Source organism: Rattus norvegicus, chromosome 1 (genome assembly GCF_036323735.1).
Source record: "Rattus norvegicus strain BN/NHsdMcwi chromosome 1, GRCr8, whole genome shotgun sequence".
Taxonomy (NCBI): Eukaryota; Metazoa; Chordata; class Mammalia; order Rodentia; family Muridae; genus Rattus; species Rattus norvegicus.
Window position 1 is genome coordinate 101704057 of NC_086019.1, and position 71729 is coordinate 101775785.

The window sequence follows — 71729 nt, forward strand, 5'->3', positions numbered from 1 at the left end:
TGCTCACCCTGTGCCTCAGCCACCAACCAAACTGTGAACAAAGTGTGCGTCTTGAGGCGCTCCCTCAGTCCAGCAACTGGGACTGTAGCCTGAGGCCTGGAGAAAGGAAGGAGTCAGCAGCCAGGCCTGGTGATTCGATCACCTACTTACTATCCAGTCTTGCTCCCTGGAGGTCTTAGGTTTGCCTCTTTCTGGGAAACTTTAGAAAAGATGATTGATGGGGGAGCAGACATGTGTGGTCTCTCACGCACTCTCACATAAGACTGGCCAGAGGAGGTCCCACTCTGTACTCTGGCTGTGTCCAGTGCTTGTCCTTGCAAATCGTTGTGAGCATCCTCCCGCCTAATCCTCACTACACGGGCTAGCTAAGATGAGACACCAACCCCTCTCACCTTGCACACTTACCTCTGGGAGGCTTTGCAGAAAGTCAGTTCTCAGGAATGTGACCAGTCTTCCTTGGCAGCCTGGAGATGCGCTACTGAGAACCCATTCAGGAATATCCTGGCTCTTAAAACACACAGAGAATTTCAGGATGAATCACTGTGAAAGCAAAGTTGGAATTTATTAAGAAAAGGTTGGGCTGGTCCTGGTAACCCAGGCCTGTAATGCCATATAACATTGAGGGTAGTGAGGCAGAAGGACCCCAAGTGCAAATCCAGCTGAGGCAACGGAGTGAGAAATCTTTGGGCTCTGAAAAATAAAATAAAATAAAAGCAGCTGAAGAAGTAGAGCACGGCTTGTGAAAGCTATGACGGTAAATCACATTAATTTAGACCCCATTAATCTGAATCTTGTGCTAATCCCATAGGCCTATGTCAACATTTTAAAAAATTGTGCATGCTTGCACACGTATGTGTGTGTACATGTGTGCACATGCGTGTCTTGATACACAGCTCAGTAGCAGAGCACTTGCTAGCATGCATGAGAGCCTATATTCAGTGCCAAATCCTTCAGAAAAGAAAGTGGACATGAAACCTAGGAAGGCTAACAAAAGGATGGTGTACATATTGAAGGAATAAGCTTCATGGGGCTGGAGAGGTGGCTTAGTGGTAAAGAGCACTGACTGCTCTTCCAGAGGTCCTGAGTTCAATTCCCAGCAACCACATGGTGACTCAACCATCTGTAATTGGATCTGATACCCTCTTCTGCTACATCTGAAGAAACCTACAGTGGACTCATATACATAAAATAAATCTTAAAAAAAGAAAACTTAAAAAAAAAGATAGAGAATCTCAGTTAAGTGTGAGTATCCTTATAGAACTGTAAGACTTTGGGTTGCTTTTGAAGTTATTGTTTCAAAGGACATAAAAGATTACATAAACTATTTTGATGTACTTTTATCTAAGAAACTTTTCTTTAGTAAATGAGAGGTACATTGTACAGGTTTATGAACTGACAAGATAAGTAAGAAACAGGTCAGGGCTGGAGACATGGCTCAGTGGTTAAGAGTACTTATAGCTCTTCCAGAGGAATGAAGTTTGGTTCCCAGCACCCACATCAGCTGGCTTACAACTCCTGTGACTCCAGTCTGGGTTGTGGGATGGGTGATGTGCTTATAAAAAGAAAAAGAGAGTGGGGGATATGTTCTATAGAGGTAGAGTCAGGTATGGGGGAAGGGGGTACCTCCATGGGCCCATGCTGAGGCATCCCTTTCCCCTGAGGAACCAGCCACACATTGCTATAGTATAGAATAGAGTTTATTCAGAGTATGGGGAGGGGAGTCAAGAGGGTAGTAGAGGCAGAGAAACGGGGGGTGGGGGAAGAAAGAAAAGAAGTAGAGAAGTAGAGGTTGGCCATGAGCAGATGGAGAAAAAGGGAAGAAGGGACTAGAGGACAGAGCAGGAGCAGGAAGACAAGAGCAAGAGAGCAAAAGAGAGAAGAGGAGGCAAGCAGACTCTTTTATAGAGTCAGGCATACCTGGCTGTTGCTAGGTAACTGTGGGAGTGGAGCTTAGACAGAATGCTAACATTGGGGATACCCTCTTCTAACCTCTGTGGGTACCTGTCATATAATATTGCAGTCGCATGCATGTAAATAAAAATTTTAAAGTAAATATTAAAAATACTCAAGGGTCAAGGGAATTCTTGCTATCCATAGGTCAGTAGGAGGTCAAGGCATGCTTTGACTGTAATCTTGGTTCCTCATTTTGTTTACTATCCTCTCGGAAAAGACAAGTTTATAGACAAAAATTGTGCAAGGTCAAACTCAAAAGGTCATCATGTACTGTGACTTTACATGGTTTGTTGACAGTTTAACATTTCTTTTCTTGAAGTGGCTCTCAAAGAGAATTTTTAAAAAATCTCCACAGTGGTTTTTGTTGTTTTTGTAAGTTGTGCTGAAGTTCTTAGGTGTTTGTATTTTCTGTCCTGGGGCTTGAACTTAGGACCCAGCGCAAGCTACACAAAGGTACTACCACTAAGCAGTGTCCCCCCTCTTTTTGTCTTTTCCCCCCAGTTTTGAGACAAGGTCTGGCTAGGCGGGGCTTGACCTTGTGATCCTCTTGCTTTGGCTTCCACATGTGATTACAGGCCTGTGCCACAAGGGTAGGCTGGAAGTTCCAGACTGTCAGGCAGCCAGAATAGTAGCTCCTTTCCTGTGCTTCCTAAACGTTCCTTGACTTTCGATCCCTTCCTGAGCGGGTCTTGGGCTGTGGGAAATAGGAGATGTAATTAGCTTCAGGCAATGCCCCAGGGGAGAGGTTGCAGCAAACATTCTGCGTAACACCGGGCAAATAGTCTGCAGCAGAGGGTATGGCCAAGACATCCCATAGGGAAGGAATGTTCCAAAGTTTCCATGGAAAAATTCAACCTCATCCTCAGCATCCTGCACCCTTCTTCCCAGAATGTCCTTGGCTAGCACCTCACAGTGCCCTTCCTTGGCCCCATCTTGACTTCTTGTCTCTTCTCTTTTTATATTCTCTGCCCCTTACCTCAGTCTTCCCTCTGACTCTGGGAGAGCCACAACAACAGGAACTCATTGCTTCTGAAGAATCTCTCCCTCCTTCCATTCTTTGCCCTGGGTACCAATCCCTCTGCCCTATACATGTGTCCTCTGACCTGCAGGAAAATCACTCCACACACTCCTAGAGGAAGGCAGGGAGGACTCATGACTTACCCGGATGCAGACTCCTCCTCAGCCTGCTTCAGTTCAGGGGATCGCTGAGCCATTAAGGGCACTGAAAATGGAAAGCTGAAATTTGGAACCCCCCACTTCCACATTTGAGCAAAGAACTGGCAGACAATGTTAGACTGTAGACGAACTCAGAGAACACGAGAAGCACCCAAGTCCTGTGTGTTTTTAAGACAGTCTGATAGCTAGTGTCCCTCAGAAGTATAGACAAGAGAAAAAGAAAATGGGAGAAGATCGGGGTGGGGTGCAGAGGAAAAGACACTGGTGGGTGGGGCACGTGGTGAAAGAAAGATGGACGATGGAGGTAAGGAAGAGGAGAGAGGAGGAAGGGGAAGTGATGAAATATGGAAGGGGAAAGGGAAATATAAAGTTCAGAGTAGAGTAAAGGGGAAAGCTGAGAGGGAGAGGGAAGAGAGTGGGAAAGATGGGGAAGATATGGGGATAGAATAAAGGGAGGGGAAAGTAAGGAGAAAGAGAGAAATCAGGAGAAGGGTCAAGAAGAAGGGACAAAGAATGTTTCGTGTTAAAGCCTGTGGAAATCAGCTCAAAGGGAAAACTACATATGGTTCAATATTCCTTAAATTAGAAAAATTAAGAAACTAGTACTCTTCATCACAAAATTTTCAGGCAATGTAGTATCCCTGATTCTTAAAAAGAAAACTACTGCATAATAAAGTCAAACATCAAAGTAGGAAAGTTTGAAAAGAAAAGGGGAGGTAAACATTGACTATAACAAAATACAAAATTAAAGGAGGCCCTGTAGAAGAGAACCCAAGCATCCTGTAAGAACAACTGCTTACCTAGCAAATAAAACCTGGTGAGGATCCTTCAGCAAGAACCCAATCACTGCCCAGTATGCTGAAACTACACCCCAGAAATGGGCTGAAGTCAAATGGTTATTAGCACATGATGAATTTCGGCTTCTCTTCACCTCTTTCTCTTAATCTAAAGCATCTTTTAAGAACAATGAGTGCTTGGGGCTGGGGAGTGTCCCAGTATATAAAGCACTTGCTGTTCATGTGTTGGGAGGACTAGAGTTTGTATTCTCAGCACCCACATAAATGACTAAAGGTTCTGTCTCCTCTCCAAACAGCACTGCCAACTGGAGACTAAGTGCTCAAGTACATGATCCTGTGGGGGACAGTCCTTATTCAAATCACCACATTGCCTAAGTGAGGTTTGGGCATAGAAACATGACTTCATTTGACTGATGGCTTTCACAGCTAAGGTATTTTTTGTCAAACACTGGTGAAGGGAACGCTCCAACTTTACAACTGAGCTGATTGAGTAATCGTCTGTGGACAAAGATGGCGTCCATATAGTAAAGACTACAGGGGAATTAAGCCCAGAGGAATGACACATAGAAAGCTTTCCAGGAGCAGAATCCTTGACCTTTTGGTCACTGAGTCAGACCCTATGGCTTGATCTTACTTCTCTACCCATGGCACCATCCCAGCCAAGCAGCCTCCATGGCCTTCCAGCTGGGGCTTTGGGACACTTTCATCCTAGGGGATTTTCTCTTTTGGCTAACTCCATATCCCTATTCTGACAGGTGAGAGTTGGGTACGGCAGGTAGCATGTTGAGGAAGTCAATAAGATGGACTATAGGGAGGTTTTGTGACAGTGGGGGCCAGGTCCCAGGTACCAATCTCTAGCTTCATCTTTTGGAGAAGCTACCCCTGCCCTGGAGACCAAGGCAATTTCTGGAACTTTCAAAGAGAGGGTGTTGGTCTGCCCCTAATCTCCTGGTAGGATGCTTTTTAGTGGAAAACAGGAGGGGTTAATTTGATTCAGGCATCAATTAACAGAACTGGCTCAGTGTGGAGCTGTGAGCTCAGTCTGAAGGCTACTCTTGGTGAAGATGCATGGCAGACTAGATGGCACTAGAGGTTCTCAAGGGCCCTGGGAAGTGAGATGACAAAGAGGATAAGAGTTGCTTCCAGCCTGGCAAATTATTAGTCCATTATCAGCATCCTCTGCAAGTTCAGGGAGGTGGGCTCTATGTGTTCCTGCAGGCCCAGTGGTATGTACCAAAAAGCAGTTGCCTGAGTGGATGAATGAAGCCCCTGTTGTATGCTTTGCATGGGTCTTGGCTCTGGGGTCCTGGGAGTGAGCCCAGGACAGGTGGAATTCTCACTTTGGTGGTGCTCATTATTCCAAACCAGTCTTTAGTTGAGGAAAAAAAGATGTCATCATAGTAGGGGCTGTGCCCTCAGCAGCATCCTGCATCTAAGGCAAGCCTGCCAGCTAGAACTGCATGACCTTCTAAGCAGGACTAAGTATCTGCTGTCTGCACTCATTTCCTCCAGTGTCTGCTTGGCATGGCATTTGCAGATTTCCCTGAGCAGAACTGACAGAGGAACAGCATGAGGCCACCCAGATGATGAGGCCAGGAGAAGGAGCACCCCTCTCCTGAGTTCATGCAGTGACTGGATTCAGCTTGGCCCCCAGTTGTTCTTCTCTTCAGTGGGCATTCCCAGTTGTGCTTGTGCAGTGTAGTGGCATGCGTCACTCTATAGGAACCCTGGCCCTATTATTATGGATAGGTTTGTTATGACAACTCAGGGAAGAGAGTAAGGGTATGATATGAAAATAAGTTCCTTCCTACCCTACCATCAATGCTGAAACTGCATGTACCTGATCAGGAAGGACCTTCTACTAGCCTTGGATCACCTTGATTTCTGTAACTTTGACTATTCAGCTCCTCGAGGTCACATGACTCCAAGCAACTTCCTATTCTGGCTGACTTCAGCGAAGTTACAGGAGCTGGGCATGGTAAGATACTAGGGAAACTACAAAAAGCGGAGAGCAGCTTCTAGGCCAGTCTTGACGATAGTGAATTCAAGGCCAGCCTGGGAACTATAGTGAGACTCTGAGCCAGAGGCATAGCTCAGCAACAGAACATTTGCTTTGCATACACAAGGCCCAGGGACCCATTTCCAGCATTGGAGAAAAAAAGAGTCAAGTAGGGTTCCTAAGGCTGGGAGTGTGGCTCAGTGGTAGAGTACATGTGTGCATACAGGAGATTTAATGCCTACCTCTTCCTACAGAAAAGCCTGCTTCGTGTCCACCTGAGTACCAGATACTCTTCTAACCTCTCGTGGAACATGAGAAAGAGCGAGGATGGCTCTCCTGTTTTACCAATGGAAAAACTGAGGCTCAAAGAGGAGCAATGACTTACTCCAGGTTACACTGACCGTAGCAATTACCCTGTGACCTCCCAGACAGCAATTTTTTCCCATCACACCAAGATACACAGTCACTCACTATCTCCCCCACTGCCCTGAAGCTACTTAACACAACTGTCAGAAACACTAGGGACAATAGAGAGATCATGTGCAGAAAGGAGCAGAGATGGACCCTCTGAAGTCCATGAAGGTCCATTTCCCCTAACTCCTCATGCAGAGGATGCATCTAGAATAAAATTCAGGGTTGTATGTTTTAGGCAAGACACCCACCACTCTCTTTTGCCTGTTTTGACACAGGGTCTCACTGTATTACCCAGGCTGATCTTAAACTTACTCTATAGTCCAACCAGGCCTTAAACTTATAATTGTCCTGCTTGAGCCTGCGAAGTAGCTGGGATTATATGCCTGGACCACTAGGTCCAGCACAATTTTTTTAAGTGACAGATCAAATTGTTTCTGATGTCTTCTAGAGTTGCATGTCAGGAGCTGATGCTAATACATTGTGAGAGGCAGCCACAGTGGAACAAATGCGAAATCAATGCCATCTGTCTTCAGAAAACTACTCTGGATTCCAAACATCACTGAGCACTGATGCCAGCAGATTTGGGAGTGACAACCCTCACAGAGGTAGAGAGAAAGGGGAAATGCAAAAATCCATTACTGGTCTGAAGAAATCCATTTTTGATTGTCAAAAACCCAAATCAGTGATTGGGTCATTTCTGAATGATCATTCCATCTTTGAAACACTCAGCTAAACTTACGTTTAGCTTACAATTCTGTCATCTATACTTGGCAGAACATAGTCTGAGATGGGATAGTATTAGGAACTTCTTCCATAAGAGATTTAGAGCTCAAAAGGAGACTGACCCTGGTTTACATGAATGTCCATTTAGATCATCCAATTGTCCCAACGTAAGGGTGGATAATAATACAGCCCTGAAAGTCTCTCACAGGCCGGGGGCTAGGGAGTCTTAACAGATGGGCTTAGCCTCATTAGAAGCCAGGTTGGGACCCACATAAAGAAAACTGTATTTGTTCGTTTTGAGAAGCCATGGACAAAATAGCTGACAGAGGCGGCTGAAGGGAAGAAAGGCTGGTTTTGGCAACCTTCATGGGCTGTCTCTCTGTCTCTGTCTCTGTCTCTCTCTCATCTCTCTCTGTCTCTCTGTGTCTCTGAGTGCCTGTCTCTATCTTTTTGTCTCTGCCTTCCCCCTCCCTCTTCTGGTTGTTGTAGGTTCTTTGGTTTTTTGAGACAGGATCTTGTTCTGTAGCCCAGGCTAACCTAGAACTAGCAATCGTGCCACAGCCTTCCAAGCACTGGAATTACAGGTGTGTGCCACCACACCTGTTCTTTAGTTTTTCTAGGTAATAGGAAACAACGTAGGGAAAGAACAATATAGAATGTGGTCCTGAGCCATTGCTGGGATAAATAGGGTCCCAGTCCACGGGCAGCTCTGAGACACTATACAAAACAGGCCTGGGAACTGCCTACCCAAGAGAGAAGGAAACTAAGTATTCAGTCTCAGTTTAACTAGTCCAGCTCTGGGTTGTTCTTGGGCAGAAGGATTCCCACAAATCTCCAGGTCAATGTTCCCTAACTAGAGAGCACACAGGAGAGCATGGTGTAGACACTGGAGCTAAGAGGTAATCCTGGATGAAGTAACTTATGAATGATGAGATTCAGGCTTCAGGATCCGATAAGATCTATGGGTGGGAACATGAGCTCTCAGTTGACAGGGGAAGTTTTTGTCCCCATGGAGAATCCTAAGACCCAACTCCAAAATGACCAAAAGTCACCAGGAAACTCCTGCCAGGCTCTTGCCAACCTGCTGTAAGTGTGAGAAGCTACGGGTCCAAGTTGGCTGTTTCAAGTAACTAGCCCAGAATAGAATTCTCCTTCCCCCATGTTCCCACAGGCACTGGTGTGGGGAATACCAGCAAAATCTGCCATGGTAAAACAAGTCAGATAATTGTTTTTTGCCGCACTGTAAATTACTTTCTTCTAAGAAACACATTAAGGCAAAATGTGTGTGTGTGTGTGTGTGTGTGTGTGTGTGTGTGTGTGTGTGTGTCTGTCAAGGGGAGGGTTAAAACAAAAAGCCATTTTCCTCACAAGTATTATTTTTGATGAGCTAAATAGTGTTAGTTCTTAAATTGCAATGAAGGGAGAAAGTATGCACAACCTATGGGCAATGTTAAGTTTCAACACTTGTGGAGTGAATAATACTGCCGATGTTGTGGAGAGCTTCTGTGGGTGGTTTATATTCATTTACCTAAAAGCTCAGCTACAGACTTCAGTACTGAAGAATTAAAAGGTGACTTGAACCTGTTAGTATGTTCCGCAGGCTTCTCAGAAACAGGACCCTGGCTGCAGCTATTGTCAGAGTCACAGGGTATCCTGGGGCCCTCATAGGAAACAGTCATTGAAGAAGGTTCATTTGTCAAGATCACAGTCTGCCAAAACCATAAGAGAGCCATGTCACTCCTGCACATAAGTCTATGGCCAGCGCCCCTCACTATGGGACAGCCAAAGAGACACTGTAGCCAGGTGAATATGAAGACCTTAAACTCAAAATCCATTATTCCCCAATGTCTATTGGTAGCTTGTGAAGGACACATGGTCTTCAAATCAAGAAAGTTTCTCTTTCCTTCCCTCAGAGCCAGGATAAAATTAATCAAGGCACAAGATGTATCCCGGCTCAGCACATTTCTACCCCAAGGTCAGAGCCAGTTCTGGAGTCCATCCCAAGTTCAGTAAGAGCCAGGCCAAAGGAAATGTATACTGTTTCTCAGGACAGACCTCCTTCTACATTTTAGAGATCAGACACCCTGGAGAGATCCAAACACCAGCCTGGTTCAGCTGCCTGTGGTCTATCCCCAGCTCTGGCTCCAAGCACAGCTCACTCAGACCCTGCTATGGTTTCAATATTAACTATTCCCAAAGGCTCTGTACTGAGTTCTTGGTCCCTAACTGGTAGTACTTTGCCCTATTTCCTTTTCTGCTGCTTTGATGAACACTGACCAAGACCTACAGGGGGAAGGAAAGAGTTTATTTCATCATATAACTCCCAGGTCCCAGGCAATAACTGCAGAATGTCAATGCAGTAATTCAGGACAGGATCGTGGAGACAGGAACGGACACAGGGATCATAGGCTTGCTTAGCTTTATTTTTCATATGACCCAGGACCATCTGCCCAGGAGTGGTATCATCCATGATGAGCTGAGCCCTCCCATATCAATCATTAATCAATACTATGTCCCACAGGCTTGCCTATAGGCAGTATGATGAAGGAAATCCCTCAACTCAGATGTCCCCTTCCCAGATGACTAACTTTATCAAGTTGACAAAACAAAGCAAAACAAAACCAACCAACCAAACAAAAAGCACTCACAGGATTGTTTGCATAGGTAGAAGTTCTAGGGAAGGAAACCCACAGGAGGAATTAAACCATTGGGTATTCCTTAGCGGGTTTTCCCCAGCCTCCTTTTCCCTTCCTCCACTCTCTGGACTCCCTCCCACCCTTTCTTCCTCACTCTCTAAACTTCCCAGTTCTCTTCCAGCTCTCTACCACAACCTCCCATCTCCAAAGTGTTTTGCCCAACAGCATGGGGCCAAGCTGGCTAGCATGGACTGAAACTAACATCTTTATTCTTTCTGTAGTATTTATTCATAGAGCCTTCTACTGCTCTAAGCAACTCTGGATCCTGAATATCTGTGACTGCTCAGTCCTTCCAACATTCCTTGCACACCACAACCTCTGGGCCACATGCTGGTCAACGTTTACCTGGAAAGTCCTTCACATACTTGCCTCCCCCACAGCTCTTCTTCCAACCTTGGTTCCTGAAGAGTAGGGGGCTATGGAACAACCCGATGTGGTGACATTCAGCTACATTGGAGGCTCATTTGTGGCAGCAGCTCTGATGACCACACACCTCCCAACTCATCCCACTCCTGCAGTTCCCAGACACATTGCTTACCATTCTCTGAATGCTGTACTCATCAGATCCCTAAGACCTTCTGATGACCCTCCTCTCTGCCTGGGATGCTCTTCTCTTGTTTTCTATACTCTGTACCTCTCTTTGCCATCCAGATGCAAGGTTCTCAGGGTAGTCTTCCCTGGTATTGCTGCTAAAGTACCCCAAACTCCACAGCACACTCAACGTTCTGTGTAGACATTAGCACCGGTTTCCATTTAATCTGCTTGTTCACGAACTATTTTCCCTTCAGCAATGTAAAGCCAAGATTAGATGCATGCTAGGGACCCAATAAAATTTTGCTATCTTAATAAAGAAAATATTTTTTCTGGCAGAGGAAACAGCAGCAGAAGTCAAGGTGCCCTGAAAAAAATGGAGCCTGCTTGCTTTGAGGACAGGCCTTGAAGTTACAGATTCAGATGGCCCAGCTGTGCAGCCCTGGGCCAGTTACTTGACCACCCTGAGGCTCAGAGGCAAAGCTCAGTGCTGCCAGCTGGTGCTGATATCAATGGGCTTTGCAGGGTACTTGGAATGAGGTCAGGCTAAGGACAAACCTTAACCTTCCTGGAGGGAAACAGGGCTGACTAAGGAGCAGATACAGGCTTTCACTAAGTAGCTCAGTGATGCTTCTGCCTTAGCCTCTGGAGTTCTGGGACTACAGGCCTATGCAAACCTGCCCCATTGTAATTGCTTGTATGTGTCCTTTGGCCTCTCACAGCCTGGAAGCCAGTGAGAACAAAGCCAGGCCTGGAACTCTGGAGCCACTAACAGACAGCCTGCACCCTCACACCCTCTGGTAGGCTGTGAGAGAAACTCAGAAGCCCTGCAGGATAGGCATCTTGCAAGCCCAAGCTTCGAAGCTTACCACCCCCTGCAGTTCCTGGGTCCCAGCCAAGGCACTTCCGTCAGCCTCTGGGCATTTAGGACATAGCCGGGATTGTCTGGGCCACAGAGTCACAGCTGAGCAGACAAGGCCTAGCTGTTCCTGGAGACAAGTGCTCAGCTTTCCTCCCACATGAAAAGGAAACCTGTGTGGCCTAGAAGAGTGGGAGGAGGCTGGAAAGGCCAGGGAAGCTGCATGCAGGGCTGTAAGCATCCCTCCCTGTCATCTACCTCAAAAGACAATGCCCTGGGTAGCCAGGTGGGGCTGAGGGCCAGCAGGGTGATCTGGTTACCAGTAAAGCACTCAGCCTCAGCTGGGCACCAACACCCTAAGAATTCAGTCTGTTGAGTCTGAAACCAGGTTTCTGCCCTGACCCCTGTGTGACCCTGGTAGTGTGGCACAAGGCTTTTCCAATACATAAATGACAGGTGGGGAATTTTCCTCTTATTCTCACAGAAGATCAGCTTCAAGAAAAGAGATAGGCCATTTCCTAGGAAGGCCAGACTGTTACTAACACACGGAAGCAAGACACAGTAGGCCCAGCCACTGACCCTTGTAGGTATCACTGCCTGACTAACCCAGGGAGAACACCACCTCTACTCTATGAAGGGTAAGTAGATTACCACAGGAACCTCTCCTCCTATGGCTACCAGGACCACGAACTAATTAAAAGGACCTCCTTGTTCATGTTTCCTCTTCATCTATAGTTATATACCTGTCTTTATAAAGAAGGCATCTGCTTACTCAGCTGTTTGTGTAGAGCTCTTTAACATAGTGTGTGTGTGTGTGTGTGTGTGTGTGTGTGTGTGTGTAAGAGAGAGAGAGAGACAGACAGACAGACTAGACAGACAAAGAGAAAGAGATAGAAAGAGAGAATATCTCATAGCACAGTCTTCTTTCAGCTGACTTCACCTTCACCTTAGCCTCTTCAAGACCCTCTTGAACATCAGGCCCCTAGAAACCCAGCCTCAGAGCACATAGGACCTGCTTCCTAAGATGACTGATTTCATGGCTGCAGAGGGATAGACCACAAGCCATGTAAAAGCTATCTGTAGGGGAGCCAGGGCTTCTGGAATCGGTCAGGACCCATTTAAGCTACAACATATTCAGAGTACCAATTCTGGTTTGGGCTAGGGTAAAGATCAGTGAGCAAGTGCTTGTCTAGCACACACACGGCCCTGGGTTTCCTTTAGCATCCAGTGTGCAGAACTCATCTGAGCATGGTAGCATGGATGGGCAGAAGGATCCTAAGGTCAACACTTGCCTGAACTCCCCAACAAATTCGAGTCCAGCCTGCGTTACTATACTGAGTCCTTATCTCGAACTAAAACAAAACAAGACAGAGAGACAGACAAACAGACAGACAGGCAGACTGACTGACAGACAGACAAATAGACATGAGCAAGGTGAGGCCCCAGGTTTAATCCCTACCACCAGATGACAATAACAATGGTAATAACAATGGCTACTATTTAATGGGCATTTAAAAATCAAGGCTTAAAACTTGGACAGATTGTAACTGATGAGAAACCACAGCTAAACTAGGGTGAAGACCCAGAAAAGATGACCAGGGATCATAAAACAAAGATGACTCCAGTCATCTGCACATTTGCCTTGTCTGCACTCTCCTGGTCTCAAGGTCTGCTGTCCTGGAAATGCATATCAGACTCTTCCACACCATGCTTGTACAGGCAGGCATGATTGGTCCTGGATGTTGAAGACCAGGTCACCTTCCTGTGTCAGAAGCTGCGGCATGGACATCAGACACACTTGCCCCATAAGAACAAGGTGGAAGCAAGGATTTTCAAATCCATATAGTACCTTGTCATCTCTGGAACTCAGATGAGTCCCTTACTCCCCAGGACAATGAAAGCCAAGGATTTTATCGCTAGCCTTCTTTTCTCAAGGACAGTTATTTGTTGCATTTTGATTGAGGTGTTTCTGAGAGGCCCATTCGTGTGACTACAGAGCCACCTTTTGGACAGGTGATGACTGTGCCTGATCAGAGTGCCTCTCTCTCTCTCTCTCTCTCTCTCTCTCTCTCTCTCTCTCTCTCTCTCTCTCTCTGTGTGTCTCCTCTTTTCCAGTTGTAGATTCACAGAATGCCCCAAAGACATGAGTCAGGACCTCTGCAAAGCCAGGCAAGCAGAACCCAGGCCATGTTTTACCAGGGAAATGGAAGTCGTTAGCTCCCATTTTAATTTAACAAGCCCAATTTTATAAATAAGAGTGAATTTTCCCAGGCTATTATTTCTAATTATGCATTTACATCAATTCACATTATGTGGTTGATGAAATGTTAATACCAGAGGCAATTTTCTGCTGACGGGTGGCCCGGAGAAGAGCTTTCTTCACATTACAAGTCAATATTTTTGGAAATAATTACCCAGTTGCTCACCAGAGATGGCACTGACTAACCCAATGACTGTGTCTACATAGTCGTCAACTGGAGATGCTGAGAAAGAAAATGCTTCCTTTGGAAGAAAGGAAAGAAGAGACAGCAAGTACACCGCACACCGAGGCAGGTCTGGGGCAACCTCTGCTACTCAGCGGAACAGGCTTAGTCTTTGCTCTACACCATTCCTGTGTCCTCGAAAGACCTTACTACATGGATTTGGAGCTCATGCGTTCTATCTGTGAGCTGGGAGTTGTTGTGACTCTCTTACAAGCAAGAAATATGGTTTAAAAAGAAAATGTGCCCTAAAGGGTTCAAGTGTTGGAACACATGGTCCCCAGTCATGGACTCTCTGGGGAAGAATGTAAAACCTTTGGGACTACAGCCCAACTAGATGAAGTGAGTCACTGAGGGCTGACCTAGAAGGCATTGTCTATTCTGTGTTTTCCTACCAAGATGTGAACAAACCATAACAAAAGCTACTGCCACTGTGGTCTGTTCAGCTTCAGCCAACATGCCAAACTGTGAGCCCCCAATAAACCCCTCCTCCCTCAAGCCGCTTCTGTTAGCTACTCTGTCCCAGTAACAAGAAAAGTCACTGGCACACAAGAACACCTGTTTATCTGCATTTTTTGATCTAACTCTGTCAGGACAACACTGTAGATGTTCCATGACTGATTATTCTGAGGGACAAGGAGGAGAAAATGCAAGAGAATTTCTAATGCATCTGGTCAGCGAGTCACCCTGGCTCCAAGTGACAAAATATCTAGGAACTGAATGACACTGTGACACAGAGGCAGAGAAATCAGAGTCCATCCCAATCCCAGAGGGAAAATGCTACAAAGCTCTACCCTTTACTACAGATCTCTATTCCAACAGACCACTGGAGCTCCTTTCAAATGTGGTACAGCACCCAGTGCCAGGTCAGTGGGATCCCTGGGCATCATTCAGCAGATGATGGAGGCTGGCAATTGGGCGGTGGTGGCTGAGCAGTAAAGAAGAAAGGGCAGAGGAGTGGACATCCCAAAGGTTAAGCATAACTTACAGCAATGGGTTAAAGGGAGGGACAGCATTCCTCCTGCTGGCCTCGTGTCTCTCAAGCAACCTAGTGAGACAGAAAACAGTCAGGTTGGCAGTGGATCAGGTTTGGAAGAGAGCCAGGCTTGCCAGGTGTGGTGGCACGTGCCTGCAATCCCAGCATTTAGGATTCATGAGATAGAGTTCAGCCTGGACTACAGAGCAAGACTCTGTCTCAAAGAAAATAAGTAAGTAATAAAATGCCTCCTCCCACTTCCAAAGAAAACAGTGGTTGTGACACAACTCCGTGTTCTGATGGGTAGATTCTTCTGGTGTTTTTTTCTCAGAGGCCAGGGGTTATCTACAGACAAACACTTCTGATTTCTCTGCACTCCCAGTATTTTCTCAATGAGCCTCACCCCTTTACATATCTATCTGGTCTTTGCTGGTCTTGGAATCCACAGTGTGCCATAGGCTTCTGGGATATCTCCAATGGCTTTCCAGCATCTGAAGAGGACGTAGCCTCCAAACAGTCTGGGGCGGTTGAGCCCTCTTCTGTGGCTTAGGGAAAGGACCCAGTACAGATCATTAGGTCACTTGAGCCTAGGGTTTACCCAGCATGGATCTGAGGAAAGGGGGCAAAGAGGGAAGCAAGCCCCGATCTGTGACCTCAAGAGGGAACTTACACCAGTGGGAAAAAGAGGAAGCAGAGGGGAGCAAAGACAGAAGGAGGGAGACAGAGCCAGGAGTAAGGAGAAAGGGATGATGACGAAGATAGGGTAAGAGCCATTTCTTAGAACAGTTTTCAACTTCTTCTTCTCTTTGGGCCTCTGCTGAGGCTAATCCATGCCAGCTCCCTAGCTAGGAACTGCTATCCACCCCCATATGCACACACCCCATCTACACACATGCTGTCTGTGTATTCATACACCTTTTATATATACCATGGTTTCGGTTCACAGAGCTACCACTCTTTGTCAGCAAATGTGGCCTGTGCACACACATGCACATAAAGAGTACCTGTCTGAACACAAGAACGTGCCCACATTCACTAGACACACCATCTATCTACATAGGTGCACACACAGCTCCTTACTGCTCTGCCCATGTACCCACCACATACAGCCCCAAGACTGAACCTCTGGGAGCTTGGTCCTCTGAGGATAAGTTAATGGTATAAAGCAGGCAATCCATTTTCAGAGCCTCCTTGTCTCTGATTGCCTTTGAGAGGGGAGGCCACAAGTAAGAGGATGCAGAGTGAAGAGCTGCCGATGCTGGTGACTGGAACCCTAGCACAACCACTGCTCAGGCTTCCCCAGGCAGAATCTGGGATCCCTGTTAAACCTCTGCGTTGAGTCCATAGGCATCCTTCTCACTCCTCTTCCAGCTCTGACTTCCTTCAGCCTGTCAGAGATGCAGCTCCATGATGTTAACTTTAGCAGCCTGAGAAGTTCCTCTAATCTTTCCCTCTACTCAGACCAAACCAGGATTTGTGGCTTTAGCAAAGAAAATAATGTCAGGACAAGCCAGTATGAAGTGGACGTGAATATTTTATTAAAGAAATTTTAGTATAGACATTAAGCATGAGCGTTAACATACAGAGGTACTTAGAAAGAAAGAGATACCCAAGTGTAGAGGGGGTGTGGCAATTAACTCTCTACACAATTGCCATATAGACCAGTTTGGTGGCTCCCACATTACACTGCCTTAAAGGTTAAAAAACCTCACCCAGCCCTTTCTCTCTCTTTTGATAAGTAAAATTATAGTGTAACTCCGAAGGTGCCTTGGGCAGAATTATAATCTGAGGAGACCAGGGTCCACTAAGGGTTTAGTACATGTTCCTTTTCGGGAAGTAGGGGTTTTTGGTGAAATTCCTACTGAACTGTAGATTTATATTTGGAAAAAGAAAAAGCCCTTAAGCAGAATTGTTAATCAAGCTGGAATTCTTCCTACAGTGCTAGTGAGAACAGCCAGATTCTTTGGCTAAGGGCCCTCCACCATCCCTGTGTCCCATAATATCCCTCACTTTTCTGTCGTGCTTTAGTTACCCTTCTTTCCTCTCTCTGGTCATAGCCAGCCCAGATATACACTGAAAGTCATGCCATATCTATTACCCTCTGCCGCTAGGCCAGCCAGGAGAAGCCGCTGCAGTTAACGTGAGCCAGCCTCTCCCTGGCAAGGAACAGTAAATTCTGAGCCCACTGACCCATTTGATCGGATCTGTATGTTGTTCCTGCTGCCCCAGCGCTGAGCCAGAGAGAGAGAGAGAGAGAGAGAGAGAGAGAGAGAGAGAGAGAGAGAGAGAGAGAGAGAGAGAGAACGAACAGAGGCACAAGCCAGCATTGCTAGGGGGTGGGCTTTTCTCACAAAGAGAATCTCATGGCACCTTGGTTTTTTTCCCAGAAAGAGGAAAATTGTATTTTAAAACACCGTTGTGAAAAATTAAGTCAGATTGGAAGTCTCAAAACATTCTGCAGCTGAAGCCAGGGTCTTCTGTTGCTCAAACTACACATCTTATTTTCTTCAGGTACCTTGGACCTGAAAACGACTGCACATGATCAAGTACTGTGTCCACCTGACCGTGCTGCAGGGAAGAGCCTAGACGAAAAGCAAAGTCAGGAGCACTGGGTCAAAGCAGCTTCTCTCTCCAGGCAGGGTGACCTTTTGTCATCTTCAGATGGGAACACAAATCTACCATCATCTGGATCAGCCTTGATTGGATCAAATCCCATTGGAAAATGGGGGGGGGAGGCAATAAAACCTCCAGAATTGATATTAAACCACTGACATTTCACAAACCGCACAGCATTGGCAGCTGCCAGTCTACCAGCAGGACGAAGTCTGAGGGAGCGACTCAGGCATGAAGGTCACAGCAGTGCCACGGAGCTCCTCCAAGACCTGGGTATAAGCACTGACAGAGCAGTCAAGATGGCCAATCTAGCCACTCAGACCAGGGCACATGCTCTCATGCAATTCTCCTGTCCCTCTTGGACTCTGTGCCTTTTCCTGCAACTAGTCCAGTATGGACGTAAGCTGACACAGCCAGATCTGGCATGGCCCTGAATGAAGCGGGAGATGATATCAAATCAGAGCCTGAGACTATCTCCCATTCCCCATGCTATAGTCTCACACTATAGAGAGGCCAGCTTCCAAGATGAGACTGTGAAAGCCCATGTTCCTTTGAGCATCCTGGGAACTCAGCAGGGGCCACACAAAGGATTTGGCTTCCTGCCACCCATCACCCATTGAACACCTGCCACATGGCGAACAATGTGTCTGGGTAGGTTTAAGGATGGACTGGGCACAGCTCCCACTCTGAAAAGGTTCAGGCCAGACACAGGTCTTTTAATAACAGCTGTTTGCTACTAGATAGGTGGGCGGTAAGTTTCCTCAAGTCTGCCAGCTCTAGGCAGAGACCCATACAGGCAGGTGGAACTGAGCTGCCCCTATCTGATCTGAGGAACCTGTGAGAAGACAGCTCTGTGCATCGGTCAGAACAGTCAAGGAATCCACCCCAGATGTGGGAAATTCCTCTCTTGTTATCCGTCTTTCATGCCAATAGCAGATCACTAACCACCATATCCAGATGAGGCCTCAGAGCACTCAAGGCAGAGTCCTAGAAATCACCAGCCCCCTTGAGAGAGATGAGCTGAACCATACAGGAAGACCTTTCTGGGCATGGGAACAAATAAGAATAGACAAACATAAAGGGAGAAGAAATAATCTGGAAGGCTTTCTGGCAAAAGATTCCAGCCAGCTGAACAGACTCTGAACAGAAGGGCTATCCAGGACTGCAGTAGGCAGTCCATATGAAGGCCTACAGTTGGCTTCCAGGCCCAGCCTTGGAATTCCTATATAAGGGCCAGATCTAAGCCTTCTACTGGAACTGCAGAGGCCACACAGCCAAGGACAGTATTGTTGGGATAGCGGGATCTTCTCCTTTATTACCTCTGGGACATGGAGGTAAGTTACTAAGTATCCTAGACTGAGGGTCAAATGAACAAGATGTACTCAGGGAGACAGTAAGATATACCCAAGTGTAGACATGGGCTCTTCAAGGGAAAGTTGGAGTTGACTGCCTAGGATAGACAGAATTAACTATCTCTTACTGGCCCAGGACCCTATGGAGATGCTCCAGTTACAGACTTCTAGGTGGACATTCAGACAATTCTAGAAGGATGCTACAAGTTTGGGTCCTAGGGCCGTCCTTTAATGGGACTGGCACATTCAGCGATGTTTCTGAGGTCCACATGCTGGGGATACCAGACCAGAGTCTTGCAGTATGCATCTATCCTGGCCATTCACACAGTTACTGCCCAGATGTCAGTTCATCCACCCACAGCAGCTGAGGCAAGATTTGTGTATCTTCTAACAAGAGGAGAGATTCAGCCATCGCCCCTGAGGAAAGAGTTTTTGGCTGTTCTGCTCTCAGGCTTGGACTTGCCCATTCTTGGATCCCCAGTTCTATGACTTGAGCCCTGTACTCACTCTGGTTCACTGATAAGAAGTCAACTCTTCAGAAGGCTGGTCACTCACCTGGAGACCACAGCTGCTAGGAGTGGGCCCTGGGAGGTGCTACAAGTCACTCTAGCCTCCTAAAACATCTCCAGTGCCATGTTTCAACAATGTCTTCCCATGGAGGAAAATGCATGGGAGTGAGAGCTCTGACCCTCTAGCCTGGTCTTGATCAGACAGTACTGTGTTTTCCAATCACTGTCTTCAGCATTAAGGTGAAGAAAGCTTGTGGGAAAATAATAGAGTTTATCTCAAGCAGATCGATCAGCTCCATCTATCTGGCTAGAGCCTCTTAATTCTCCATAATGTCAAAGCAATTTTTGGTTAAGTACACATTCTGTCCCCTACTAAATTAAACTAATAGATCTAGCGGGAAATAAAATCCCAAGTGCATTGAGAATATTAAAAATAAAAAAATAACTCTCTGCAGGTCTAAGGATTTATTTATTTTGGCAAATGCTTAAATAACACACACACACACACACACACACACACACACACTTACACACACACAGGTGGGGTGGCTACAATCCATCCATGGATGCTCAGATCTCCTGGTCACTTCTTGTTCTGATTCTGCCTCTCCCCAGCACCCAGGTTCAAGATCCACTCGGCAATGACTGCAATGCCCCACCCTACATCCCCACAGTACCAAAAGCCATCAAGTGCAGCTTTACAATGTAGACTGTGCTGTCACTTCTATTCCAGCAGCTGAGTCATGAGCCCTCATAGTTGCTCCCTCCCCCTTCCAACTTGGGCACTGTGGGCTTTTACATCTAAGTCTGCTTGTAGGTACTGCTGCTTGCTAGGACCTGTTCTAAAAAGTAAGAGGAGTTTGAAGCTGAGAAAGATGGCAAGCTGGGGACTCTCCTGAGAGATCAGTTCAAGAAGAGCTATCTCCAGCATTGACCTTGTCATTCCCCCCAACTGTGAATAGATCTGCTAATGTTCCCGCTCCTATCTCCAGCGTCCCTGCTACCTCCTTGTCACAAGTCCAAAGCCTGCCCTGTTTCTTAACTCTACTCATGACTTTCTTACTCTGGACTTCTTTCTGTCTCACTTACATCACCAAGTCTCTTGGCCCAGCATGCTTTCTTGGGCAGCCATTCACTTAAGATGGTGATATACCTTAACCAGGCCCACAGAGCATATTTCACTCACACTCTGCATGCAGGCTCAGCTCTGTCAGGAAGCCCACCTAAGGACCTTCAACTTTCCTCTCATGACTACTGCCAGACAGGGGTGTGACTCCATCACATGCTGACCTGTTCCTTGCCAGACTCTCACCCCTGCCACCAGGATCTAGACTATACAGCTCTTGACCTCTCTTTTCTAGGCATAAAAATCCTCACCAGATATTGGTGTGCAAAGCCTGTGATCTCCAAACTCAGGAAGCTGAGGCAGAAGATGGCAAGGTTGAGGCCAGCCTTAGCTATGAGACTCTTGACTTTTTAAAAATTGGGCCAACTGCCTCTGCCCACTCCTACGTCACCACCACCGATAGGCCTCAAGTGTAGAGGCCTTGTGCAAGGCATCTCTATATCTTGTTTTTTGAAATGTTCCCAATACTGGAAAGTAGTGAAGTAGATTCTGCCCAGGACTTCTTTACATAACCCTTCTCTAGAAAGTTGCTAAGCCCAGTAAACTGTGGCTCTGACAGACTCACAGAGATCCCCAGTTCTGTAGACCTGTGGAGGGCCACTGTTACTGAAGAGGGCGATAGCAGGCCAGACCCTGGGGCCTGACAGGTGTGGGTCCCTTTTGTAAACCAGCTGAGCTCAGACTGAAAGCTATTCCTGATTTGCAGAAGATACTAGGACAGTGCCAGGCAGCCTCTGTGACAGCCCATGGTCTGATGAGCATACAAGAACCTCTCTTGTCCCCATGCAAGGCTGGGGGTGTCCTCCTCCTGGAATCTGACACTCCAAGTTGGTCATGAGGCTGGACCGAAGAGAGCAAAAGGAACACAAAATGAAAGCATTTTCACTTGCCTTCCTCCTGGCTCAGAAGCAATGTTCACACACGCACCCACCCTTTCACTTTCCAGCAATCCTTGTGGATACTAACCTGATGTGTATCCTTGCAGTGGGGGAGCCCTCGAGGCCAGACTCCAAGCCTTTCTCCCCTGACACTGATGGCAAATAAATGACTACATTGCCCAAAAATAAAATTCCCCATAAATCTGATATCATGCTTTAGTCTGTCTGGTACCCAGAGTATGCTGGGGTTATTGATAGGAAAGTTTATGGATGGGCTGCATCTTAAAATCAAAACACATTACCCAAAATCAATGTTGCTGCACGTGGCAGTAAAAGGACAGGAAAGGTCAGCCAGGACAAGAATATCGAAGCCTCAACTCCAAGATGGAGCATTAAAATAAATAAACAGTGCGAGTGACTCTAGGAGGCACCGTTGCTAAAGCTGTATTAAAGATATTTTCACAAGCAGCTGGAACAGATCACTGTCCCGAGAACGGAACTAGCAAAGGCTTCGTGCCCAGCTCACAGCTTAGCTGTAGCAGAAATAATGGAGGCAGGTATAAAGGGCACCCAGGGCAGAGCAGGCGGATCTGGCAGGAACAAGCCCAAGGACACAGTCAGGTCAAAGGTCACCAAGAACATTACAGGAGGCCCCAATACTGTGGCCCCCACAGACACTTCAGATCTGGGGAAGGGTGGGGAAGGAATCTGCAATTCTCTTCTCGACTGGTGAAAAATCATGGTGGGGAACTGAGCTTTCGTGAAATGTTCTCACAGATCCATCATCTGTAGCGGGAAAGCACTTCTCTCATACAAACAGTATGCATGCGAGCAAGGCATCTCTGCAGGTGCTGGAGGGACATTTGCAGTGGATAGGGCTAAGTCTCTGTGTCGCCAGAGAGAAGCAACCGCTTAGAGAACACACTGGTGCGGGCTTTAGTACTTTGGCCCACCAAGGACAGGAGAGGAAGAATCGGGCTTTCTTTTCAGAGGTAGTAGCCAAACCAGAACAAGGTAGGAAATCCAGAGACACTGCCTATCACCAGGAAACTCCAGCAAAGGAGGCCAAGTGCAATCCTTGGCTCCTGAAGGTGTTCATTACTGACCCTAGCACTGCTGCATGTTCAAGGGAGCGAGGAAGGTCCTGCTCTGCCTTCCACCTACACGGGCAGGCAAGCGGTTTCTTTCAACACAGAGCTGAATGAGCTGAATAGGGAACTCTGTTCCTTCTCAGGAGCTCCAGGTTTCCTTGACATGGAAGAGAGTTGTATATGTTGGAAAGAAAAAAAAAGAAGAAGAAAAGGAAAAGGAAAAGAAAAAGGAACCCAAAGTAAGACAGACCTAGGGTGAAGCCTCACTTGTCCACCTACTAGTTGTGTGATCTCAGGGAAGTTCCACAAGTTCTCTGAGCGTCAACTACCTCACCCAAAACATGTATGCACTGAAACCACATTGTCTAGCTATCCTGTGCTAAAGCCAGAGATGCCCCAGTGACCAATGTAGACAAAAGCTTTACAGACATTAACCAAGGGAGGCAATAAGACATTGAATCATATAAGGGAAGGTGGTTATTTCCAAGGAAAGGAACATAAAGACAAACCAGGAGTGCTGGGGAAGGGGAGCTCCAGACTGCAGAGTAAAATAAGAATTAGAGGTAGGTGGGTCTAGCTATGACAATGCCTTCCTGAGGGAAATCAGAGCATGCACATTAGGAAGTAGAACATCCTAGTCAGATAGCAGAGGGGCAGCAAAGTCCCTAGGGCGGGCCTAGTGTGTTGCATGACATGAGGGAGGACCTTGTCCAGAGAGGAGACAGGGGAAGGACAGAATGGAGGAGAAGGTAAAGATGACGAAGACAATCAGGTGGCCTTGGGAGGCTACTGGTATTTGTCCTGACTGGAGTGGGAGCCACTGTAGGCTTCTGAGTAGGGGAGAGTGATCATATTTAGATTTGATAAGGAACTCTTGGTTGTCATGCTGAGAACTGATGCACAGAATGTGTGCAGCCAGTGTCTGCTGTGTGACAGGCACACAATGGCAGGCAGCTATTACTATTATTCTCCTATTATAGTAACATCAACTCATGACACAGGGCAAGAATTCCCACCAGAAAGAATGGGTGGAAAGAATCCACAGACCGACAGAATGACCAAGGTGTATCTCCCTCTTAGCTGCAGGCATCCCTCCAGCAAGCCTGGTCACTGGCTATAAGTACTTGATGGGATCTGGTACTGGGACAGAAGCTCACTGCCTCTCCACACATGTCATCATATCCCTGCCTGGAATCAATTCTTCAACTGTTCCCTTAGAAACCTGCTATGGTCCTTCTGTGTAGCATGATGCAAGTCTGCCCCCTCCCTTCACAAGCTGAGGACGGCAAGAGGCCTGGAAGGTCTTGCATTCCCAAACCTACAGTGGTTTCTGAGGAGTGGTGGAATGTCCAGGGGGAGGCAGGACAATGGTGATGATGTGTAGAGGGAACAGGCAATGAGGACCCTGAATGAAGGGTCTACAGGCCTTCTATTCGTAGAGCATCAGTGAGAGACCAGAGGCTGCTCACTGAAAGTGATCCACTGGCCACCTAAGGGGACAGAGGAGACAGAAGGATGCAGTGCCTGTGGTCCTCACTGGTGAGGGCAGAGCGTCTTAAGGGCTATGTGCCTCTTCTATGGAACTGTGTCCCTGCAGTCTTAGACAAGGGTGGCCACGGGAAAATTATTTCCCTTTGATCTTCCCTCTTCACTCGCCCGCCACTAGCTCACTGGCAGAGATACTAGGAGAGCCCCAGCACTCAGGGGAAGTTCACTGGGATGTGCTACCATAACTTAAGATAGAGCCAAGTAATGAGACCAGACCAGACCACTAGCTGGGAAATCCCTTGAGGGGGAGAGAGAGAGAGAGAGAGAGAGAGAGAGAGAGAGAGAGAGAGAGAGAGAGAGAGAGAGAGAGAGAGAGAGAGAGAGAGAGAGAGAGAGAGACCCAAGGAGAGCTCTAGGGCTCTCCCAAGCCCTTGTGCTTGGACTGAATTATTTCATCCACCCACACACCCCTTAGGAAGGCAGACTGCACTCTCTAGGTGGCTAACGATGTGACCCATTCTAGGTGAAGGCCAGGGAAGGTTCAGGGTCACGGAAGATGCAAGCGTGGGGGATGGGCTCTGGAATGTGTGGCTGTGTACTCCATCTCTGCATGCTTCCACCTCTGGGCACGGGGCGGGGGGAGGGGGGTGCGGCTTTTGCAAAGGGTACAGAATGGAAAGTGGGCAGGAAGAGCTTGCTTGCAAGGACACAGGGACCAGCTCTCTCAGAGCAGGAAGATGGTCCCCACCCAGAAACCTCCGGAGCCCTGAGTCGTGCCGGGAGCTCCCCATTTCACCCCACCCGCACCGCCTCTGCTGTCACTCACGGCCACTGCCTGCTGGCTCCCTGGTGCGCTCCGCGCCACAGGCACCTGCTCGCCGGGCGCTGGACGCTCAGTTCTTGCTCCCACACTGCGGACTCCTAGTCTTCACTGTCACTTGGCCTTGCTGCTGGCCGGACACAGCACTCCGCCCTTCTCGCAGTTCCCAGGAGCCCACCCACCCGTCATGGCCCGGGTCTGGACCAAAGAGTGCTGTGGCTCGTGGCCCAAACCTGGGTAAGGAGTTTAGGCACTGGGGTCTGCGGAGAGGATGGGGGGGGGGGGCACACAGAAAGCAGGGTGGAGCAGCTGACTCCAGAGATCGACACTGGGAAGAAGCCAGGAGTTTGGGTGGGAGGACCCCCCCCTAAGCAAAGCAGACGCGGGGTGGGGCTGCGCTGCAGCTAGAGAGACGGTGGTCGCTCCGAGTGACCCCGCGGCGGTGGGGGCTGGGGGAAAGACGAGGTAGGGGCGGGGAGGATTCGGAGGGAAGGGCGGGGGTGATGCTGTGGAGGAGGCTGCTCGCCACCCAGCCACTGACCGCCCCCTTCATTCCTCTCCCCTCCCCCCTCTCCCCGCCTCTCTTGGGCTGCGGGTCGGCCACGCCGGACCCGCTCTCCCTGCGCTGCGCTACGGTCGGACGCCAGGTCTTCGCGCCGCGGCTGAGCGCCCACTCGCCTTGCGGAGTGAGCGGCGGAGAAACCGGTGGGGGCGGCGGCGGGAGAGCTCCGCGGGAGTCGGAGGAGGTGGCAGTCGGGAGCCCAGCCAGAAGGAGACCAGGAGGCAGACTCTGGTGCCTCTCAGGCGCTCACTTCCTTCTCCAAGGATGGATAGTGGCACAGTCCGGCCGTTGCCCGGCCCGCGGGCCAGAGACTGAACTGCAGATCCCCATTCTCCTGTGGACCACCGGACTGAAGGAGGTACCGACCGAAGGATCCTTCTGGAGGGACCAGGTCTCCTGCGTCCCCCGCGTAGCGCCCCCCGCCGGAGCCGCGCCCGGCCAGCCGGCAAGGAAGCCGGGCTGATTGGCGGCCGCCGGCGGCCAAGGGAGGGGGCGCCGTGCGGGGCCATGGCAGGCTCCGAGGCGTCCTAGCCGGAGCTCGAGCCGGAGCCAAGCCCAAGCTGCTGCCGCCGCCGCCTCTCCGCGCCGGGCCCCCGCCGCCGCCGCAACCCTGCGGGAGATGGAACAGCGGAACCGGCTCGGCGCCCTCGGATACCTGCTACCTCTGCTACTGCACAGCCTGCTGCTCTTCGTCGCCGACGGTGAGCGCGGGAACTTCGCAGCCGCGATGGGCTCAGGGGACCCTTTGCTAAGGCCATGGAAGTCTGCCAGTTGGTCACAGCGGAGGAGGAAAGGAAGCAGCAAGCTTTACGGTCGCAAGTGATCTGGGTGTACAAGCCAGGCTGGGAGTGGGTAGGAGCACCAGCGCAGATAAGGGTCGCCTCAGCTGTGGCATCTGCTTAGGGAGTCCTTCCGCCCTGTCCCCGCTAAACAGGGGAGGCCTGCAGCAAGCGAGAGTTGGCGCGTCCCAGCCCGACTCCAGTGCTGCGGCCCTACCTCCCCAGCACACTGTGCAACCTGAAGGGGAGCAGCCTGCAGCAAGTGGCGGGTCCCCGCTGCCACCTTTGCAGCTGCTCCCTGAACTTTGCTGATGCCTCCGGTCCAGGGTCGCTTAGGAGCTGGGGACAGGAGTGGGGGTGATCCCAAGGCCAGATAGCAGGAGACCTACCACCTCAGCCTCGGGTTGCCCCAAGCCCTTCCAACACCCCCCTCTGCCCCCCGCCTATCAGCTGGTCACGCCTCTCTCTCCCGCCCCCAGCCACATTCACGGAAGTCCCCAAAGATGTAACCGTGCGGGAAGGTGACGATATCGAAATGCCCTGCGCGTTCAGGGCAAGCGGAGCCACCTCGTACTCACTGGAGATTCAGTGGTGGTACCTCAAGGAGCCACCCCGGGAGCTGTTACACGAGCTGGCGCTCAGCGTGCCGGGCGCCCGGAGCAAGGTAATCCGCTGCCCTTCGCTGCACCCTACTTCTTCCAGTGAGGGGTACCTTCACAGGACATTGCCCTGTTGTCCAGCCACCTCCCATCCTCTGCACCTCCATAGCATTGTTAAAGTAACCGGATGGCCCCAGATCCTATAGGTTCTTTTCCACGGTTTTTCCTTCTCACCCAGCCCCTGAAAACCCACACTTGGTCCAATTTTCCTGCTCATGCTTACTAGTTTTGGGACTATACCCTGATGGGTGCTGGCTTGAGAAAAAGGATCATTTGGTCTGGCAGGCTTTCTTCTGCCACTCTGAGGTCTTAAGGCCAAGTAGTTCAGTTCCTTCAGATTGCATTTAAGTGGTAGAGAACAGGGTACTAGAGCAGCATCCTAGCCAGCAGGTCACCCACCTCTAGCTTCCATAGGGTTTGAGGGACTGCCCCACCCTCGGTGGCTGGAAAACCTTACAGTCTGACCCATAGCCCACACCAGCAATTACACACTTACCTACCTACATTGTCCCCAGAATCCCACTCGGAGTTCCTATTCTCGTCCTCCTCTGGCACATATCCACATACCCGGCTGTCAGGGCCTCCACGATGTTGGACCCTCTATCCAGTGTTTCCGTTCCAAGTGGAGGATTTAGAGGAAGTGAGTGCGAAAAGAGGTTCCCTATGCATCCCCTTGGCCGTCCAGCATTCCTGCTCTCCCAAGCAGACAGGTGTGTATCAGGGTAGCCACTCCTTAGTCAATGGTTTTAGCCAGGAAACCTACTTCTCTCTTGGTGCACTGCAGGAATCCTAATTTGGTGCCCTTCACCATGCCACAGCCCAGGCAGTTCAACTCCCAGCCCACCTGCAGAAAGTATCTTTGTCAAACACAGGTCAGAGTTTACCGTGTACAAAAATGTCAACAGCTTGGTTTCAAAATCAATCAATTAATATCTCTCTCTCTCTCTCTCTCTCTCTCTCTCTCTCTCTCTCTCTCTCTCTCTCTCTCTCTCTCCCCCTCTCCCTCTCCCTCTCCCTCTCTCTGTCCCTCCCTCCCGTTCTCCCTTGCTCCCTTCCTCTCTCCATCATTCCCTCCTTCTATTCCTCCCTCTTCCTCCCCCCTCCTTTCCCCCCTTCTCTCTCTCTCTTCATTTTAGGTAACAAATAAGGATGCAACTAAAATCAGCGTAAGTGTGGAGACCAGCGTGGGCCGTGGGAGACCCCTTCTGGCCGCTTCGCTCCCCGCAGCTCCCTCCCCTTAGAAAGCTTCGACTGATGAGCCATGCACAGCTCTACCACCACTGGGGTGTATTGTGGGCTCCTTGGTGTATCTGGGCGCCATCTGTCGCTGGTAGAGGGATTAGGCTGTCTTTTGTGTAAAAGAAGGGTCCCACAACCGGCAGGATACTCGCCAGTAAAACTCAACTTCCTCTGCACCAGCGCTTAGGGCCCTGGAGCACATCCGCCCTTACCTTCTCTGCTCTAGAGAGCCCGTGGCTCTTCCCACCCCCTTCTGCCCCACCCCGCACACCTGCTAGGCTTGCCAGGAGCACTCTCCACTCAGCCATCTCCTCCTCCTCCAGTGACATTGTTATATGCTTCTGGGGTGGTTGTCTTCTGCAGTCAAGGGGTATGGGTTTGGAAGGCTGGAGCGTGGAAATGGCAGGGCCTGAAAAACAAAGCCTCTTCGAGGGTCCTGTTTAGAGGTGAGGGCTTGTCCTGGTGTTTGGTGGCGCGAGTTTGCTTAAGATTTGCACCATGCCTGAGGTTGTTGGGGCTATTAACAAATGGTCAGTTCTAAAGGACAGGGCAGGACATGTGTAGTTGTGCATGTTGTAGGGAAGATGGACACATCCCAGGTGCTCTGGGCTCTAAATAAACGTGAGTGGGATTTCTGGTATATGTAGGATAACCACAGAGCAGTTAGCTTAGGCTTTGAGGTATAGGAAGGATGTGGATAATTAGCCTCATATAGCCCCAATCTGACATTTCTTGCCAGTAGTGGAAAGTTACATTCCGTAGGGGCAATAAGCAAGAGTAAATGTGAGCTGAGATGGCTGAGAAATTGGGACCCAACACAGTGCACTCTACAACAAGGCGTCCAGGCAGACCTGAGAGCCACGTGCCTCTATTAAGAGGCATTGGTGTTTAGGAAATGTTGGGATGGAATGGCAAATCGGTACAGTGATAGTGGAGCTAAAAGCCCAGTTACCAAAGGTGTGCTGCTCAATGGTCAGACCTCTAACAGGGCTGTCTTGCAGACCGTGCGTGTCCAGGGCAATGACATCTCACACCGGCTTCGGCTGTCCGCCGTACGATTGCAGGACGAAGGTGTTTATGAGTGTCGCGTTTCGGACTACAGCGACGATGACACTCAGGAGCACAAGGCCCAGGCATTGCTGCGTGTGCTATCGCGCTTCACGCCGCCCAACATGCAAGCTGCAGAGGCAGTGTCCCACATTCAGAGCAGCGGCCCGCGTCGCCACGGAGCCTCCAGTGCTGTCAGCTCTAACAACGCAGGCGCTGCTCTCCTCACCACCTCTGAAACCAGCCACGACGACAAGAACCCACTTCCTGCGAGTCCTCCCTCTGGATCAGGAGTTCCCGAGGCCGCCGCCGCCGCTGCCGCCTCCGCGACCCACAAAGCCACCACAATGGCTTCTGCAGCTGCTGCTTCCTCATCAGCGTCCCCGCCATCCGGGCAGGCTGTCCTTCTGCGCCAGAGGCACGGCTCAGGTAAGAGCAGTCCCTGAGGGGTCTTGAGTGCAAGGGAGAGGGAGGGGAGCAGCCTAGTGCATCAGGCAGCAAATCTCATTGTACCTGCGGTTGTGTGCACCAGGAGTAGCTTTTCTGCTGCTCCTTTCTTGTGTTATCTGGGCTTTTTCCCAATTGTGGTTCTAAAGGGGTTGGAGCAACCTACTAAGTGTATTCGTAACTCAGCAGGCTGCCCTGCTTGGCACAGAGACGGGTTGTGAGGCATCCTCTCTTGGACAGCCTTGAGAACTGAACTCCCGGATACTCAAGTTTGGACAGATATTCCCCAGGTGGGGTACTCCTTTTGAAAGAGGATGAAAACAGTGATAACAGGCTGTTGTCCCTCTTTGCTGATTGGTGACTTTGAACTGTCATATAAGGTTCAGGAAGTTTGGCTGTGTAGTCGGACTTAGCCTTTGCTATGTGGTCTCTAGGTGTGGCTTTACACAAGCTGTAAATTTTGTGCGTACCTCAGAGTTCCAGTGCTCCTTGGTTCTGGAGGGGGACAGAGTTGGGGAATGCAGCCCTGTAACACAGTTATGAACGCACATGGAGGCTGATACCTATTTACCTAGGAAGCTCAAGACTAGGGAGGCAAAGAGAGGAGGGGAGGGGTAGGGGTTGGGGATTTAGCTCAGTGGTAGAGCGCTTGCCTAGCAAGCACAAGGCCCTGGGTTCGGTCCCCAGCTCCGAAAAGAAAAAAAAATAACAAGAGAGGAGGGGATTATTAGAATACAAGACCAGAAAAGTGAATTGCTACCCTGGTAACAAGACCCTGGGGGTGTTTACATAGCAGTAACAAGGAGTTTAGAATGCCGAGAAAAAGTAGAAACTTCTGTGCCAAATAGCTTTTTTCTCAGGATACTCCCACTCTTCAACCCAACTCAGAAGAACACTATCTTCCACATTCACTCCGTGTCTGATTTTAAATAATTCACCCCCTGCCCCAAACCCCCTCCTCAATATTGTATGATGCATATTTCCTATGAAAGAATTCTCTACTGGGATTACAACCTGGAAGTCTAGGGGAGTCGCGCATAGCACTGATGGGATTGGGCATACTGTCATGGCGCCCACTTGGCTGTTCTCAAAGTGCATCCACTGCTGCTAAGAAAAACGGTTCTTGGACTGTCCTCACTAAGTCCAAGGTGACAGGCCTCACATCATCATGTATCTTAACCTCTTGCTGACCCTTAAACATTTGAACATTTGGAAGTAGCTGGTCGATTCTGAGGATCATTTCAACCTGGTTTCTTCCTTAGTTACTCCCTGCTGTGGGAGTATAGCACTGTATCCTCCCCTGCTTGGGAGACAGCATTGGGTATCTCCCTTATGAGAACTTGTGCTGTGTTTACTTCCCCTATTTAAGAAACTGCACTGTATCTCTCCCATGGGAGTTTGTTCTCTCTCTCTCTCTCTCTCTCTCTCTCTCTCTCTCTCTCTCTCTCTCTTCCCCCCTCCCTCTCTTTCTCTGTCTCCCTCCCTCCCTCTCCTCTCCTCTCCTCTCCTTCTCTCCCTCCTTTCCTCCCTCTCCCTTTCCTTCTCCCTCTCCCTCCCTTGCCCCCCCCACCCTGTGACAGTAGCTCATTCTGTTTCTCCCCTGTGGGAGCCAGTTCTGTGTCTTCCCTGTGGGAGTGCACTGTGTGTCTCTCCCCTAAGAAACTTAACTGTGCTTCTATCCTCTGATTTGGAAGACTTTTGTCCCTCATAGTTCCATGGAACTACAAGACACCACACCACCCGACCCCAGCCAATCCATGAGAAAGATGGGCCAGCTCTAAACAAACCCAAGATCTCCCACCTAACATGGGACTTTATTCCATCCGTATTAACTTAAGACAATGTTAGTGTTGTGTGGGGAAAAAAAAAAGGGCAGAATGTCAGTAGCTCAGCACATTCCAGATTTATGGTCTTGTTTGTATCACATCTTGTCCTAGGGTGGGAACCTCATAGCTCTGTTCACACAGTCATTCATAGACTCTGGATGATGGACTGTACCAGCTCCAGCAAGTGTTTCCAAGTCTCTGGGAAGCAAATATAGCAGTATATAAGAAAAGATATATAGAGATGACCTTTTGACCCAGTTTTAAGAGGGAATGGAACCCTAAGGCTATGAAGCATGTGCAAAACCACAATGAATTCATTTATTCCTCACGTATTTAGAACAACTCTCTCTGTAACATTTGGAGAGACTGAAGAAGGTGTCACCGAAAGCATTCTGTAATGCATTTTCTCTGAGAAAAGTCACTCAGGAATGGCAAGGTGGGTTTCTAAGGTCCAAGCCTAGAGGTGGCAGACATCATGTCTACCTTCATTCAGTGACCACCACACGGTCCCACAAAGATGCAGGAGTTTGGGGGGAATGTACCAGTCCTCGTGACAACTGCTTTCCAGCTCTGTCTCTCTGCAATGGAAGAGGGCACACATTTGGAAGGAACTGTTTCTAAGTAGCACACAGTTGGTATATTAGGAAAATATTAACTCATAATATACTATGATTGGCTGCTGATTAGAGAAAAGACCCCTTTGCCCTTTCCTCTTGGAAAGTAAGAAATAAGGTTGTGGGACAGATTGGAGTGGACCAACTGAAATGTCCTCCAGAGCAGAGGCGAAACAGATAACCCAGAAGCCCAGATAAGAGTTATATCTTTGCCATCTGAGAATTTGTGTGTGACTTTAGGTAAGTGATTTAGCATCTCTGTAAAATAAAGTGTGCTAGTCTGATGTTTTGATTGCTGTGGCAAACAGATTGATTTAAGAAATAACTTGGCTCACGGTTTCAGACATTGCAGTTTGGACTCTTCATTGCTTCTGGACTACAGTGAGGCAGACCAAGATGGTGGAGTACATGTAGAGAGAGCACAGTGTGGGAAGTTCTGTGCATACATGGTTATCATAACCACTGTCTTCTTAGCTGTTTAGAATGGAGAGGAAAGGAGGAGAAAATGAACAAACTGACAAGCTGGAGGGGCCTTAAGAGATAAATGAATGGTACTACTGGGGTTTATTGGAGGCTTTAGCTAGGAAGTAATATGTACCAGAGATTTCTGAGAGTAGAAGAGGCTACACCCATGACATTGTAATGAGACCAAGGACATGAGTTCATCCTGGTCAAAACTCCTCTTCTTTTGGCTCGTGTCTGGGCACTTGAGAACCAAGCATGGCTAATCAAACTTCCAGTCCCTGTGCTAGCCACTGGAGTTGGATGAGCAAGTGAAGATGCCCCAGGACTTTCTACCCGATAACAGAATTCACTGTTAAGATGTAACAGTACTATATCTTAAATGATATAGGGTCCTGGCATCAGAACTCTTACAGCACAGTCACCAGAGCTGTCACAGCAGATGGGGTCTTGAATGTCTGTCAGTCACAGGGTCCCTACATGCCATAGAGGACAGGATGGCAGCCAGGTTGAAATTTCTGTTTATCTTTCTTGTGGGGAACAGTAGCAATTACTGACATTCATAAAGCACAGGGAGCTGGGGTCCCTGCAAGGGGAGACAGTGCTGCCCCATTGCATGGGATATGGTGACTCGATATTTTTAATACCTAGTGACTTTCATCAGCTCCTATACAAGACAAGAAGAGGCATATTTCAGACAAAGCTCTGATTTCTCCCTAACCCCCACCCCTTGAAAATGAAAGGTGATCAGATGGGTCATCAAGCTTAGTGTTGCCCCCATCCCTAAAGCCTCTCTACGAAAGTCTTAGGAGAGCCACTTAGTTGTGACTAGCTGTGTATTCCATTTTGAGCCTAGAGAAGTGAGACATGTGGTCTATGTACTACAAACACACCTAACAGCTTTGATCCCAAGGAGGGACGGTTGAAATATTCAGACCGTATGCAGGGTGGGTATTAACCTTTCTGCAAGACTTGCCTGAGTTCACTGCCAGCTGGGTCTTAGGAATTCCCCAGGGAGGCAGCAGGCTGAGGAATATCTCAGAGCCTCCAATGGCAAGGGATTACAGCATGTTCTGGGCCTCTTCCCAGTGCACAGTTCTAAGCCAGAGTGGCCCATTGCTCTCGGTTAATGAGCAGGCATGTTTGTAATGTTTCTCAATCGGGAGGCCGGTGGAGCAGGTGGCACAGTCAAGCAGAGTCACTGTTGGGCTTTGGAAAACAGTGTTTATGAAGGTAGAGGCAGGGTTAGGCCAGCTAGCAGAGAAAGATTGCAAGTCCCCAGGGACAGCAGCAACAGGAGGTGCTAGTGTCCCTGGGATGCAGAACAAGGGAAAGATAAGATTGGCAAAAGCCAGAGTAGCTGGACAAGGTTCCCGGATCAAATCTGTAGTGGCAAAATCTCAATGGAGGGAATCAGTTGACTTACCATGACCCAGCAAGGAATTGATGCCCCTCTTGCATGTTCATAATATGGCCTCTTATTAGCGAAACCCCTTTGAAAGCCAATGACAAGGGCATCTGGAGAAGCTGTTCCGAGAGGTCAGCCACAGGGCTTGGAGCAAAACGAAGAAGGGTAAATGGAGGACCCAGAGGCAATGGAAGGGTTACCCCAGCCTTTTCAGATTAGCAGCTTCAAGAGTGGCCCAAGTCACCTCCACGTGGTCCCATAGGCAGTTAATCCTAAAAGACCTTCAGATGCCCGTACTTGTGAAGTGAGCTACTTCAGTACTGTCGGGAACGAGTAACAGAGCATTTTGCTCAAACCATTGCCTCTTTCCTACTCCTCAGCCTGGAAAGGAAACCTTTTCTCACTGCTCTGTGCTCAGCATGGCCTTCTAAGCATTTGCACTAAAAATTTGTTTCAATTTTTTATTTGATTCATGTTTCATGTTTTGTTAATAATCATGAGTTGGATTAGCAAAGCAGAGTAGACAGGAGGGGTGGTGTCTCTTTTTCACTGGGTGAGGCAACCTGATTACGCATGTGAATACTGATCCATTGTCATGAACACTTTGTTGCTGGTTGCCACTGAAGGTTGTGGGAGACAGTATCAGCATATCTTCTAAAGACTTATAATGGAGGAAAGGCATCATGGAACTCAGCACAGCCTCATAAAACAAATATAGTTTGCAACAGAAAGACTCGTTTTTGCACAAGGTTCCCTTCTGGAGGGACCTTGGGGTCTGATTGTGATGAGCGATATCCTCAGAGCTTCAGTTTCAAGGAGAAGCACCACGACCCCTGCTGGGTGTATCTGGATGCAGAGAACTAGCTGCTCCCAGTATTTCAATTAATGGTTAGACAACAGCCAAGGCCATGGTTGTGACTCTGGTGTTTGTGTGGAAGAGTTGTTGTTTCTGCTGGGAGCTATTGGGAGGGGGTGGGGAAATCCTTGGGTGTTGCCATGGCAACCATAAAACCATGACCAGAAGGGGCTTCAGATGTGAAAATACTCTCTCTGCCTCAACCTATGCCCTGGGTAGATGACAAAGCTGACACAGTGGTGCCAGACCCATGATAGAGACTCAAAATGCCACCAAATCCCCAGTCACAAGAGAAAAGCCAGAAACCCTGGCCTGAGGAGGACCTTTAGACCATTGCTGTAAATAATCTGCTCATCCCTAAAGCTCTGATGTGCTATAAGAACTTCAGTTTGGGCAGGAGGAAATCAGCCTGGCAAAGGGTGCCCTCAGAAGAGGGAGGGAATCACTGAACACCCTGAGGGAGAAAAATAAAAAAAAAGGAAAGGACCCTGTGAAAGAAGTTGTGGAGAGTCACAGCTGACAAGAGACATCTACATATTCCCAAAGCATGGTGACATCTTATAAGTGATGGGAGACTCACTTTCTCTCAGCCACTGGGATTCTGCCCAGCCCAGCCTCATGCTTCCTTTGAGTGGGGACCAGAAATGGCATCCATGGACTGTTGACACAATCAGGAGAAGTTCCCTGTAGGCAGATTCTTTCCAGGCTTGAGTCAGTTAGGGATGGTGTCCTCATAGCTTAGGTGATGCCCTGACGTGTCCTAGATTCTCCCATAGTTCCCCACCCAGATTCCTGGGGTGGACTATGTAGGCTGCTTGAATTGGAATGGTATTGTCCTTCACATCCACACATAAGCAGCCAGTCAGCTCACAGCCCAGCCTTTCTCTCTTGGCATCACAGATCCCAAGAAAGAGCAGCTTCTCCTGCAGTGTAATGATTATTCAGTTATATCTGTCTTTTACTGAGCATGTGTGCCTGCCACTGTCTGCTCTACTGTCAGCAGCAGTTCTCTCTCTTACTGGCTTCCTTCATCCCCAAGAACACGGTTCTTCTCCCAGTTTGTTGCTGGAGTTCAGACCCTTTCATCCACAGTAATGGCAGCCCCCAAGAGAAGAGCCAAGCACCAGACTTTCTAAATGTCACCAGGAGCCAAACCACGAAGGAACCTCTCATTAAACACACCGGGAGCGCATTTTTAAAGCTCTGAATGTTAAGGATTCTCCAAGCATCCGCAGGGATAAATGAGGTCAAGTGCTTCTGTAATATGATATTGATTAGTCCTGCTCCATTCGTACAGTGGCAAGGCCTTGCTTATGGTCTAAACCCTGCAGCTTTATGGGGATGCTAGCTAGGCTTTAAGATATTTTTTGCACCACAATGTGGTGGTGGTGGTGGTGGTGGTGGTGGTGGTGGTGGTGGTGGTGGTGGTGGTAGTGATGGTAGTGGTGGTGGTATTATCTGTTCTGTTCTCTGGTGCTCTGATGATGTTTCCCATGGAGCTCTTAAATAAACTCCTCCAGAGAAATAAGAAGTTTCACTTGGTCTTCTGTAATGGCTACAGGGAAGTTGAGAATGAGAAAATTCTATACTTCCTCCCTATTCCTATCTATTTCTTAGGGAGGACCTTCCTTAGAGTGGTACCTCCTGGGAAATGAGTCTGATCGCTTTCATAATGTAAGGAAAGAGGATCATGTAAATACCAACGTGGATCACCCCATTTGGCTCCTCCAAGGTTAGGGTTTGGCTGATGTGGAGCATTAAGTGATGGGTCAGACTGAGGGAGGCACTTAGCAAGGGGAAAGCCCTCAGTAACTGTTGTGGCATGAGGCTGAAGCCTCCCTATGGCATCCATGCAATGGCCCCTGAGACATAGACCTGCCCCCAACAACATGCTCAGATGGAGACTAATCTTTGAAATGATTGAATTTCTGTCATTATCACCATCTAGGATGAATCATCAAAGTTACTTTAGACAGGCTAAAATTGGCTGAGTTTGCTCCTCTGCTAGTGGACTTTCTCTTAGGTGTCTGTTCACAATAAGAAGCTGTGCCAGTGACTTTTCTCATCACCATCCCAAATTGGACAACAGCATCTGAAAGGAAGGAAGCATCGTTCATGTTCAGAGTTTTAGAGGGTTCAGTCAGTCAAGGCAGGGAAGGTGTAGCTGAGGGATCTATTTGTGGCGGCAGTGGATTCTCACACAGAAAGGAAAGAGATTTGATGGGAAGTAGGGCTGGGCTATATAATCCTCCAAGGCCTGATCTCACTGGCTTACCACCTTGAGCTATGCCTCCCATCCCACGGGTTCCATTCCTCAACCTCCAGACAGTGTCACCAGTTGATAACCAAGTTGAGAACATTTCACATCAAACCATAATGGAAGCCAAAGTGGACATTTCAGAAGCTCTTCCCTACTCCATGCTCAAGGGTCCTTCTCCATCCATACCAGAAGTGGCCAGTCATAGAGTCAGAGGACTGCCTCAATGTTCCAACTACTCAGGAGTTTTTGAAGACTGATTATTACCGGACATGTCTTACTAGCATCAGACTTCCCATCCCATGCTCTTTGGGAGTGGGGGCGGGGAAAAGACTTGGATCAGTCGGTTCTTTTGCATGTTGTCCATGATGCTCATCTTGTTTATCCTAGTGGAAGACTCAAAGCACAAACCCAGGAAATGCTAGGACAGCTCGGAGGGAGCGGCATCCACTACCACACGTGACCATTTCATTGGTTCCCCTGACATTTTAATCATTCCCATTTCTTCAGCAACATGTTTCCTTGATATACCCACTTTTGTGGACTGGAATCATGGCTTCATCACTGCCATGAGCAGGTTTCTTCTCTGTTATCCTTTGTGTAGAACCAGGTCCTAGGCTGGAGGGCAGCCGACTGCATCAGAGGAAGTCATCTGTTAATATTCACAATGAGAAACAAGGAAGGATTTATTTTTGGCTCAGTTTCAGAGGCACTGTTTCATGTTCTGGTTTGAATGAAAATAACCCTATAGGCTCAAATACTTGATCCCCAGTTGGTAGTGCTGATTGGGTAGATCTGGGGGTGTGGTCTTGCTAGAGAAACTATGTCACCGGGAGTGGGTGTTGTGGTTCCAAAGCTGTGCTCCAATCTTTCTTAGTTCATGTTCTGACTCCTGCTTATGAATTGGGATATGGACTCTCAGCTTCTGATCTCAGCATCTAGATGCTGCTGCTTTGCTGCCTCCAATTTACCATCGTGGATCATAATCCTCTAGAACCATAAGCCCAAATAAACTCTTTTATAAGTTGTTTCAGTTATGGTATTTTAGCACAGTCATAGAAAAATAACTAAAAATAACTAATGGGTGGGTGTAGAAGCAGAGAAAAGGGGGGATTCTTGTATTCAGATAGGATATTTTTACTCAGCTGGGATTCTTCTCTGCTTATCTCATGGAGACCTTCAGCACACCCACAATTATGATGGGTCTTCTTCTCCTAATCAATCCCCTTTGGAACTGCTCTCGAAGACACATCCAGAGGTTAGAATCACCAGTCTCTCAGAAACTTTCAAATGCTGTCAGCAGTGAAGATCAGCCAACATGGGATATTTACAGAGCACCAAGTCCAGCACATAGGAAATACTAGGAGACGTTGGCTTTTGTCATCGTAAGTTTGTGTGAGAATGGCAGTGAGTATCTAGATCACCTAAAATGCTTGAAAGGAACCCCAATGTGAGACTTACCTTATGAGCTTCCCTTCCCTCCTATACACCAGGTAAACTTCATGAAGCTAATGCCATATTAAAGAAAGACCATTAGGAAGACCTTTAGCAGGTAAAAATGTTGGAGACAAGGCTTGATGTTCAGGGGGACAGTTCAAGGGAGAGGCCCTCAGAGATGCAGAAATAAGGATCTCAGTCCTAGAAAGGGCTATGGGAGTGCAGTGAGCTGACTTCTGCATGTTATCCATTCTTGTCATCAGCAGAGTGGGGATGGTGGCTCGAGCTCTGATGACCTTGGAAGACCCTCAAGGAGGAGTAATTCAGGAATGTGCCTGGAAGGGCTTTGTAAGCTAGGCCAGAAGGAAGTTCAACCCCTTTTCTCCAGGCATTCTCCTTTCAAGCACATTATTAATGCTTGCTGTGTTTGAAATTAACACTTGACTTTCTTTGGAGAGTTAAAGATGAGTTGGTGGGGGTACCTGACCAAGCCTTATAAAGGGTTAATTTGGCTCTGAAAGGAAAGCAAAAAGTCAGAAAGAGCTCACTGGTTAAATAAGATCAAACTGTAAGATTTTAGGTTTTTGTATTTTGGGGTTTTTTTTTTTTTGTTCGTTTGTTTGTTTTTGCTCTTCTCTGAAGGTCATGCAGTCAGAGAAAACAGAGTAGAAGGCAGGGTCCTTTGGAGATTGTGGCTCCAGCCAGTGTGGAGACAGAGCTAGGCAATGCAGCTCAGAGAAAACAGTGCCAAGAGAGAGGACAGTGTGTGGACTAGTTAGAGCAATAGGTAGATAGATGTCTGCACGAGAGGTTGAGTGAGTGGATGGAAAAGCAGACAGATGGCAGGTAAGCCGACGAAAGGATATGTAAATGGGTGCACATGAGATAATGTGGTCATGAGGATGGATGAGTGGATGGAATGATGGCTAGGAGGATGAAATTGGTGGGAAGGGATGATGATGATAATGGTGTGTGTGTGTGTGTGTGTGTGTGTGTGTGTGTGTGTGTGTGTGTGTGTGTGTGTAGACAGATGGGTGAGCAGGAAGGTGGATGGATGGGTACATGGATGGAAACATGAATGGATGAATGGTTAAGTGTATCAGGACTGGACAGAAAAATTAGTAGGTAGTAAAACATGTGAATGAGTAGAGGGAAGATTTATATTTTTTCTTGCCTCAATAAAATACCGAACACAACAATTTAATTAAAGAAATTTCCATTTTGGGCTCACAGTTTCAAAAGTTTGGACTTGTGGGTCCAAAGTGAGACAGAACACTGTGGTAGGAGCATATGTTGGAGCACAACTGCTCACCTCGTGTCAGCCAGGAAGCAAAGAGGCAACTAAGAACTAGGCATAATATATAGTCCCCCCCAAACAACCCTCTAGTAGCTTAACTCCAGCCAGGGCCCAACCCCAAAAATGTCCATAGCCTCCCAATAATACCATCAAATTAGGAATCCATCAATGGAGTAACCCACTGTTGAGATCAGAGCCCTCACAATCTAGTCACCTCTCCATGAATAGATCTACCAGTTGAGGACCAAGCCTTTTCACCCATTGGGGCAGAAACATTTCAAATCCAAAAGGGGGATGTGGTTGTCTCCACGAGGACAGATGAGTGGGCTGAAAATGGATGGAAAAAGTAGCTGCTGGGTAGGCAGGAAGAAGGATGTTGGAAAGGGTGTGTAGCTGGTTGAAAGGGGCTAGATAAAAGGGCAAGTGGACCTGTGAATAAATGATGGATGGGAAGATGGATGATTTGGGGACCAGGTAAACCTTGCTCAATGGGTGCGTTGGGGCTGGCGACATGTCTGGGTGTGGAATTTCTGGCAAACATACCATGAGAGATGCCTTGGAAAGAAAGGTCCCAGGCAGTGGTAGGACCAGAATGCCATGTCAGTCCATGTTCTGTGTCTACCTCTGAACCACTAAATACAGTAGATAGAGCTGAGGCACAGCCAGTCCACAGGTCACCGCCAGTTTTCTGGAACAGATGTCATGTACCCTCCAGTGACTGGACACTAAGTTATCTGGGGAACAGAGCCTGGCCTCAGGCTTCTTGATGATCATCAAATTATACTGTAGGTTTTTTCTTCTCAGACATATATCCAGTCTCTAGGCAAATGGATGAACTGCACTTGCTTTAAAAATTAATGTAACAAGAAAATACACAAGGGCATATTTCATGGGGTGTTCTATTCTAGAGTCATATTTTAATGCATGACACATTCTGGGCAGTTCCTTGGCACTGATTTTATTTAATGAACACATGTTATACAATTTTCCAAGTACTATCCCTCTGCAATTAAAATGCATTAGCCATTTTGGCCAAATTGCATTTCTAAAGGTAAAGTTCTCAGTGAGAAATAGTGTTCAGGTATCCTTGAGGCAGAAGACAGACGGGAGTTGTAAATAGGAAGACAGACCTGGTAAGGCTGATTGTTCCGGTCACTGATTGCTGTTCTCTACCCTGTGACCAATACCACGTTAGGTGATTATCAGTCTTGGCTCTAAGGCGAAGTGTAGGGAGGCTGGGGGTAAGGACCTCTGCTGTTGCTTAGCAGCCTGGATTGAGCAAGCATTGAGAACCTACTCATTTTGTGCCTGACTCTTAGATAGTCTGACTAAAGGGCCATGAAACAGGAGACAAGAACACCAGACAACTTGAATGGAAATGGGCTTCAGGGAGGATTAGACACTCTTCTCCATCACCCTAGCTCTACTCTGTAGTCAGTGAAATGAGCACGTAAGCACGCCAGAGTCCACAAGTGCACATTTCACATTGGGAAATAGACTCAGGTCACCTAGAGCAGGTGTTCCCAGATCGTTCCCTGAAACCCTATAAACTGTGGTGCACCGCCAACTTCCATTAGTTTTATTTTTAATAAGCATATTTATGTTTGCATGTTTGTTTACTGTAGTGCTGGGATCTAGAGCCTACATTCAGGGTAAGCATTGTGCCACTGAACTCCACCCCTAGCCTTGCACTGGGGTTTTCTAGGCGGGTGCTCTACCATTGAGGTGCATCAGTCTCTTGCCAGCCTTCTGGTTGTTGTGTTTTACTTTCATGTAGTAATTAGTTTGAGAAAAAACAATTCTACTACTTCAGTATATTAAATACAACTGATATGACCCAAATTACATTTAAAATGTGTGCACAAATTAAAATTATATATAATTTATATATGTATATATATATCAGGAAATAGACAAAACCTACAAATATATTACACATGTCAATACTTGACGTTCTATTGAAGGGACTTGGAACAGCTTGTAATAAGGCATGTTGCATGATAGGTCACATTAAAGAAAGAAACGAGTGGAAGAAGTTGAAATGAGTCTGAGGAAATTGTGCGAGAGACAGATCTGAGTCCCATTCAGATCCATATTCATGTCAGGTTACTGAGACTGGCTCCCTGAGGATGTAGGAAGTGTTATTAGCCCTAGGTGGAGGCTGTGTATGGGGCATCCAGCCATTCTGCACATTTGGGGAGAACGAAAGTGTTTAACCATCTGCCCTGCAAACACTGGATCTCACGCTGCAGGCAGCATGCAAAGAATCAGGGAGACACACAGCTGAGTCATAGTCTCCCCTCTTTCTGGCTCAGCCTCTGGCATAAGACATAGATGTCGGGAAGTAAATACACCCACAGCTGCCCACTCGCAGCCTAGAGGAAACTGAATTTGTGCTAGAGTCCTTGGGACAAGGGGAGTCTATAACCTGCAACCCAAAAGGAAGTCCTGGGAGCGGGGAGACAGGTGAGTGTGGGGCACAGAGGATGGAACTAGAATGAGACTGTATCCGGATGAGAGCTGATACAGTGAGAAGCTGTGCAAGGGGGCAGTACAGCAGCAATGCCCAACAAAGGGGAGAGAGTTTTGGAATATTCTTATGGGGCCTCTGGGCTCAGCAGGAGGAGGTAGGTATTTTCTAGAGTCTAAAGGGTGATCTGACAATGAGAAAGTCATTCCTGAGAGGCTGGATGGGGCAAAAAGAAATGAGTGCATACAATTAGTCTCCTTATGGGAATCTACTTTGATCCACGCAAAGGAAGGAGGGGGCGGGTGAAAAACTGTCTCCTGGAGAGGATTCAGAAGTTCTAGCCAGCTAGAGAGCCTGGAATTCACAGATACCAGGAAACTAGTGGCTATAACCCTCTACTGGCATCCTGCAGCTGTGCAATGTTAGTTAAGTCACTAATTCTAGGACTTACCCATAAAAGGAAAAAAAAATGGATTCCACTTACTAAGGCCACTGTGAGTGGGCCAAAGGAGAGAATTCTCACAAAGGGCAGAGTAAATTTCTAAGCACTAAGAATACTGTGGGTGCCTATTAGCATTGCATGGTCCCAAAGAGTATCAAATCAAAACAGATTGGGTGTGGGATCTCTCCAGATGAGGACTGGACCCCTCACAGAAAGGCAGCCCCAGCATGCTCAGCTGCTGAGCTGGTGGTTGGCCACTGCGCATAGCCACCTGGCTATGAAGAAAGTGACTGTTTTGAAATAAATACGCTGGCAAAGGCCCATCAACTGAGTTGGCCATCAGAGAAAGTGTGTTATATGAATGTGTGACGATGCCACAATAAAGCCAGAGGGCTTGGCTCAGTGATAGACTCCACCAGTGAGAGAGGGGCTAGGGTGTGGATTGATGGGTAGAACACCTGCCTAGAAGCCACAGTGAGGGGCCGCAGTTATGGTTCAGTGCTAGTGCTCCAGCCTTGAATCCCTAGTCAGGGACTGGAAGTTTGGTTTATTGGTAGAGCACCTGCCTGGGCTACATGTGGCTCAGTGGTGGAGCAGCTGCCTAAAATCCCCAGTGAGGGACTTAGGTGTGACTCAGTGTTGAAGAACTTACCTAGAATGCACCAGAGAGGGGCTGGGGGTATGGTTCAATGGTAGAACACCTGCCTAGAAGCCCCATGTGAGGGGCTGCTGTGTAGCTTAGTGGTAAAGCACTAGGTTCCAATACCGACAATGCAGAAAATGTTAAATGAAACCCATTATTCTGTAAAATTAGCATGAAACAAGAAAACAATGGAAATATGTTAGAATTCAGGAGGAAACACCTCCCAACTCCTGTCCTGGAAGTCAGGCTGGGCTCCCCTTGTCACAAGTAGGGGAAATGACATGACATTCTGTTCTTTGACTCTAAGAGAGGCATAGGTGGTGGCTGTAGTCCACTGTGTAGATAGAAGATATGCAGCCTGAGAGGCCTTCATCTGTATTAAATAAAGACAGAGGACTTTTCATTAAACTTGGGCCTCCAGCAGACAGTTAGTGGTACCTTGATGTAAGGGATAGCCCATGAACTGTCTGGAGTAGCCTGGCACTAGGCACTGCCCACTGTTTATATGAAACTCAAAGTTAACTGTGTAACCTATAATTTATCTGGAAACCTCGAACTTTAGGCAAGTTATTTCTCCTAATTGAATTTTAGTTTCTCCATTCTAAAATTAGTGTGTGTGTGTGTGTGTGTGTGTTACACATCTATAATCCCACTACTCAGAAGGTTGATATAGAAGGATTATCAGACTAATCTGAGCTACCCAATAAGCTCCAGGCCATGTAGATAGTAGAGATATTAGTGCTTGGCTTCCTGTGCATTAGTGATTGAGGCTGACTCCCTGGCAGAGGCAGCATGCACTCAAGACCTAAAGTATGGATCAGTCCACGAGAAGCAGAAACATTGGTTAATTCATTGGTTGCCTCACTTTGAGTGCTGGCAAGGACAATGGACCAGTGTACATGGCTGGAAGTATGATAATATTGGGATGATTAAAAGAGGTTCTCATGGTGGCACCGAAGTGGTATTTTTTTCCTCTGTAGTGGGGATCTGATCAAGGCTCTGCACCATAGGATGGCTTCTCCAGGTATGCATGAAGCAATTAGGGCACTGGTGGCAATGAAGTGAGGAAAATGTTTCAGAAACCCAAGACCATTAAGCTGTGGCAGAGAAACGGTTCAACCCCATAGTTGTACTGTGCATGTTTCACTCACCTATGATAAGTTTGGGCACTAAATAAAAATGTTCATGAGTTGAAGGTTTGGTCCCCAGGTGGTGACATTGTTGGGAGGTGACTGCACTACAGTCCAACTCTACCAACTCCACCAGTCTAACTGCATCGCTGCCAGCTCCATTGCTCAATTCATAGCTGAATGATTTGTTAGGAAGAGGAAGATCATGGCAGGAGGGAGTCGGTCACTGAGGGTGTGGCATTGAAGGGTATATTTCATTTCACCCAGCACCCTTCTTTGCTCTTTGTTTCTGGCTGCTATGAGGTGAGAGGCATCCCCTACCCCATTGTGCCCTTCTGCCATGATGTTCTACCTCCCCACAGCCTCAAAGCAATGAGCCAGCAGACCGTGGACTGACACCTCTGAAACCACGAGCCAAGGAAATCCTCCCCTCTGTGAGTTGGTTTATTCAGGTATTTTGTCACGGTAATAAAAAGTGACTCGAATACTCTAGAAGCAGCTTGCCTCCATCCACTGAGTAGGGTGGGGGGCTAGGGGAACTGACTGAAGCAGGAAGCCACCAGCCAAGGGCACAGGCCCACATCTCAATCACAGTCTATGTCTCCAGGTCCCATGCCATTTTGTTTTCTAAAAGATATGTACTTCCTTTAAGACACAACAGCATTAGTTAGGTGCTTCTAGCTTTTGCCATTTACCAGCATATATTAATTTTATAGCAGAAATGAATTCCACCCAAACAAACTCCCTTAGTGCTCAATTATTCCTCACTGGCTCCCTTTGGATAAATATCCATGAAGAGGCTTTAATTAAAATGTCAAAAGGGGAGGCTGCTTTGCATGGTGCCATCTTCCCACTCGGCAGCAAGTTGGACTCATGCAGAGTCCATCAGTGGAACTGAGAACTGGGCATGCCAGGAGGGTCAGCTCCAGGTCAGGAAAGGGGGCTGAACCTGCCCACCACACAGCTGAGCGCAGACCTAGTAGGATCTGAGCCAGACTCCTTCTGGGTTCTGAGCCAGAGCTGGCTCAGACTCTGTGAACTTGGACATTAACGAATGGCAGGGTGTTAGGATGTACTGTGACTGAGGAAGGATATACAGGAACCCATGCACAGAGGCAAGGGTGGTGGCTTGCAGCTCACCTGGGCCCAGGTTGGTAGTCATGAGGTCAAAGACTTGCAGATTCCTGCTGAGAAGGGCAGTCAGACTCAATGGAAAAGTAGGGGCAGGAGTGCTGGTACCTAGGCATTGCCAAAATTGGTATGCTTATAATAGGAGTCTCCTAATTTTCATGTCAGATTAGAATTTACCTTCTGTTGAAGACTCTAAGCACATTGATCTCCATCTCTCTACAACCCGGGCTCGGCCCTCATGTGGCTATGTGCCTCACTTTGTTAATAGGTTCTCCAGAAAATAGGGTTTTTGACCAGAGAGGCCAGAAGTGTGGGAGTAAGAGATTGTGATGAAGACTGAAGGCCAGTCCCCTCAAGTGACAGCCTGCCTTAGCAGCAGCCAAGGTTTCTGGATGAAACATGACATTGACCTTGACCAGGATGCTGCCCGTGCCCTTTTCTTCTTCTTTGGAAGTAGAGGGGTTGGTCTGCTGCTCTCAGAGAGAGCAGAGGTACAGCGAGGAGTGACAGGGTCCTCAGGCAGGTCTTAGAAAAGGAGGGATCTCTCTTTAGCATTGAATGGAGGTTCAAGTTCACGTGCTAGGCTTTTGTTTCATCTACAGAGGCTGCAAAAGAAGAAAGCGATCCAATTGAGTATGAGCGCTTAAGGACCCTCATCTAGCAGACTTGGCTTGGGTCCCAAAGTTTTCTAGCCAAGAAATCTTTGTTCAAAAGACAGGTTAGATCTCCCAAAGTGCATAGCAGCCTTTAGTGGCCATAGTATGCTCAGTAGAAGGGGGCAGGGAGCAGCTGCAAATATACCCTCCAGGGGTTCTCAGGAAATCACAGCCAGGTTCAAGGCTAGAATGACTTTGCCTATGAGAGATTGGGCAGTACCAACCTTTGGACCAGCATTCCTGCTGCCTGCACTATATGTGTGCACATTCTGCAGAGCTCTGCAGAGGGAGACACAAATAGTCAAAGCCTGCAGTTCCAGCCTGCAAAATGAGCTTCAGCCCACTCAGGCCACCCGAGCCAGAATCAGTTTGCTGACCTAAAAATATCATAACTCTGCTTATACTTCTCGGGGCTGGAAAAAAAGAAAGGAAAAGTGCAGTGTTCGAGCAACTCTGAAAAGCCCCTAGCTCATACAATGTGTGTGAGCTGTTGAGCAGATCAGCCTTCCCCAGCCCTACCATAGCTCTCAGCCTGCAGAGACAGGGGGTTGGGCCAAGACGTTCCTTAGTTCCATACAGACCTGATGCCCCAGGCTCACATGTGGGTACCAGTGCCACACCCACAAGGTTCCCTGTTAGGCAGTCTTGTGTCACTGTGACAAAATAGCCAATACAAACAACTTAAAAGGAGGGATTTTTACTCTGCTCCATTTCCAAGTCTTCTGTCCATGGCTCTGTTGTTTGGAGCCTACAATGAGGCACAGCGTTATGATGGGGGCACATGGTAGTGTGAGACTATTCAACTCATGGTGGGCAGAAAGGGGTGAGCACAAGGCATTACAAGTGACCTGATTCCCTCCAACTAAGTCCTGACCAAAAAGTTTCCGAGACCTTACAAAATGACACGGTTACCTGTGAACAAAGCTTTCATTCCATGTTGGGGATACCTCAGATCACAACTGTACACCACCAGGAGAGCTTCTTTCCCAGGATTAGATTCTACACAGAGAGCAGAGCATGGATCAAGAGGAAGCTCCGACACAGCCTCCTCCTTTTCTTTATTAAGATATTAAATGACTTCAACAATTCTGGGCACTTTTCTGACAGGTCTATAGAGATCTTTTGTTGCTGGATAAATAGAAAGGAGGAACTTCCCATAGAAAGGCTGCTTAAACTGAGACGCATGCGCGTGCGTGTGTCTTTGTGTCTGTGTGTGTATGTATGTGTGTGTGCATGTGTGTATGTGTGTGTGCGTGTGTTTATGTGTGTGAGGATGTGTGTGTGTATGTGTGTGTGTATGTGTGTGTGTGAGGATGTGTGTGTGTGTATGTGTGTGTGAGGATGTGTGTGTGTATGTGTGTGTGAGGATGTGTGTGTGAGGATGTGTGTGTGTGTGTGAGAATATGTGCGTGCGTGTGTGTATGTGTGTGTGAGTATGTGAGGATGTGTGTGTGTATGTGTGTAAGGATGAGTGTATGTGTATGTGAGGATGTGTGTGTGTGCATGCACGTGTGCACTCGCCCATATTCACCATATTTTCTTTTTTTTCATTATTACATTAATTTATTATCTGCACCTCCCAATCATCCTCTGTCTCCTTACTTCCTTTTCCTCTCTATCTTCCTCTTCCTTCTTTTCCCTTCCTCCTCTTCCCCTTCCACAAATGTGGTGTCAGGTCTCAGGGTGTCACCCAGGCTGACCTGGAACTTTCAATCCTTCTGCCTAAGTGTTGAGATTATGTGCTACCACACCTGATTCAGAGTCTCTTTTAAACGGCTCCAGAGTATCTCTTGTCCTTCTCACTACCTAAATGATAAACATTAATTTCTCAGCTGATACCTTCATCTTAAGCCAAAGACACTTCAGCTTCATTAAGAACTATCAAGGTAGCAGCACTGGTTTGAGTTGAAGATGAATCAGCCAGACTGATTCCCAGGGCTTTCCTCACCCTCCCAGGCTGCCTGAGTCTCCAGCTTTATTATGACTAATATGCTTGTGTGCACCCCAGCACTGTGCCTGGTTCTCTTCTGAAAGGGAGGATACAGATGAAGAGGCTGCTAGCATCTGATCGGTTCAGCATTTCAGCCTCATGTCCTAGGAGTGTCAGAAGAGACTAGCGAGTCCATCCCAGCTGAGCCAAACACACCTATCCAGCACCGTGTACCTGTGCTCTACAAGGTCAAGCAAAGTTGCATTTGTCAGACAGCAGTGAACAGTTTTGGCTGCATCTGGAAGTCTGGGAGGTAGAGACTCAGGCCCCAGATGCAGAGTAGACCTATGCTAGACATCACGACAGGAAATCTCCCTTGAAGAACATGACCCCGTGGTCATTAAGATCCAGGGGTGTTTTAAAACTAAGTAGATGAGGAGAGAGTTTGCTTACATTGAAAAAGTTCCCTCTGGGGAAGGCATTCACAAAATTAGTTCTTCAATTCTCTTGAGCTAAGACTGTGCTTGTAAAAGTTTGTTCTTGGAGTTGGTTCTCTCCTTTCCACCTTTACATGGCTGTGGGAATTGAACTCAGGCCACCAGGCTTTCAAGCATGCTTAGGCATCTTTCCAGCCTTAAAATGTTATGTATATTTATTTATGTGGTACTGGGGATCAAATCTAGGTCCTTGTACATTTGGATAAGTGCTATCCCTCTGAGATATAGTCCTAGATCCTGTTTTTTGTTTGTTTGGAGACAAGGTCCCATGCTGTAGCTCAACTGGATCCTCCTACCTGAACCCCAAGTATTAGGGTTGCAGGGGTGTCCAACACTCCTGTCTTACACTGGCCTTTTCTGAAACTTTTGCTTGGGTGGCAGTGACTATTTGGGTCTCCTTTGTTTATGTTTTGTATGGTTTTTTGTTTTGTTTTGTTTTTTTTTTTTGCTGTGACAGAGGACCTTAAAAACTCAGTGACTTTGCTGTGACAACATAGGAATTTACACAGCTTACTCTGCTGGGCTCATCTAGGCAGTTGGTGCCAATTCACTTGGGTCTTGATTGGTCTAGGGGGACCTCATCTAGGACATCCCATGAGCCTTATCCTTCAGCAGGGTGACTCAGGCTTAGACAGTTCATTCTAAAGGTTCACAACCCTCTGTACACTTTTGTTTATCTCACCCCATGATATTCCACTGTCTACAACAGAAGGTGTGTGTGTGTGTGTGTGTGTGTGTGTGTGTGTGTGTGTGTGTGTGTCGGGGGGTGACACTATCACAGGATGTGCATGCTGGAGACTGGAAAGGCTTTTGGTGGCCATTTCTCTAGCTTATTTCTATCATATTGCTTAATCTAGAGCTTGGTCTAGTGACGCCAGCCACACACATACTAATTTTCTGGTATATGCTACAAGAACAAGAGGGGTTAAGGAGGCTGTCTAGGGTCACACCACCAGTTATCAAGAAGGATACGTTTAGGAACCCAACTGCAGCCACCAAGCAGATATCCAGATTGGAGACCCTACAGACCTTGATTGCTACTTTCCATAGGCTATACCCTATGCAGCCACCATGTGATTCTCCTGTCCCCGATGCTCCCATCGTTGTCTCAGCACAGAGTAGAAAGCTGTTTTTTCCATAATGGTGTTTGAACTCAGGCCTCTGTGAATACTATGGACCACGAAGCTATGCTTTTAGCCTGGAAACTTTCTATCTTGAGCATGCAAGACTGTAAGAGTGACAGTGACAGCTAACAGGGTACTTGGAAGAGAGTTTAAATCTCTTTTCCCTACCTGGGCCCCAAGTTCCACCCAGCCAACCATCCCCTGCCTGGCATACACGCCCATGGGCTACTTCTCTGGCTACTGAATACATTGATGGTTTGAAATTCTGTGTACAACTGCACCAGCTTTTAGACACCCCTCATGTTTGTTTCTGTCACCTCTAGGGTTTGTAAGAATGTAAAGATCAAAATCTGGATATTGGAAGGTTCACAGGATGTCTGGTCTCCAAAGCTCTATACACCCAAGAAGCACAGCTGTCCCCTGTTGTTCTATTTGCACCATTGTTTTCCATTAGCCATCCATCAACTCACCCATCACTGTATCTGTCTTCCTAACAGTGTGTGACAATGAGGAGGTAGAGAGGAGGACTGTAGTCTTCAGAGCAATCGATGCACTGTGATTCTCTCTGTTGGTGATGATCAGAGGCAGTGGCCAGATCATGGGAGGGCAGGATGGAAACTGTGTGGGAAACTAAGGTCTGAAGACCAGTATGTCTGAATGGGGTCCTTTCCTGTACTTGTCAACTGGGGTCAGGGTTGTGCACGGAAATAGAAGCTCTGGAGAGACTGGACACAGAAAGAGACTGCTTTCTCCTCACTCCATAGTGTGAGCCAGTTCCAATCTGTATATGAGCAGCTAGAGTCATGGAGAATCTGACTGGAATCTGTTCAGCTCCTCTCATAGGGAGGATGACACGTTCAGTTGCACGCAGAGCAAGATGGATTAGTGAGTAGGGGAAATGGTTTGGACAAGAGAATAATATTACAGGATCCAATTATATCATGCCTAGGTATGCACCTGGTGGCCAGCTGACCACACACACATAGCCATGTTTACTACACTAGCCACAACCACCAAGATACAGTAATCAGCCTCAGTGCTCCGGAGGTGACTAGGTAAAGAAAATGGAATTATATATACAAATTCATTCAGATGGAATTATGATATTTTCAGGAAAGTAGTTGCAACTGGCAACCATTGTGTTAAGCAAAATAAGCGAGACTCAGTAAAACAAGTATTATGTCTTTCTAGATTTTTAAATCTCTACCCCCTCTGTGTGTGTGTGTGTGTGTGTGTGTGTGTGTGTGTGTGTGTCCATTTGTGATGATAATAGAAGGAGCACTAGTTAGAGGAGGCCAGCAATAATGAAGACTAGGGTGGGATGGGATAATAGGGCTGTATCAAAGCAAAGTCTGATGAAAAACATGTATGGAGAAGTTAGGATGAAAACTATAATTTTGGATGATAATTAAATGAATGAATGTCATCATCACCTCCTCTTCCTCCCCCCACCTATAATTCAAGACTCAGGGAACATCTCAGAAAAGACCAGAGGACCAGAATGCCTGCTGAGATTATGTCTTCTATACGTAACAAGGAATCGTACCTAAACACAACCTTCACAGTGGCAACACCAGATGACATAGTAACAGAGATCGGGGCAAACTCATAAAGTCTCAGCCTTAAATGAAGAGCTATAATCAATTTATAAAGAGAAACCACTCTTCTCCAAGGATGAGCTCTTTAACAGCTATCCGATCCCACGTGTTCAACCCTAAACATATCACGTTTGAGCAACACAAAATCAGCAGGACACACAGACACACCACATGCAGAAAGGGATAGTGATAGTTGAGGAAGGCATGAATTTGAGGTAGCTAGTTGGACTACCCTGGAGGATTGGGAGGGAGAGAAGGGAAGGGTGGAAATGTTATAAATGTAATTCTCATATATTAGTTTCTATTTAAAAAAAACCCTAATATCAGGACCTGAAAAGAAAGGAAAAGATTGGCAGTACTTTTACACATTATGATCAAGAGTACTACTGCACACTCAGACCCAGCCTTGCTGAGGAAGCCCCTCCTCTAACGTCATGGAGACAAGTGGACCCAGCTGCCCAGGCAGCAGCTTTGCTAAGTCTCCACTGTCTGTACATCTGGTGTTCTCCAGTGGAAGAGCCTCCCACAGCCCTCCAAGGTGCACAGTTGCTGCTCAAACAGACTGCTGGGAGTCCAGGGGAAATTTATAGAGTAGCAGTCAGCATTTGTGTCACTTCCATCATTGGTAGCTCCAGCACCAAGGCAGAAGAGCAGAGAATCCCAGGAGAAGCAGTGCATTTTGCAGCTCAGGGACCAGGGGCTCTTGGAGACACTTTCCCTGGCCACAGAGGGAGGACTTTCCAACATCTGGATATTTTGAGAACAGGTGAAGAGCCAAGAAGTGGCCCAGAGGAGAAATGATGAACACGTGCATGGAGTTATTGTACAGAGGAAGGCCTAGGTATTGAAGAAAGATGTGGATATGGGGCCATGTTTGTTGGATCTTGAATATTAACCCATTCCAGGCTGTGATTCCTGAGCTCCATACTTTAAGGAGTGGCTTGAAAGCATGGTTATGGAAGGAAGCCTCCAACCGTTTAAGACAGGACTTGGGTGGATGCTGAGCTGGGCCATTTAGGGAAGGAGGTTGGAGAGGAGACATGGAGGTTGGAACGGTGTGTAGATGTGGCATCGTCATAGAAGAAGTAGGGAGGCGAGCCTTTGTGTCAAGGGTACTTTGAACAATTGTGCTGGGGACCAAAGAAGCGGGTTCTCTTTAGTAAAATAGGGCACTGTGACTTGGACTTCTGAACTACAGTTTAGCACATCTGCCTCAGGGCAAAGGCACTTACGTCTGACAACAATCTGTTCCATCTTTTAAACCGAAACAGAAAAACAAAGCAGCCTCTAGCTTCCTATTGTGTTTTCAGAAGCCCAGGAAAGCCTCCCTCTGTCCTGGACTGCCTTGGGGACCCAGGTTCTTAGGATTCAGGTTGACTGTCTGTTTTTTCTTCACCCGCAGGTACCGGCCCAGGCTACAGTGCAGACCCTCTGCTGTCTCTGCTCTTGTTAGCACTACATAAGTTCCTGCACCCTCTTCTGGGGCACTGACAGCCGTAGCACCTCAGCAGGCAACCTGGGAGGACACCTTGCCACATGGACACAGGGACTAAGGGAAGCATGAAGAAGTCCATGCAAAACTAAATAAATCATATTTTTGGGGAAGTAACACAGATCTAGAAGACTTAAAATTATGCATCAAGTTTCCAAATAGGATGGGGTGCAGGCCGTGCGGTGTGCATGGGGCGCCAAGTTCTTCACGGCAATGTATTTTTCTTTCCTCCACATTCCCTCCGAATCTTCATTTTGCACGAACTGTTAAGCAGGCACTGAGGATAGTATGTAAAAAATGTTGGGTCAAAGCCTTTCTGACAAAGTAAAATATTTTTAGGAGACTATTGTGTTTAGAAAAAAAATTTTTTTTGAATTTACATTTTCTTTGGGGGATTTTTCCTTTTTTATTAAATTATTTCTTTGGAGACACTTTGATTAAAAAGAAACATCATAGTTCAAATTCACTGTCAATAATATTTATTTTTAAATAAAAATTGGAAACAAGGATATACAGTTGTTTATAAACTGTATTGTATATTGCTGAATAATAGTTGGATTAAAAGAGAAAACTTTTCAATAGACTTTCTACAGCCATGTATGACGGACTGTCGAGCTTCAGTGCCTGTTGCAGCCAGACACTGTGACCTCCTTTTCTCAGACAGCATCTGATTGGCCCCTGGCATGGAGGGCAGCTCAGGACACCTGACTGGGCCATGGAGAGCATCTGCCCAGCCTGTCAAGGGACAGTGGGCTTCCTAGAGGCAGGGATGAATACTGCTACTGCAGTCAAAGCTACTGTATGAGTCAAGAACCAGCCTTCCCCTCTGGCCTTCAGTAGATCTGCCATGCACTTATCTGCTGTGAGCTTATAGACCACCCTGTACTGCTCCTACCTTTACTGATCCTCAAAAAGGGAGTTTGGATAGATGGCTAGTCTCCTGTACTTGCTTACCTTGAACCTACAGATGGCTTCTAGCCTCTGATATGTGAGTTTGGGATAGGCTGCCTATATCAGAGATACTAATAGGCCCTAGTAGCTAGTTATTCTTCATTTCATGACAACTCCATTAAATACCCAGACTTGTGGTTTGTTTAAAATATAGCCAGACTCTTATAACTATTGTTTGTTTAAGGGATTTTGTTTTAGTTTTGGATTGGTTTATTTGAATGCCATGTTTTTCTTTAATGAGATCGAATGCAATAACCTAGGCTCTCCTGAAATTCCTACGTAGCACAGGGCATTCCTGAGTTTATAAGCCTCTTCTTCCGCCTCAGTCTCCTAAATTCTGGGAGGATGAGTGTGAGGCACTGTGTCTGACTTAACCTATGTTTTCAGGATGGGTGGTAGTCAGCGTTGCTCACCAAATGCCTCCTTTCTTCTCTGACTAAGTATGTGTTATGACTACGCTTTCTATCATCTAAGGGCTGGTGGGCCCACTGGAAGAACAGGTTAAAGACACTTGGTTGCCGATGCAAGGCTTTCTGAATCACTCTCTTTCAGTATGACAAAAGGAACATTTAAAATAGCAAGAGCCTTCTGCTCTTCTTCCCCCCCGCCGATACAGGACACTAGTGACTCATAAGAAGGACTGATTGACACAATCCTTGAGGAGGAATGAACCTTACTTATCTTGATGCAGTGATTTTTGGGGGGGACTGCTTGTTACAATAGCACAACCCTACCCATCTTGACTAGTTCAGTAGTTAGATGATCAATTGCTCAGCTAAGAAAAAAAAAAGGTAAATCTTACGTTTGGAAAAATCCCACATGTGCAAAGATCTTGGCATGAAACTGGTGCCCTTGGTTCTATATGAAAAAAATCCTTAGGACCACTGTTTCTGTTGAATGCATAAGGGTATTCCGTGTTTCCTTTCTACTGATCAGTACCAATTGAGCTGTAAATTTAATCATGTTTCCTGGTGGAAGGTGATTCTATACAGAAAAGCGCTGGGCTAATATCACTGTATGTCTTAGTACTCTGCTCAAAAGGCACTTCCCAGATGCCTGGTTGAGGGGAGACACGTTTTGGAGAAAGGCTGGTATGTCAGGTGACCAGGGTAGGGGCTACAGTGCTGAAAATCTGCCCCATCAACAAAGCCAGATCCTGCTGCACAGGTGAAGTAGGCTTGTTCCACTCTTGTGTACTGGGAATGAGAAGGAAATGTAGGTGACCTGAGTATGTGGTGGTGCACATATTTTAATTCAAGAAGCACGAGGAAGGAGAATCTCTGTGAGCTCAGGACAGGCTTAGTCTGTCCACATAGAGAGGGACAGTCAGAATCTCCCTGTGAGACCCTGTTTCAAACAAAACAAAAAAAAAAAAAACAACTAACCAAACAAACAAACAAAAACTCAAACAAACCCAAAAGCTAAAAATGGCACCTGGAACACAGAGGGACAGATACTTCATCTCCTTGCATGGAGGACAGACTGGACACTTGGCCAAGGATATAGTGGAGAAAACAGAAGCAATTGCCAGGTGTTCCAAAAACTAGCAAGAACATCAAGGAAGTGAATGTCTAACCCCTTAGCATGTACTATACTCCAACAACAGGACAAATGGAGCTCACACAGAAGCTCTGAACCAAGCAGGGAGCAAGAGTAAAGCCCCTGGAGGAGGGCCCTGTGCATTGGTTACTAACATCCTGCTGGGTCACTGTGAGCACAGAGGGAGAAGTGTGCACCTGCAGATTCACAATGCAGACTGTGGGCTGTGTCATTCTTGTAGCTCTCCAGGAAGACAGAAGCACAGCCTGTACTGAAACAGACATTCTGCACACAAACCCGGAAAGGTGAGCATATACCCAAATTGGAAAATCGTAACAGTTATGACCCAAACTCCCTTTCCTTTTCATATTTGATTTTTTGACAAAGACAGGAGTCAGCAGGATTCAAGGACAAGTGGACATTTCTATACAACAACCACACATTGGGTTATGGGGTGCTGTGGTTCCAGTCTGTAAGCAGCACCCAATCTGCTTATGGGACTGGAGCTCTGTAGGTCAGTGTGACAATTACTTCACAATAAGAGCTGGAGGAAGAAAGAGAGCCACAGGATAATCCACTGAGGGAAAGAAAACAAGAGACAGATGGGGAGGTCTCTATGCCTCAGACCTAGGGGAAGCCTTGAATTCTGCAGTCCTGATGAATATGGCATGCTGGTATCTTCCAAAGGGCAAACTTACTCCTATTCTTAGGCAGTAATCAGTCTTTAACAGCATATCCTTGATGGGGACAGACAGATATTCTTGGCATTTCACAAGATGTGATATGATCAAATACAGTAACACTCTGAATTCTAATCTTACCCTAAGTCCATGCTCCTTGTGACAGCTCTGCCCCAGGAGGATGCAGCGTTTGCCTAATCCACCCAAGATGGACCTTGCTTTGAGTACAATGAGCAGGGCCACTTGGGGCTGGCTGTGCTCAGGGGTTAAGGAGATTCTGATGCTTCTGGACGAGGCCCAGGCCCTGTGGCTTTACTAGGAACCCTCTGAACATCACATTTACTGACAGTGAGCACTTCCATCCCACCAGCATTTTTGGTTACAAACTGCTTTACATAGACAAGATATGGCAAGAGGTTCAGCATATCCACATAGTTCATTCAAGTATTTACTTTGTGCTCATGTACACATATACACAGGGAAATTTTAGACAGCCCAGATGTCCAGACAATCCAACCAAGCATAAAAGAATGAATGCTCTTTCCCTATCATAAAGCCTTTATAAGAGACCTGCCCCATTTTGCTCCTGCAAAAACAACAGGAAACAAAATACTGAAACACTGGCAGTAGTGAGCTCTTTCAAATGACAGAGTCCCGCTCGCACCAAAACCACTTCAGGTAAAAGAAAACATGACTTTGCACCTAGACTAATCTACCAGCAACTATTGAAAAACATGCAAACAAACCAACAAAACTCAATGAGTTCAATGTTGCCTGTACTCATCGCATTCAAAGGATTGGATAAAAAAAACAACTCTTAGCAGCAAACACACATGGCGTTCAGGAGAGTGAGGCAGGGCATCTAAATTTTTAGGTAAGGCTAAGCTATATAATAGGGCTCTGCCTGTATCAGAAACATAAAAGAGAAAAGAAAGAATTTTGGAGTTAGGAGGGCTTGCTTGTGAGTGAATAGTTGTTGTTGTTTTTGTTGATGATGATGATGATGATGATGTTTGTTGTTTTTGAAAGAGAACTAAGCTGGCCTAAAACTTGAAATGGTCCTTCTGACTCAGCTTCCTGAGTACTGGGATTATAGGTTTGAATTTACATGTCCAGCTAGAGGAGAGTTTGACTTCATGAGACCAAAAGGTGTTTATCCAAAGCCACTACAAACAAAGTTAAGAGTAGCTGGGATCTGTGGAACATAGTTGTAATCTCATCACTTCAGAGGCAGAGACAAGATGATCAACATAAATTCCTGACCAATCGGATCTACCTAGAGAGTTCTATTCTAACTGAGGCTACACTGTGATATACTGTCTCAACATACCTAATTTTTTAAAACTCAGAAGAGATTTGTAAGTATCTCCATCAAAAACTAGGATTAGGTAAAATGAATTCCTAAAAGTTAATAAGGAAGAAAAGGAGGGACAGGATATTAAGGTGGCCCAGTAATTATCTGTATTTTCCACCAAACTCAACAGCCAAAGTTCAATCCTCAGGACCCACATGGTAAAAGGAGAAAACATACGCCTGCAAGTTGTCCTCTTCTACTGTATTCACACGCACGCACGCACACGTGCACACACACCACACCACACCACACTCTTAGTAAGGAATATAAAAACCAATGGGAAAATAGATAAAACATATGAACCACCATGTCATGCAAGTAAAACCATGCCCAGTAAACATATAAAAGTACTCACTCTGAATAGTGATCTTGAAAAGCCAAAACCACAAAGTCTATGCTCGTTTATTTACCTAAATTTTAAAATTGTGACCGTGCCCACTGCTAGAGTGCACATGGATCCACAAGATCACTCAAGGATCCAATGTGGCATGACTTGGTACAATCATAACAGAGAGAACGTGGATGCGGATTATTAAAATTGAATGTTTAGATACACTCTAACCCAGTTTCCATGTCTGGGTGTCAAACTTTGCATATGTCCACCGGAATCTTGGAGAGCTTTCTTCATATAATCTGGAAAGAACTTCCTGTAAGCAGGACAGTGGACAGGTGTTGTAGAATATTCTCATGATGGGATATCACATGGGCCAGAGTGAAGGAGCCACAAACAACAAGGTTTCAAACTGTGAGCCCAAGCATCTGTTAACATGAAAAAACGGGGAAAGTCCAAACACTGCATATAGTGCAATGCCCTTTGGGAAAAAAAATCAAAACTGAGCCAAAGATGATAGACACCTGACATGTGATGAATGGAAGAAAGGAAAAGATTGATGGATACAGATGATACACACACACACACACACACACACACACACACACACACACACTACATACATATACATACATACATGTTAAATAATGCTACATATATTAGTGATAGTAGATAGATAATTGATCGATAAGCCAGATACAGAGATGATAGATAGATAGATAAAGGATAGAAAAATAGGCATTTAAAGATGGGTGGATAGGTCCATGATTAATAGATGTGTGTGAGAGAGATGATGGATGATAGAGAAAGATACAGATAAAGAGAGGGGTGATGGGCTGGCTATATGGCTCAGTGGATAAAGTTACTTGTCACCAGGCCTGATGACCAGAGTTCCATGGTAGAAGGAAAAAAAAACTCACAAAAGTTGTCCTTCGATCAATAAATGTGTGCCACACACACAAGTTAAATATAATAAAATATTTTTCAAGAAAACATGTGACTAAGATAAGACTGTCTCAATAAGCAAGTGGTGATGACAGCCGCCTGGGCCTGAGAGAGTGAGGGTGATGTAAGGCCCAGGGGTGGATAAAAGTGAAAATCAAGACCTTAGGTTTTAGACTGAGAGGCGTTACTTACTGAATTATCAAAAATTATAAAGTGAATGAATAGGATCATAGGCAGAACAACAGCATCAGCAGATCACAAACATGGCAGCTAGTGATCCATCTTGTCTCTACAGACAAACATAAAACAAATAAAGAAAATAACTTCTATGTTGCCCCATGAGTCACACATAGTAATAAGCCTGCACAACCAAGACAAATTCACCTCCAATTTCATCTCCCACCTATTCCTGCAAACTGGACGTTCTCACTCCATGTCTGGTTCACAGAACAATTTGTTTGGCTTGCTGTGAGGAGTTTTATAACTGTCTTACCATACCAGGCACTCTCACATAGAATCCCAACTCTACCTCATAATACATAAGGACATGGGATCTATATTCCTACTTGGTGACAGAGACTGTCTCCCTGCTTCCCTTAAAGCCTGCCACCCAGGTGGCCACCCACTTGCCTCACAAAGTCACACAGTCTCAGCACCTGTGAGAATGAGAGCTTGCAGTTTGACCAGTTCCCATTTCGCCTTTCCCCGCACAATTACTGCCTGTGGCCTCTAGTAGCTTTCCAGTGCAAGGGACAGGGCAGCCTTATCAGAGTGCTCCTCCAAGTGGAGGCTAAAAGCTTAAGTTAACTTCTAGTCTGAACCAGGTTATTGACCAAAATATGTGTCCTGTTTCCACATTTAAGATGATATCCACAAAGTTAATCTGGTTGACAGATGACCTAGGTTTCCTTTCTCGTTGAAAATGTTGACTTAATTTTTTTTCCACTGGTAATTCTTTGGGTAAATTACAGTATACAATTTTTTCCTGTTTGGCTTCAGGAAAAAAAGAGTCTGCAGTGAGCATGTTTACAACATAATCTCCTGAGGTATCCAGCTGGTGAACTGCCCGTGGGCAGTCCAACATTTTCCTGTTCTCTAAATTCCAAAAAGACTAGGCAATGGCTATCCAAACTGCTGTGGCTTCCCCGGCCCTCAGCTTCTTCCACTGCCACCTCCTGCAGTTTCTTCAAACCCCAAGCTAATGGATTGGTGCTTTTAACCATAAAAGTCCAGACTCATGTTTCAGAATGCTAATTCCTATTAAATAGGATGCCAATTTTCCAAGCAAGTCTCTCCTTGATCAGCAAAATCTGATTCCATTGGACTGATTGATAGTGTTTTGAACTGTCAACACTTTCTGACTAGGGAATGTGGATGGAGAGTTGGCAGTTGGGCAGTGTTGCACGGTGGGGCACTCCTGGGCTGGTGGAAGTCAGGAGAGTACAAATGCACAAATAATTAATTCAAATCAATATAGCAAGGGTTTCAGGCTGAGAGGTATTCAATTATGCTCTTCAAAGAGAGAAAATGCCTGATCTTCAGCTGGTCTGCTCCATGCTGCAAATAATAGAGCATTTTTAATTTGTGCAGCAGGGATGTTAATCTTTTACCATGTAATTCCGTCCTTGGGGAATGCCATAAATATGTAGCACTACATTCAGGAGACTCCCTGAGGAGGCTCTCAATCAACCAGCAAGCCTTTTCCCATGGGCTTTTCATGTCAGTCTCTTAATATACAATTAGGAAAGACATGATTGGCTAATAAATGATAGCTGATGGATGAATGCATGGATTGACAGGTGTTTGGGTAGATTGATAGCTCAATTAATTGATGGCTGGAGAGCATAGCTGGCTGGATGCACAATGCACCAATGGATGATGGGTAGAGGGATAGATGGATGAATAGGTAGCTAGGTGGGGTGAGTAGTTGGATTAATGAGTGGGGGTGGGTTGGCGTAAATAGATGGTTAGGTGGGTGAGTGGAAGAAGGAACAGTGAAGTGGAAACTTAAGGGTTCTGTGGAAAGTCAGTTATGTTTGATGATGCTTCACTGGGGAAAACACATGAAGGAATGTTTTCCCGAAGTGGACACAGGTGAAAGGCTAACTCAGACTTATGAAGGAACGTTTGCATGAAGCAGACACAGGAGAAAGGATGTGCTGCTAAAGCAATCACATGAAAGCATACATGATGGTGATGAAGGATTCTTTGCTTAATGACCACATGCATTGGTCCGCCCCACATTGCATAGTTGAGTTCATTAGTACTCCATAGATAGAAACACACTGAAAAACTTCTGTTGGTGTGCTACAGTTTCTTGCTGATTGGAAGAGTGATGTCAGCTGGGACAGACTCAGGAGCTTAGACAAGACACATGGTGAGATAAGACCTTCAGAGGACATGTGATATTTGGAGGGAGTATAAAAAATTCTTGAGGGACAATGATGGAGGCTAAGCTTGACTTGTTTACATAGCTAAATGATTAGTCTCAGGTCTTTGTTGATCTTCACTTCAGCTAGAAAGACACAGAGCCGAGAAGTTCTCCTGACATCCCTGCTGGTCCAAATCCCTTCTTCCTAGCTGTTCTTGCTAGGTTTTACCACCTTTGCTATCCTGTCACTACTGAACTAGACTGTTGGTGTATCCATGAAGTGTTTGTGAGTGGATCGAGCTGCTGCTGCTGCTGCTAATCTGTGAACTGAACTGCTGATTTCCAGACAACACAGTTGGGAGTTGCTCCAAAGAACCTTTCTAAATAGGACAACTTCCCCCATATCCTTTCTTTTTCACTCTCTCTGGTGGGTGGCGGGCTAAAAGGGAGGTTAAAGCATTTAAGAATCATCATTAAAGGGGACCATTAAAAAATTAAAATTACAAGACAGAGGTAGAGACAGAAAAATTTCAGATTGTGAGACAACCTCAACACACCCCAACTCTTGCAAATAGTTAATGATCTCTAGGTCTTACTTGAACCAGTAGCACAAATAAATCTACAGAATGATTGATTCCCCTCTCAAAGGGTTCACTTCACAGTTCTTAATAGCAATCTTCCACAACAGATTTTAAATAAGACTTCAATTCCAAAAGAGAAATTTTTTTTCTTGGACTGGAGTGTTGGTTAATGGTAGAATAGGTGCCTGATTTACACAATTCTCTGGCTTCCAACCCCGCACTTCGAAGAAAAATAGAAAGTTATGTTTTGCAGGCAGATGGGATCATATGCCTGGTTGAGGTTCACCTATTCTGTAAAAAGATTTGTTATTTCTGTAATAAGATCAACACAATGAAATCACTTTAAAAACATTTTCACACACCCCAAATATGACTTGTAACGATACCCCTCTCCACCTGCTGTCAGAAAGTGTGGAAGACACTTTCTAGAAACAGCACTTTCAATCTCACCTCCTGGATGGCTCAGTGTGTCAACGTGTAAATTTTGTAAGTGGAAAGGCTGAGGCATTATCTGGGATGGGTGATCATTTACCATACTGTATATTCAAAATCTTGTCCAAGAATGACAGGGATAGCAGCCATGAGGGACGTGGGCATAAAAAGCCATGGCGAGCTGGGGCAGAGCGACGGGCATTCATCTATCACACAGATGATGACTTCCTGAACAGGAAACATTGCTGACTATGAGCCAAGCCTCCTCCCTCAACCCCAGGATGAAAGAAGCTGGGGATCTATGAAGAGAAATAAACAGTTTCTAGAATTCAAGTTGAACTGCAACATAGTTAACAAGTTTAGAATGGAATTCAGGAGAATTAATTTACTGTGATGGGGTCCCTGGGGAGGAAGAATAGCAGTGCTCACCCAGAGAGTGAGCAAAAGCATTATTTGATATGATGGGCCATGGCAAGCCACCTTCCTCTCCCTATTTGGAGAGTTCTGTTAGACACACAGGCAGCCAGCTTTCCCTACAAGCAAAGCTGCTGTCACTTGGGCAAAACCCAATGCTTTTTCACAAGTGTTTGTCACCAGAAGTGGAGCCTTATGGATTGCTTTCTGAGGTGTCTTGACATATGGAGACAAAGCCCAGAAAATCTTGGGTTGTCTGAGCCAAAGGCAGACTGTGTAGGAGTCTCAGAACCAGATCAAGAACATGAATAAACTGCTGGGCAAGAGAGAGAGGTGGGGGAGAAGGAGGAGGAGGAGGAGGGAGGGAGGGAAGGAGAGAGAGAGAGAGAGAGAGAGAGAGAGAGAGAGAGAGAGAGAGGTGACATGCAGCATATGCCCAATTGAGTCAGCCAAGAGAATTGTGTGTGCTGAATGGTGGTTCCAGAATCTTGGGAGACACAGTGTCATGTGAACCACAGGGTAACTGTCATGGTGGAAACAGATGTGTGGTAATGAGGGCATGCCACAGATCAGAAGCAAAAAGAAAGATTCTAAAATAAATGCCAGCTCTTCTCCCTGCCAGAGCCAGGCTGTTCTGTGCACAGGCACCCATGAGAGACAACTGAATAAGGATGCTGTGTGGAGATTCTACAAAGAACCAGAGCAATCCAGGTCTCAATTTTTGTTGATTGTGTGGAAAACTTGAATGAGTCAAGTAAATGAGATATTTTCTATTTCCTTTTTAAATTTTATGAGTCAGGGACAAGGAAAATGATCCATCAAGTAGGAAGTATTTTCAGCAATTGGTTTTTCTTTATTAAGCAGATGTATGGTGACTGAATGCTAAAGTAACACTTGTTAGAGATTAGAAACCAGAGAATGAAATTCATAAAACCATGGAACAAGACAGGAGTCTCTGTCCTGGCTTGTTTCTAAGCTGTCTAGTCATCACACTATTCTTTTAAATAAAAGGGAAGGCTAGGTGTGGTGGCAAATGCCTCTAGTTCCAGTATCAAGGACTCTGAGGCAGGAGGATGGTTGTGAGTTCAAGGATAGCATGAGATACATATACATAGCAAGATTATGTCTCAGAAAATATTCAAAGGAGAAATTTAGATGGAAGGTCATATGAAAATGACCTTGTGATAAGAACTGACGCCTTCAGGGCATCCACAAAACTCCTGAAGTCTACAAGAGCCCATGGTAGGTAGAGACTAGTACTTGAGGTGTTCTACCACTGTAGCAGATATTTCTTGTACCCTGTATGACTTTCTCTCAGACAGCTATGACTGTAATCTTGTTGGAATGGAAGCTTCTAGAGCACTGAGCAGCACTCCTGTACAAAAGAAAGATTACTCAGACATACTTAGTGTCTCTCTTTTTCTCTCCAGGGTCTCCTCTAAGACACCAACCCCACCAGCCGAAGAGAGGGCCACATTAGAAGTAAGAGTGGCATCTTGGAGCTTCCTTGTATTCTTCCTTTCAGTGTGCAGCTAAGCCCACGTTGGCATCTTTCAAGAGCGAGCTGGACAACCTATCTGTTAGTAGCTCTTCCTTTTCCAAGATAATGATCTCTGCTCTTTTGGAATCACCCCCCTCCAATACTATCCTTGTTCTAGGACAAGGATCTTTGCAGGGTTTAGTGTCCTGCAACATTTCTCATTCGCTGTGATAACAGGTTGGTGTTTTCTTAAGTAATTATCATGGTATCATGTTCTTCAGCTAAGTCAGAAATTGGTCCACAATGAGGGAGTTGGTGTGAATATACCTCTACTTTGCCCATCTCAGGGACAAGTACCCATAAAAGAATGAGTTACCAGAATGAATGAAACATCTTGTAACCACTCTCTGGAGACTGTCCTTCTCTAAGGCCCTGACTGTGGCCTCTTCAACCGGACTCACTCAACATCCTTAGTGTTACATCCAGGAACTCCTGACTCTGATTCTATTAGCAGATATTCTTCCTAGTTTAGGATAGTCAGAGTCAGGCTCTGTACAGGGACCGTGGACCGCAGACAGCAACTAACAGTTATATTGGTCTCTATCAGGACTGTAGCAACTTCATGACAGCCAACAGTGAAATTTCATCTGTTATAAGATGGGGTAGTATCCAGAGACAAATTCTGGCTGCCTACTAGGATCTGAGTGTATAGGACCCTTTCTTATTTCGGATGTAAAATCCTAGCTCTTCAGGTTATGGTTTCAATGGGGTCCCTGTGGAGTGAATAGATCATGAGAGCTCTCTTAAGATTTTTTCACCTCTGTAGAAGTGATTCCAGAGAGAGAGTTGTACTCCTTGTTCTATGTGATGGTGCGACTGATGAGTCAGTAACAGGTTCACCAGAAACTAAATCTTCCACTGTCTTTTTATTGCATCTTCCAGATACTGGAAGGTGAGGAATCAGTTGCTTTTTTGTAAGCTGACTAGACTTGATAGATGTTCTCAAGATCGATCATTTGCTCTAACTATTCAGATAGGCTAAAACAACATCGCTACGTTTTCTAAGGTGTGTTTTGGGGATGAGGGAGCAGAGAGATGGCTGTGAAGTTGTGGTCACTTATTAATTTTCCAAAGGGACCTGAGTTAAGTTCCCAGTACCTATCTTGGCAGCTCTAGGGGATATGACACCTCTGCACCTTAGGCACCCACACTCATAGGCACATACTCATACAGATGCACACTCATGATTACAAACTAAAATGATTTTTAAAAAAAGACTTTTGTCTAACATTTAAAAACAACTTTTGTTACATTCATTTGCCGGGGGTTACACACCACAAGTATGTGGAGGTCAGAGAACAACTTGTGGGTGTGGGTTTTCACTCTCTCCCAAGTGAGTCCCAGGGACAGGTCGTCAGGCTTGGTGGAAGGTATCTTAACCCGCTGAGCCATCTTGTTTGTCCATTGCCACTATTCTAAACCGCATCCCTATAAATCCTCTGTGTCCCTTGGTTCTCTTTGTTCAGGGTCTCACAGGCCAGGTCACGTAACCTAGCTTAAAGAAAGCATGCTTTCCCCTCTCCCCACAACTCTCTTCCTCTCTTTTGCCCTCCTTCCCTCTCCATTTCTTCTTTTCTAGTCCACTTTACCATAACAAAGGCACCAGCTCCACCTACTGGTTGTCATAAGGAAACCCTGTGATACCTGCTTGGCCTGAAAGGTGCTCTAATGTGCACCCATCCTAGTAGTCCTTCTCAAGCCTCTCCACACACGTACCTCTCAGGAAGATTGCAGTGAGAGGTGCTTCCCAGGGTTAGCCTGGGAACTTGCATCTCTGACAGATCTCAGGAATTACTAATGTAGCCATTGCAAATGCTCAGTTGCAAAGTATTACAAGATTCACTAATAACATACTTAGCCCCTCTTCAGGCTTCCCGAGTAGGCTACCCACGCCTCCTCATGTTCATCAAGAGAACCTATTTGCTTAACAGCAAAGATTAAAAGGAAGACTTTGCTCTTAGTAGATGTGATAAGGAGTGAGTTGTCAATGACATTTTGATGAGTTTTTTTTTCTTTTTAACACAGGGACATTTAACACAGCCTGCAAACCCAACCATTAAACTTGCAGCCAAGTAATTACTTTCAGCAAGTAATGATCAAATGAGATCAAATCAGATCTTAGCCCTGAGATTCACCCCAGCATTTGCCAGAGAGCATGATGGGAACATTACTGGTTAATTAAAAGATGCCTTTCTGCATCTGGACACAGTACTACTGGCTCAGACACTTCGGTTGGTCACATCAGAGTGGGCTACTTGAGCTGTCCCCTCCTTGTCAAGAAAGTTATTAGATTTCCACCCTGGGTTCCCAGCCTCCGATATATCTCGCCCCTCTTCATCCTATATCTTGCGATGGGCTCCTGTCCATAGTCACACCCATGCCATACATACTGCATACTCCCTTCAACCCTTACTCCTCACCTGCTCTGTTCTACTCTGCTATTCACAACTTCCACTCCACCAGCCCTATACTCCCCTATTTCAATGCCCTTCTGAGTCCTTCTCATCTTACTAATCAAGGGACATGCTCAATCTAGTCTCAGGGTATGAGCAGCATCCATTTGGAGCAGCAGCGCAATTTCAACTGAGTCTGGAAAAAAAAAACATGAGGCTGGCAAATGGTAAGAGAGAATTTGTCTGTTCCTTCTACCATCAGAAGCAGACATGGGGCTTAGGGAGAGGCACACAGTATTGTATTTTAGAGAAGAGATGTCACATCAAAGCAGAACAGCCCTGATATTGATTATCCTGCATACCATTGGGCCTTTATGCCTAATCTCTGTATATGTTTCTTCTGGGAAAATAAGCTTACAATACCACCTACATCCAGAACAGGAACACAGGCAGATCCTATGAACTCCCTGAGTTTAATTATCATGTAAGCTTGACTGTGGCATCTTTCTCAGTATCCATATTTCTCAGTAGCTGCATTTCTCAGTAGCCTCACTGCAAACCAGGTAGGAGTGCAGCTTCAGAAAAGGGAGCCATGCACTCCTGAGGTGCCTCCCCTGAACTCAGCACCTTCCCAGGGCAAGATCAATGATAAATAACAGAAATAGAACTCACGTGGCTGAGGAGTTCAGGCATGGCTGGATTTGGGCAGAGTCATTTTATCAAGATTGATTTTCTTCCATCCTGCACTTGCTTTCCTTGAAGCGAATTGCTTCTAGACATATTCCTTTCTATGTGGCTCCAGAATCATCTCCCTATGGTTCAGCAGAAGTCAAAGAGACCACCTTAAAGTGGAAACTTAAGGGTTCTTTGGGAAGTCAATTAGATGGTGTTTTGCTAGGGCAAACATGTGAAGGAACATTTCATTACAGTGGGCACAGATGTGAAAAGCTAAGGAACAATTTACTGAAGCAGACATAGGAGAGAGGATGTTCTGCTAAAGCAAGCAGGTGAAAGGATATGCAATGAAGGATACTTTGCTGATAACATGCATGTATTCATTCACCTTACATTGTGTAGTTGAGCTCAATCATTTGTCAGGATGCCATAGAGAAAAAAATGCGCCAAAAATTTTCTGGTGGTTTGCTGCAAGACCCATGCTGAGACAAGGCACGTAGAGGACACATAATGTTTGGAGAGAGAAAGAGAGAGAGAGGCACACTTACTTGGCTTGCTGGTACAGCTAGCTGCACAATACTTGTGGGTCTCGAGTCTTTGTTTCTCTGAGAGAAGCACAGCCAAGAACTTCTGGTGTTCCTACTGGTCCAAGACAAGGCTGAGGCCTGGCTACCTCTGCTAGGCCATGTCACCACTGTTGCTAACCCAATACTATCAAACTGGACTGCTTGTGTATTCATGAAGTGTTGGCGAGTGGATCAAGCTGCTGCCGCCTGAAAACCTGTGTTTGGATTTCCAAACACAGAGACGAGTTGCTCCAAAGAACCTTTCTAAACAGGTCTACTTCCCCCATATCCTTTCTTTTCTACTAATTCTGGCGGGAGGTGAGCTACAAGTGAGGTTAAAACATTTAAGAACTATCATCGGGGTAAAAAATGCTTGAAAAAGTTAAAGTTATCTGACCTCTTCCCTGAAGTTCTACCTTAAGCCTTGGTGTTGGCACAATGGTACATGCTATTGTTTGAATGTGAAATGGTTCCTAAAAGTTCATGTTCTGAATGTTTGTCCCCCAATTGATTGTGCTATTTGGGGAGGCCATGGAATACTCACTAGGTGAAGCCTGGATGGCCATTGGCCTTACTTAACTGGTAATTCCATTCTTACTCTAAGTCCTATACTGCAATGAAGCCAGAGACATAGGCTCATGCTGTCTTCAAGTCTATCCTTTGTCTTAGTTACTTTTCTATTGCTGTGAAAACAGCATGACTGAAGCAATTTATAAAAGATAATGTTTAAAAGAATGTTTCAGTGGGTTAGAATATGTGATAGCAAAGGAATACCTGACAGTTTGAATCTTGACCCACCACTATGAGGCAGAGAGCAAACACTGGGAATAATAGCACCCGAGTTCAGTTCTCAGTACCGACATGATAGCTTCCACCTGTTTGTAACTCCAGTTTCATGGGATTTGACACCCTCTTTGGACTTCTGTGGGAACCCCAGGCACACCTGTGGTACATAGACAATATATTCAGGCAAAACATTCACATACATAAGATGAAAATAAAAATAGTTTTGCTTTAGTTAGAAATGGGGCTTAGGTTAATGCTCAATGAATAATATGTTTGAGTCAGAATCATGAGACCTGCAGTCTCCCAGAACCTACATTTAAAAAGTCTAGATGTGATGGTACATAATTGTAGTTCCAGGGCTAGGTAAAATGAGATGCATGAAAACATACTGGGCATGGAAACAAACACCTATAAGCCCAGCATGGACAGAAGACCCAGAAGGATGCTGAGAGCTCAATATCTGGCCAGCTTAGCCAAAATAAGGAGTTTCTAGTTCAATAAAAAACCCTGTTTCAGAGGAAAAAAAGGAGAGAGCAATAAAGGAAGACACCTGATAAACTCCTTTGGCCTATGGGTGTACACGAACCTACACACACACATACTTACATGCAAAATATGTAGAAACAAGGTAAACAGCTCCTGAGGATAAACAGTCAAGGTCGACCTCTAGCTTCTTCTCACCTCTCTCTCTCTCTCTCTCTCTCTCTCTCTCTCTCTCTCTCTCTCTCTCTCCCCCTCCCTCGCTCTCTCCCTCCCTCTCCCTCTCTCCCTCTCTCATACACATAATGCATATGTACACACACACACACACACACACACACACACACACACACACACACACACACACAGTAGCAACAGCAATAAAATAAACCACATTCCAGCCTGGAGAATATTGCTTTATTTGCCTTTGTTATTATTCTCACAGAGTCTCAAAGTATTTTAATAAATAACCTGGCCTCTAAGCCACCTTGAGAAGGGAAAACTGAAATTTGGCATTTTTTGTTTATTTGTTTATTTTGTTTTTTGCTTTAAGTCAACCTCTTTTCTCCAAAGAGTCAAACTGGTTGGATAACCCTGTAATGACAGAGCTACTAACTGATTGATTTTAACTTTTCCACTCTTCATTCAGTTGCTCCAATCTTCAGCAAGATGCACATGTCACCATAGTACATGTAACATCAGGATCATCTCAGATGGACCTTATAACTTGTTCCCAAGAATGTCCATCCCAAAGGGCATAAAACTGGGGCTTAAGGAAAGAATGCTTCCCCCTAGAGGGTCCAAGTCAATGACTGGGTCACTATGCATAAGCCCACTTGTATGGCCTTCACAGGGCACAGTATTGCTTAATTAAGTCACATCCTATTGTGTGAGACTAAGCACAGAGTAGTCATGAGTTTCACTCCATGCAGAGGACCCAGCCTCATCTAGGCAACAGAAGACAGTATGGTCAATGGAAGAAAGAAAAGTCAAGCCAGGCTCTACACACACCAACTCTTAGTGTAAATTAGGTCTCTGAACTCCACCTAGGAATCCCTGATGTCAGCTTCTCATGAATTAATAAAGTCATTTGTTTGAACCTACTGATACAGCCACTTTTACTGCCAAAATGATAAAATAACTGAGGCTTTGCTTTTTTATGGAAAAAAAAGTTGAGCATTAGCAGTTCCATGTGCTTAACCTAATACAAAACACCCTAAAAGATAATTCCTCCAATAACACTAAAGATATGACTCCATCACCACAGCCATTTCAGAAGAAAAGGTACAGTAACCATCCAGGGTAAACGTCATCATCTCAGGAATCACAATATTAGAATTAATAACGCACTCACCAGCCAGGATCACTGGATCAGTTTTGCGGAGTTAAGTAGACACGCCTCATATTTTTTCCTATCTTGTCAAAGAAATGTCAGGAAAGCACATGGTAGGGCAATTGACATGAAAATCCTGTGCTCCTGGAATAGGACTCCAATCATGCATCAGCTTGACCCAGTGTCCTGGCCCCAAGAGAAAGAAGGTGGTAGTTGTTACAAGGCAGCTGTTATCTGTTTCTCAGTAAGGCATGGAAAAGTGATGGAATACATGATCTGCCTATAGAATCTACCCTGTCCCATTGCATAATGATGAACATAATGGGTATGGAGAGAGAGAGAGAGAAAGAGAGAGAGAGAGAGAGAGACAGGAGGGGCTGCTGGATGCAGTTCACAGCAGAAACAAGAAACATGCAGGCTGCACAGAAGTGATGAATCACTTCCCACAACTGTCCTGAGAGAATCCTTTGCAATACTAAGAAATAGAAACATGTATGTTTAGTCTTTCTTGGCACTGTGTTCAATATTTAAGCAAAGCATTTTCAAGAAGGGGCACGACAGAACATCATCTTTGCCATATCATTTCTAATTTCATTATTGTTTAATTGCAGATGGATAGTGTGTAACTTCAAGACTGTAATGCTTGCAGGCGATGGGGGTTGTTGGAAATGATTTAACTCTCCATGCAAAGCTAACAGTTGGGAAACTAGCCTAAAAAAAAACTAACCTTACTAGATAGTCCATGTCTTTCCCATCTAGATAGGCAGCAGAGAACAAAGGCCTCCTGGATCACATCTCATGCTTCTCTCAGCAGCCGAAGTCTCATGGAGAGTATTGCTGTAGGACTGAGACTTATCTTTATGAGCCCCAGAGTGCAATGATGAACCTGGCTTCATTCCCAGCTGCAGGAAAGCCAGGGTATAGTGAGGGGGAAATGAACATGTCCAAAAAGTCACATGTTCACTGTGTAGTTAAATAAAAAACTACAGCATTTGTACTGGATTGCACATAGAAAAGGTGGTACCACCTGATCACGAAGAAAACTGACATTAGCCAGATCACCCATGGTTGGCAGAATTGGGTGATCCAAAGTGGCTTAAGGCAAAAGAGAATGTGTAGAGCTGAATTCTATGGCAGCTGGTTTACTGCAATGAGGTGGGCCTCATTGCACCCTGGGCCTGTTCGATACACAGTTAGCAGGTTGGTGGCACACTCTCCAGATCAATAAAAATTCCTGAGTTGAGTCATCATGGTTCCACTTGACCAATGCTGGATCCTGTATTCATGCTGAGCCAATCACCAGGCTCGGAGAGCAGATGTGCTTATTTAGGTGATGCAGAGGATGAGAGCTGTGGGAGGGAGGCACAGATGAAAATCAGAGGGATAGATACTTAGCAAACAGTTCTAATTAGCTTCTCCTCAACCTTTGAGCTTGCTGCTCCTCCCTGCTTGCTTCAGATGGACCCATAATTCCATCTCAAGAATCCGACTGGAACAAATTTCTTCATTAAATAAGCTTCATTTAGGGACTAGATGCCTCAGGCCCTAGAACATATGCACTTTTGCTTTAGCTGCGCCCAATTTAGGTCAGCCAAATAGACTGTTCTTTACTTTTAAAAGAAAACTGGAGCACAGGATCAATGAAGAACAAGGAAAGCTTCTTTGTGAAGTTTCAAAGTAAAGAAGTCACAAGAGCAGTCTTGGAAGGCACATGTGTATTCCCTCGCCACTTTCCAGAGTGGCTTTTTAGATAGGACACAGCAACATCCCTGCAGAAGACTCTGCTCTCCCTACTGCCTAGGCTTGACAGAATAGTACCTACCAGAGTGTCTGGCTTGATAAGGAGAAAGAAAAGAAAGAACATTTTGGAGAAT

General features: G+C 46.3%; 1 protein-coding gene across 3 annotated transcripts; it reads left to right on the forward strand.

Annotated features, from left to right (window-relative positions):
• The first annotated feature begins 24651 nt into the window (after positions 1 to 24651).
• On the forward strand, positions 24652 to 53066 carry Vstm2b (V-set and transmembrane domain containing 2B). 3 transcript variants are annotated; one of them, NM_001108479.2, is made up of 6 exons: positions 24652 to 24718; positions 25129 to 25744; positions 26302 to 26486; positions 27618 to 27647; positions 28722 to 29196; positions 52395 to 53066. In NM_001108479.2, exons 2-6 carry the CDS (start codon positions 25663 to 25665, stop codon positions 52481 to 52483), a joined length of 861 nt encoding a protein of 286 aa, NP_001101949.1. In that variant the 5' UTR covers positions 24652 to 24718; positions 25129 to 25662; the 3' UTR covers positions 52484 to 53066. The 3 variants fall into 3 exon arrangements, 2 of the variants coding, with proteins under 2 accessions (NP_001101949.1, XP_038938022.1); XR_005487917.2 differs by lacking the exon at positions 24652 to 24718 and adding an exon at positions 44419 to 44490 and having other exon boundaries at positions 25611 to 25744; positions 52395 to 52532; XM_039082094.2 differs by lacking the exons at positions 24652 to 24718; positions 25129 to 25744 and having other exon boundaries at positions 26350 to 26486; positions 28709 to 29196; positions 52395 to 52995.
• The last annotated feature ends 18663 nt before the right edge of the window (positions 53067 to 71729 follow it).

What these genes read in the sequence shown, in the direction of transcription:
- Vstm2b (NM_001108479.2), top strand. Translation starts at nt 25,663, where the DNA reads ATGGAACAGCGGAACCGGCTCGGCGCCCTCGGATACCTGCTACCTCTG. An exon ending in GCTGCTCTTCGTCGCCGACG is followed by an intron (nt 25,745 to 26,301) that starts GTGAGCGCGGGA and finishes TCCCGCCCCCAG; the next exon opens with CCACATTCACGGAAGTCCCC. An exon ending in GCGCCAGAGGCACGGCTCAG is followed by an intron (nt 29,197 to 52,394) that starts GTAAGAGCAGTC and finishes CTTCACCCGCAG; the next exon opens with GTACCGGCCCAGGCTACAGT.